Below are 72,089 nucleotides of genomic sequence, written 5' to 3' on the forward strand. Positions count from 1 at the left end.
ATGTTGCTAATCTTCCCAGAACTGGACATCCCAGCAATTTCACTCCATGGTCAAACTGCAACAAACCCAAGAGCTACATCTCTACATCTGAGGCTCTTCAGGCCTCAGTTAGTATGTTAAATGTTAAAGATGACAGCACAATTAGAAAAAGACTAAACAAGTATGACTTGTTTGGAAGGGTTGCCAGGAGAAAGCTTCTCCTCTTAAAAGAGAACATGGCAGCATGGTTTAGGCTTGCAAAGTTGCACCTGAATGAAATACAAGCCTTCTGGAACAATGGACTAAGAATAAAAAAGCGGAGATTTCCAATTATAATGCACAGTGAAAAACAGACACAGCACATCGGCACAAAAACGTCATATCAGCTGCGAAGCACGGTGGTGGAGGAGCGATGATTTGGACTTATTTTGTAGCCACGGCACCTGGAGTCACTGAGTCAACTGTGAACTCTGTACGCCGAAAATACTCTACAGTCTAATGTGAGACGATGTGTGCAACAGCTAAAGCATGGTTGAAATTATTTCATGCAACAGATCAATGGTCCCAAGCTCAACAGTAAATCTACCACAGAGTGGCTGAAAAGAAAAGAATAAAGGTGCTGAAATGACCCAGTCAAAGTCCAGACCTCAACCTGACTGAAATGCTGTAGCAGGATTTAACGTTTGCCACATGACAGATTAATAACATCACATAAAATGCTTTTTGACTCAGTTTCTATTCCATTAATAAAGACACAATGTAATATATCATGTCGTTTTTCATCTCTGGTTGTATTCACCCATTTTAGTTTCTTTTAAGCAGCAGATTTTTTTTTTTAATGTAAAACTTTAGAATTGAAAGAGAGTGTACCTTTCACACAACTTCTCTTCAGTTTTTGGGTTTTGGGTTTGGTTTTTTTATAGCAGGACAACCACAAAACTGGATCAGATAATGTATGTTTATCTCCGTTACAAATTTATGCAAAGAAAATGCATTCAGCCTCCGATGATCACAATGCAAATCAACCTCAATCCCAATTTTAGTTCTTGAAATGTCTTAACATCCCATCGCTCTTATTCCTCATCTACTCCCATTATTTCTCCACAGAGCAACAAATCAGAGCCTCTCCTTTCTGAGATACAATTTGACGGGCAATTCAGCATCTCATGAATATTTTTGGAAAGGCACAGCTTCATGAACTCATCCATAAGATGAGTTCAGACCAAACACTATCACCAGCCATGCTGCTTTAATCTTTAAAACTCCTTTGCTTTGTATTTTTGACACTTGCTGGAAAATTCTGACATTGATGAGCTATAGTATTGATTGGTTTTCTTCTTCATTACTTTGTTACTGTATACCAGGATCTTGTAATCGGCTAACTGGCCTCTGATAGCTCAGAGGATTCAGTCTAGAGACACTTCTTGGGTCAAACTGGTGGGAAATTCCACATCCGACCCGGTGCCTCCAATTGATCACAACTTCTGCAACAACTTTTGTCGTCCCTCTAAAAAGGATTAAGGTTAAATCAACAGCAATCTCTTTCCTCTCATTGCTTATCTGTAGGCATCTGTAAACACTTTGTGCTCTGTTTCTTTATAGGTGATCAGCCTGTGTGAGGTCAGTGAACACACACACAGCCAAACACACACACGCTGATACATACACAAGAAGTACTTGTCAGCTGTTTTATCTTAAACACTGCAATCTGTTGACTGTGGGTCACCTGCGTCAATAACGGTTGGATGCAACTCTTCCTCCAGATAAGTGCCATGTTCTTTCTTTCTCAGCTCTTTCTCTCTCTCTAGAGAGATAATCCTAGATTTGTAACAGGAAAAAAAAATGCCAATAAGTGCGGCTGGATCATATATCACAGCTTTTGTGTTACGGCTGGCTGTGTATTTGTTCTCATAAGAATTACTGGTGTATATCGTACATTTTCCGGCTGTGGGCTGCCATTATCTTTCATTTCTGACAGGCTCTGTGGCATCGCTGGGGCAAGCTGGGACTTGCACAGCCAGGCCTCCCAAGGTCTAAGGCATGCACACACATAATCATACATGCACACACACACACACAAAACACAGCTTGCCCAATCAAATGGAGACCTTGCGAAAGCCCCACAAGTAAATTACTGATTTTGGAGAGAATGCAGCTCTTCAGATGGGGAGCAATCATACATGGCTTCTGCTAAAGAGGCTACAGTTGCCTGCTAACCCGTCTGACCTCCAAGTATCACCAAGGAGAGCGGGCAACATTTTATGACTGCGTTTCTTATAATTTGGCAATCATCTGCACAAAACAGAATGACCTCCAGAATCAGTGGGTACATTACAGTTTCGAACGTCCTCATTTTAGACTGTCAGGCTGCATTTTTAAGGCAAGCTGGATTTTGAATTGACTTCTTTTCTGCAGCTGTAACTCATTTCTTTCAGAGCATTTTAGGAAAGATTTGTAAAAATGACCTAAATTACTGACACTAACAGTTCACCCATGGTGCCCAGTAATACAAGCCCCTAAAAAATAAGAATATTAGATTTACATTTGTCCAATGCATAGATGTGAGTGTGAGACAGTGGCAAATGTGTAATTAAAAAGATAACGTGACAGGAAAATATTATTTGAGTTTTTAAAAAGTTTCTCAAAATCCCACAGTTTTCCTCTTCCCAGTGTAGGAACTGAAATCACACGACTGTGCTACAGGTGTGCAGGAACAAAAAGGTAAGTTTTACTGAAAACATAATGTTACATCAACACATTACTATCTAATGTGTCTATACATGGTAATACTGGTCAAGATGGCAATAAAATGGCAACAAGATCACAAAATGTGAAAAATCAGCAAACACAGCAAATCTGTTGCTGTCTACATGCACAGAGATTCATTGCTTTTATGTAGGAATACAACAGGAATGCAAGCAGTTGGCAACCAGCTGAGTAGAGTTCCCTACTGCAAAACAATTGTTGCAAAAAAGTTGCAGTCGAGTTTGTGTTTAAAGACTGCGATTATTTGCAAACCTTGCAAATCTGAGAGACTGCAGTCATTCTGGCCATGATCATTTAGAGCCAGGTTGCCTTCCAACAGGTGACTCATGTAATCAAACTGCGATTGAAGGTGTTGGTCACCGCAGCTACCAAATAATTCGGTGCAGTCACCAAGCAACAGTAAGTAAATTACAGTTTTCGACAAATCTTGAATAGTAAGTAAGCAAGTAAAACTGTAGGCAACACTAATATAATAGTATATTTTTTATACTTAAACATGATAAGCAAAAGAATGTAAGGATACAGTAGTCATATGCAAGTTTGTAATGAGTCTAAATTGATGAAAGGGTACAAAGAAATTATGTTTAAGTGTGCATTGTACCTGTTTAAGTCATATAACAGGCATTCCTTCATCAAGAGGCTTTGAGGCCTCTTTTTACATGACTTGAGGGACCAAGTTTTTGTCCATATTTTCCTTACTCAGCAAAAACAAATAAAATGGTTATATACTATTATAAATGGCAACTCCATCTGTCTTTTTACTGTCTTTAAAAGTTGGTAATGAGTTCAAATTTCCCTGAAAGTCAGAAGATAAATTAATGTGTACATGAAAAGTAGACATCATGTAGCTTACTTTTAGCTAGTTAGCTAATCTTAGCTAATCTTAGCTTATCCTTTAAAACAAGATTAGCTAATATTTTTGGACTTTCTATGACGTTTCAAGTTAGATGCGAATGGTCACATAGTTAAAAAGGTAACCCCAGTACTCGTTATACAGCATAGCTAAGGTTTCTCAGAGTAAATGAGCATATAAGCTCACATGAGCGCGTCTCATCTTGAAACAATCTGGTCATACACCATTTGCTTTGTTCCTCCTTTTCAAAGTAAACACTTGACAGTTTGTCCTTAACAGTTTTCCTGTCCATTCAATCTGCAGCTCTATACTGTTGGGCACATAAAGCTGAACCCCTCCTTTTTACCCCTGACAAAGCCAAGTATATAAACCCAATTGCTCTACCACCCTGCCTCCCTTCCCTGGTAGTATAGCCGACAGACAGAACAAGCGCGGTGTCGACCATTTACAGGGGGGCCTGGTTGGTCTTGCCAGGGTCTTTATAGCCTGAGTCGAGTTGTGGGATTGAATGGGCTCCTGCCAGTAGCGGTGGTCGGGCTATACATGGGAGAGGGTCTCTGCAGGCAACTATTGTCATGGTAAACGGGGGTTTGAATGGAAAAGGATGAGCAGGACACACACATAAAACAGAGGAAAACATGAGGAGGAGAAGGAGGGAGCGGAGACAAAACGCACGACCACCTTAGAGATGACACATGTGAGCGAGCAGAAAGGCCTTGTCTCGTTTCCCGTATTTAATTTGGTTACTCCCCTACGCCCCCACTAAACTTGACAAATCTTCCGTCTTTAATCAAAAGCTTTAAAAGTCCAGGCTTCAGGATTTGGCTATTATTACTAGGAGGAAGGATCTCGAAAATGTCCTCAAGTTGAAGTCAACAAATGACATCTGCAGAGCCAGTAATTGCAAGGGTGTCGATTAGGTGCAACAGTGCAAATTTATAAATTTGGAGTTGTGCGTTAGGTCTCGTCTCAGACACATGAAATGATCTTCATTTGATTAAATGTTAAATATGCATCTATTGGAGTTTTTTCAGGCTTTTTTGCCTTTGATTTTGCACTGCATTGCATAAAGGAGCTGCTAATGTGTAATCAGTATACAGACACACAAAAAATCTTATCAAAAGAGCTGAAAACAATATATTAAGCATGACTGCTGATGCCAATGATGCTCGATAGTTCTCTGTTCATGCAACATTTTCAATTCCTATTTGAACTGTGAACAGGAGACGACAACAACAGGGTGTATAACAGCCGCGTCGAGTAACACGAGGACTCTCCTGTTGCTTAATAACTGTGTATTAATTTGTAGTTAAGGTTAGAAAAAAGTGCGTGTCAAAGTTTTTGGATGGGGATGTAATTGAAGCATTCATCAACTGCCTGCTTGCAGCAGGGAGGGCAGAAAAAGGGTTAAAAAGCGCCCGACTGCCTGATAATCCTCCAGCGTTAAAAGCCCTTCAGAAAGACGTGACGTGTGCGAAGTAATCAGTAAAAGATTCAAGTGTGCCAGAGACTGTGTACACACACACACACACACACACACACACACACAGAAGCACATACACCATCAAATGGACAAAAAGGGAGGGAAAAGTCTGAGGCTGAGGAGGGAAGAAAAAGAGAACAAACACTCCTCCTTCTCACTGTTTCTTCTCTCTGTATCGCTCAGCCCCTCTTCTGCTTCTCCTTTCTCCCACTCCCTGCTGTGTCAATACAATGTGACAGAAATTTTCACCGGTGTTCCCTCTCAATAAAGCAAACACACGATACAACCTTTTCATCCGTCTTGTTCTGCCCTTTCTTACTTGTGCTGTTTGCCGTGGCCTGTCTTTGCGGGCAGTGGGGCCGCCTCGCGAGACAAAACTTTCTGTATATCACGCTGCGGCAAGACCAGAAAAACGACCGTTATTTCATCCACAAAATGAGCCCGTAATGACAGCTGTATTGAAAAAAAGCAACGTATGTACGGGCAAGAAGAAGAAGGCGATACTACAAAGGTTACCTCTAGAGAAATGAAGCATGTTTTCAGTGTGTCTCTAGTTCAATATTTCCCCCAAAGCATATTCAGACCAATCAGTCAATGGCCAACGATCTTCAATTGCCCTCTGTGTTGTAGCATAAAGCATTCAGAAATTGGCATTTAGATGTTTAATTGACTGTCACTGATAATGGTATTAGGTTTATTGAACTAGGGTGCTATGAAGGGCAGCACACAGCCCATGAACCTGTCAGAGAGGCTGGAGAGAAAACATGATCCTCTTCCCTAATAACGTCCACATTTCTTATTTTCATTTTCATCCCATAATTTTCAATAAATAGACTAAATTTTGAATTCATTTTCTAGCTTTTTAGTTTTTGGGGTTTTTTTTTCAAATCCTCACTTTTGTTAAAGTGAGGATTCCCATGCTAACATCCTTTATATTTTTTTGTCAGTCATAACATTTAGATTTTTGATTTTTTAATAATTTATATGATACAGTGTTTGGCACTCTGACTTCACAGCAAGAACATCCTAGGATTGAATCCACGCTGTTCTCCCAGTATCTGCATGGATTCTCTCTATACGAGACCTAAGAAGGCGTACTTGTTAGGTTAACTACTGATTCTAAATCAGATGTAGGTGTGAATGAGGGCATCATTCATTGTCTGTCAGACCACAGCCACTTTATTCATATTAGCGACTTGCTAATGGGTTTCAACATTTATAGCGGCTGATAAATTAGAATGAAGAGTGTAAACGAGAGACCGGAGAAACACCCTTCAACTGTGTTGTAGGCGTTGACGTTGCATAGTTTAGCCACCAGAGGGCACTCTGCTATTTCCCTGTTTGCAACATGCAGAAACAAACAGCACCAGCCGATCCAGCAGGATCAACATAAATGTACATGTAAAAAATATATGTGTGTATTCTGTTTACATATTCTCATATTTAGAGTTTAGAATGTACTTACAAAAATAATATATTTTGTGAGGTTTAATTTAAAAAAAAAAACCTGGCTGAACAATACAAGGTTAGACTGAAAAATACAGAAATTTATGACACTGTTTTCATATATTTCTGTATGTATGTTGCCCTTTAATAACCTTGGAACAATACCACTTTATATACAAAATTATATACTTTATATCCTCTTAGCACCGCACTTATACATATACACCTTCCCCTATATTTTTTATATGAAGATTGCTTAAAGGAGTGTATGAAATTCACCACACGTTTCATTGCATTAGAGCAGCACACATTTTGACATTTTTGTCTTTCTTTGATTGCTATTTTCCACTGTTCTGGTGTCATTACCAGTGCAATAACGAGCCCATCATTTTGAAAGCCAGAGTACATTTCAGGCCTGAGAACCTATTAAAATGTTTTGTAGCTTTAGGTATTGGAAGTTTAGATAATTTCTGTGGGGAGAAATCATGATGGACAGAAATGCTGTGATTGAATTTCATGCATTATTCTTTTATGTAACCAGTGATTTAAAAGGTTCCGACTTTGGGCCCTGCAACTTGTGGTGCAAAAGCTTTTCAGCACCTGAGTCTAAATTGGGAACTAGCACCATAGCAGGGAAAACAATGCATTTTCGCGTCATATATTCTGCATCTTTTTTCCTATCTTAATGCACTTTTACTACCGCTTAACATTTGTCAGCATTTTAAAGGTAGGTTTCCTCTTCCTTCTCCCAGCTTCCCAGAGGAAACCTAGACGTTAACTGGTATTGTTGGGGTGGCGGAGCTGAGCTCAGGGTGGTTTTTAATAGCTCGTGATTACTCTGGAGAGGGGAGGCCATAATTACAACCACAAATGATTTCACGCCCCTCACCCCCCGTGCGATGTGCTCTGAACCTAATCACAGGGAAGCACAGAAGGGGTGTCGCAGAGAAACTGGAGCTTTCACAAAAGACGTTCCTCCCTCTTCCCTTTGTTTTCAGGCAGGATATGGAGAAAATGAAAAGTGCTACATTTTTTCAAGTCTCCTGCACCGCACACCGTTCGCAGAAGCGGTCGTAAAGTTAGTAACGCCTACATGTGTTACTGGTTAGGACATTTCCAGCATTTGTACATCATTTGTATTCATCTAGGATGTTTAAAGTAAAAGACGCCCTTGTTTGTTTTATTTAATTATATTTACAGTTATGGGGGAGATATGAATGACATGAATTCCTTCTTGTGTAAACCCAGAGCAAAGGCTTCCCTTGTGACAGCCTCTCTTTGAGTCCATCATCCTCAATCACATGTATTTGTGTGCTCTTTTTCTTTGTTTTTTTCCTCTTTATAGCCTACTGACATCATCCTTTCATCTCTTCCCGAAAAGCTTCAGAGGGTTTACTTGTCATTACCTCATTTGTATCGGCTTTCTTCATCCATTAAATGTAGACTGGGGGCTTCCAAAATCAACCCAGTAAGAGAAGGGAGGGTGGGATTTTCAAGAAAAATTACCTTGGTGTCCTCAAACATGACTCAAACATGACTACAGTCCTACACACCCACACACTTTTACATGCTTTGATAACACTGAACAATTAAAACCGAGTTAGCATTCCGCCCACACATACGCACCTCTTTCGCTCAGGCCTGTGCCAGCCATCTAGCCAAGCCCGGCCAGTCACACAAACACAGAAAGGCCAGACTGCATGCCCTTAATGGAGGTGCAGACAAACAGAGGAATGCTTGGAGAGAGGATGGTGCAAACGGTACGTCTGCCCACATCAGCCAGCACTCAATAGAGATTGGCCAGGAACGCGTAAACTGGCCCTGTAAGAGTAAAATAGTAAAGTGGGGTTTCTCTTTTTGTTTTTTTCTCCCTTTTCTCTTTCACTGTGTGACTCTAAAGTCTGAAAGGGAAAATGCTGGAACTTGAACAAGTGTCCTACACCTTCCCAGAAGTTTTACATTTCCTTACATAAAATCTTTGATTCCCAGTTCATCTTAAAATGCTTCCCAAAAGATCACTCCTAGCTTTTTTTCTTCCAGAATTCAAATGTAGTAATTTCGGGGTTTTTTTTACTGCAATATTTACAAAGATGAATCTGCACTGAATATAAAGTGGATGGATTTTTTTTTCTCTCTTCTGCTCAAATACATGAAACTTTTCATCTCTCTCCCCATTAATATTTCCCTTGATGACGTTCTCTGGCCTCGGTGTTGTCTCTTCAGCTGTCTCCTTCAGGAGAAGAGTAAACAAGCTGAGAGCTTTCTGCAGCCGCTCACACAGATCACCGTGGCCTTTTACTCTCCCCACCACTAATTGACCATCGACCAAAGGACAAACCTCACCCCTTTCTGCTGCATCCCTCCCCCCGCTCCCTCTCATCCTGTCTTTGTGCTGGTCCCCCCCTTCACTGCTTCCTTCTTTGTCCTGCCTGTACCCCCTGTCTTTCATCTGCTTTCTCTAGACATGTCACTTACTTAGTCTCTATCTTCTCTTCATTCGTTTCCCTTCGTTCTCTTTCATTTTCCTCATCGCTTCTCTTCTTTTGCCGTCCCGCTCTGTCTGCCAGAGCTGCCTGCAGTCTTGCATAATTAGCTGGACCAAGCTGCCGTGGGTCTGGTCCAAATCTGGCTCAGGCTCAGCCCGACTCATTACAGAGAATATGCCTGTCTCTCCTAGCTCATCCTCCTTTTCTGCTTTAGTCCAAGAGATTATATGGGGCGAGTTCACGGATTGAAATAGTAAAAAGACAGAACCGAGTCTCTTTAATAAACCGTCACACTAGGGGGAAACAGTGGTTGGAGATCATGGCATGATTGTGACCTAGGATTAGGTGCAATGAACTTGTGATCTTGTTGCCTTTGAATTAGTTGCGTGGAACCGGACCGGCCTCTTGCAGACTGTTGCCGTCTTCAAAGCAACTTTGGCAGAATCAGTTTGGTAAATTACTGCAGTTGCGTCCAACCTCGTTTTTTTATATATAAACATTACCAGAATACAACCAGATGTCAGACAGCTGAGTCCTCTGTTGGAACATGACATGAGCTGTGATCATCAGCGCAGACTCACTCAGATTGTTGCAACGTGCTAACAGTCTGTCTGTATTTCTAAATTAGGTAGCAATATTTGCAAATCTTCTCAAATCTGTCTGAGAGTGATTCCAGTCAGCCTTGTGATTGAAAGAGATCACCCACAGGTGGTATAAGAACCTTAAGGTTAAACATCAGAACTGGGTAGTTAAGTGTCCTTTTAGAGCTTTTTGTCATTATTGTTGTAGCAAGTGTTCTGTAACATGAATGATATACAATTTGTATACATGTACAAATTATACAGGGAGTGCAGAATTATTAGGCAAATGAGTATTTTGTCCACATCATCCTCTTCATGCATGTTGTCTTACTCCAAGCTGTATAGGCTCGAAAGCCTACTACCAATTAAGCATATTAGGTGATGTGCATCTCTGTAATGAGAAGGGGTGTGGTCTAATGACATCAACACCCTATATCAGGTGTGCATAATTATTAGGCAACTTCCTTTCCTTTGGCAAAATGGGTCAAAAGAAGGACTTGACAGGCTCAGAAAAGTCAAAAATAGTGAGATATCTTGCAGAGGGATGCAGCAGTCTTAAAATTGCAAAGCTTCTGAAGCGTGATCATCGAACAATCAAGCGTTTCATTCAAAATAGTCAACAGGGTCGCAAGAAGCGTGTGGAAAAACCAAGGCGCAAAATAACTGCCCATGAACTGAGAAAAGTCAAGCGTGCAGCTGCCAAGATGCCACTTGCCACCAGTTTGGCCATATTTCAGAGCTGCAACATCACTGGAGTGCCCAAAAGCACAAGGTGTGCAATACTCAGAGACATGGCCAAGGTAAGAAAGGCTGAAAGACGACCACCACTGAACAAGACACACAAGCTGAAACGTCAAGACTGGGCCAAGAAATATCTCAAGACTGATTTTTCTAAGGTTTTATGGACTGATGAAATGAGAGTGAGTCTTGATGGGCCAGATGGATGGGCCCGTGGCTGGATTGGTAAAGGGCAGAGAGCTCCAGTCCGACTCAGACGCCAGCAAGGTGGAGGTGGAGTACTGGTTTGGGCTGGTATCATCAAAGATGAGCTTGTGGGGCCTTTTCGGGTTGAGGATGGAGTCAAGCTCAACTCCCAGTCCTACTGCCAGTTTCTGGAAGACACCTTCTTCAAGCAGTGGTACAGGAAGAAGTCTGCATCCTTCAAGAAAAACATGATTTTCATGCAGGACAATGCTCCATCACACGCGTCCAAGTACTCCACAGCGTGCCTGGCAAGAAAGGGTATAAAAGAAGAAAAACTAATGACATGGCCTCCTTGTTCACCTGATCTGAACCCCATTGAGAACCTGTGGTCCATCATCAAATGTGAGATTTACAAGGAGGGAAAACCGTACACCTCTCTGAACAGTGTCTGGGAGGCTGTGGTTGCTGCTGCACGCAATGTTGATGGTGAACAGATCAAAACACTGACAGAATCCATGGATGGCAGGCTTTTGAGTGTCCTTGCAAAGAAAGGTGGCTATATTGGTCGCTGATTTGTTTTTGTTTTGTTTTGAATGTCAGAAATGTATATTTGTGAATGTGGAGATGTTATATTGGTTTCACTGGTGAAAATAACTAATTGAAATGGGTATATATTTGTTTTTGTTAAGTTGCCTAATAATTATGCACAGTAATAGTCACCTGCACACACAGATATCCCCTAAAATAGCTAAAACTAAAACAAACTAAAACTACTTCCAAAAACATTCAGCTTTGATATTAATGAGTTTTTTGGGTTCATTGAGAACATGGTTGTTGTTCAATAATAAAATTATTCCTCAAAAATACAACTTGCCTAATAATTCTGCACTCCCTGTATACTTACGGCTCAGCCTAATGATAGTATGGGCCAGGGGCATAATTTCCAGGGGGCTTATGACCCCCAATTAATCAGACCCAACCAATATAACACCCCCCCCCCAATAAAATTATGAATTATTTTGCATAAATAGGCTGTTGATTTTCTTTACTCATTTCAGGTATTAGCAGCAAAATAGTTGCATTTTTAATCATCTGGGAATTTACCCAGATTTATTTATTTATTTAGACAGAGATCTTGACCCCCCCAATGTTCAGCACAAAGTTACACTGATGGTATGGGCACTGGGAAAGATTAATTCATGGTTCCTTCCTCATCTCTGCCCAGCATTCATTGTGAGTATCAAGTGAGAGTGTATCACTGGTTTAATCTCTTAACTTCACCCAGGTCAGTGGCAACTGATCTAAGGTTAGGGTTAGTAGGGTTTTGTTAACACCTGTTTTTTCACTTGTTTGGAAAAACCAAATGGAAAACATTTAATGATGAAATGTTTTAGAATTGAATTGAAATGTATCATCTTATTGTTTCCCAAGTGGCTAAAACAAAATCTAAAAAGGTTAAGAAAGTAGCAGAAACAGGCTAACAGAAACCCAGCTAATCTGACTTTAGAAAGAAGTGCAGAGGATACTGGTTTCTGAAGTCATCTAACTATCAGATAAGCTCTGCTTCTAAAAATCAATAATCAAATTCTGGTCACTAAAGCCAAGCAACACGTGTTGTATTTGGTTGTTTTAAAGGTTGGTTAAGCCAAAAAACCAAAACCCTGTCAAGTCTCCTCCAGAAGCTACAGCCTCCAAATTCATGGGTGTGTATTGTCAATGCAAACCCAGCAATGCCATAGTTGACAAGCAGAGAAAGTGAATGTTCTGTGAAATTTCTAATGTCAAAGTATGACATGAAATACTCTTCAACTCAGTTTTATTCATGTAATAATCACAACGGTCGCCTCAAGGCACTTCAAGTGGAAGACATTTGAAGCACAGAAAACAGAGTAAAAATTAGCAAGAATTATGTACCACAGTGAACAAATAAAAGAATTTAAGTTAATATATTGATGTTTGTCACGTGATATCAAGCACACATTGCACAAGAGGTTGTCCACTATATCTGATGTGATTCAGCCTCTGGTTGCTATGGAAAAATGTGCGTTCATTGATTAGGTTGCAGTTGTTCATGGGGGTTGCTGGCTCTTGCTCAGACTAAAAACCTCTTGGTAATTCCATTGGTTGCAGATTACCATGGTTGCCTGTAGTTTTTCTTATAAGTACTACCCGAGCAGTAGTAAATGCATGTTTCAAAAGGTGCAACTTTTAATTTGAAGGCAACCAAACAGTCCCCATTTCAATGTTGTGTCACACTTTTTAGTTTCACTACAGCTCAGAGAGTAGCTGGAAAGTGTTTGTATGCAAGTCCATCACTTCTATTCAAACATAACCATAGCAATATGCTAGCTACCAAGGGAATAACAAGCAGGTTTTTGCCAACTGATTAGGGAATATATGCTTTTCCCTACCACAAGATGGTTTGCGAACGGTCACAGATTGGCGATTGAGACCTTAATCACTTGTCACACATCCAAAATAGTGGGCAAGTTAACATCTTGTTGTTAGCGGTCATGTGTCTGCAAAACTTCAATAAGCTAACCTTAGCACGATAATCCTTATGTGCTAGCACCCTTGTGTTTTTAGATTGTCATGGCTATAAAGCCATTTGCAGATCTTGCATGGTAACATCAACCATCATGACATAGAGCAAACAACAACACAGAAAATAGAATGTAAAGTAGAACTAATTAAATTTAGCTAAGCAGTACATTAGCAAACTGTTGCTATAATTGCTGCTACTAAACTAGCATGTACAGAAAAAGAGACAGGTTCCTGGAGCCCCACAAACTCGCTATGCTCCCAACTGCCCTTAGCTGTTTGTGCATATCTTAGCTATGCATCAACACAGAATGTAAATAATTACTTAGTAGGGGTTTACAGGTTATGTTATGTTAAGTTGGTCCTTAAGTGTAACTCTAACTTATCTGTGTCAGTGTCAGCAACTCGACACAACAGTGATTGTGGGTATAATCTAATCTACAAACAGGTCCGACTGAATATTTATATTTACCCTTAATGTAAAGTTCCCCACAGCACGAAAAAACTTTCAATTTTGTGAGCCTGTTTGTAAGTGCCGTGATGCCCTGGTTCCAAACACTTTTGGAGAGGCTCACAACCAAGCAAGGGTTCAGTGATGAATGTGAAGGCCTGCGATTATATTGAGGAGGAAAAATAGAAAATGGAATTGATGTGTTTGTGTATGTGAGACAGAGACTTGGACTGATATAAAGAATGTGACCATGCATGAAAGGCTTTGATACTAACTGAAAAACAGAAGCCTTGTCCTTTTCATGGAACCACATTGGGCTTTGTATGACTTCTATGTTATGTTAAAGAGGCACAAGTAGAACTTTTGCCCTCTACATTCACATCTGGTGACCCCTGACTGTCAGCATGTTGCTTTCAAATGCAGCTTACTTGTGAGACAACAGCTCAGCCTTCAAAAACATGCATTTTCTGACATTACGTTTAAAATGAATCAAAGTGTAAAGTATAAAACGAAATCCCTTTTTCACAGTGCAGTCCCTAACTACAACGACTGCTGTGTCCTTTATTATTTGACATCAGAGGGAGAACTGTCTAGCCTTGAAGCATAACAAGATCTCTTCAGACACAGAAAGTGTTATGCGAGTCTATCTGAAGGTCAGCTAAACCTTTTTTTTATGTTGTGACATTTTATCCACATTATTAAATTAATTTCTCTTGCAAACTAAGTTTGTTTGTGCACAAGTTGCTCTCTAAGTGACATTTTTTAAAAAGGTAAATAGTCAACAGCATGTAGCATATGCCAAAAATGAAAGGTTTTCTACATCCGAAGCAAGAAAAACTTGTCAGATTAAAACAAAAGTTAAAAGCTGTTCCACTGGGAGGTTTTCAATCATTACGCCACTATTAGGCAGCTTAGACCGCCTCATGTCGAAAACCTTTTAAAATCTAACAACATTTTTGGCACAACACCTACTTGCTCAGATGTTTTCAGCTATACTTTTGGAGCGTATTAGATGCACTGGGAATGAAATTGCCACTAACACATGTTCAGCACAGGGTGAACCAAAAATCCAGCTGCTGGGGGGGCAATAAGTGAAGTCCAAGCATAGATATTATACTTACAACATTATTTTCAATAAGAACTTGAAAACTATCTATCGTTGACAAACAGGACTTGTGACCCTGAATAAGATACTAGTTTTGATATCACGTAATCAAAACTAGTTTTTGTTTGTCTTTTTTTAAATGTAGAAAACCGACATCTTTCAAGACGATAAAAGTGTACTGGTGTATATTTTGGTGACATTCAATTCAGCATTTGCCAGAACAGAAAATGATGATTTGGCAGTAAAAAATTGAATGTTGCTATGGATTCATTGTTTACCATAACCGAACCCAATGAAACAGAACATTTTGACAAATGATGTCTAGATAACATGTGACTATCATAGTTAGGCAAACTCTAGTCACATATTGGGACAGTTTGAAATGTAAAATATCTGCAATATGTTAAACCTACTTTAATCAATATTTACTAAACCTTTATGCATTAACTGAGTGCGCACCTTTACACATCATATGCGTAAAATCCATGCGAATATTTTAGGTGTTAACAATATTTTTTGGACTCACCTATTCTTAATGTTTACACTGACTGGATAATTTAGTAAGATTAAGTTGTGGAATTTATTTCGTATTTTTTCTCCAAATCTATACACCAAGTTATGAGATAGACCTGCTCGTATGTGTTATGCCCTCTAGAGGTTAAGCACCACGCCCTTAAACAAGTAAGGTCTGGGTTCACTCAATTAGCGCCCCCCTCAGTTGGTAAGGTAAAATGTAGATTGACCTAACTGGTGGTGAGTGGTAACTAAAGGTTCTTGGCTGTTGCTAGGTAAAGCTGCTCAGTGGGCGATTGCTTTGGTCACTTGCAGATAGACACAGTCATCTGTAGTATGCATGGAAACACTAAGTAATCACTTAGCCGTGGCGAAACTTTAGTGTGATGCAAACCAAATCGAGCATGTTCCACGGAGGAGGTTTTTGGTGTATACCTTTTTGCAACCAATTTTACCTAGAGTCAGGAGCAGCCTCCCTTCTGGAAATAAACATTTCGGTCTAGTGAACAGTAGTTAACTAGGGCTGGGGTGGAGGTCATTGTCCGGGCTCTAGGCTTGCATGACTGGAGGTTTGGCAATTGATTTCACAGCAACTGCCACTGATCTCCAGCAATAACTTGAACCTGGTTGGGAATACTCATTTTTCCAAAGTGACCAGGTGGTTGCCAGGTGGTTGTCAACCAGTCTCTAGCCCTTGTGTGACAAGGACCTAAACTCAGTGAAAACCCCCAAACTCTAAGCAATGAACTGTTAACCCTAATAAACCTGTTTTGACAAAAGTTGATTGGCTTGCATAAATGGAACTTTAACATATTTAAATTTCTTTAGTAGCTAAAGATCTGCAAAATCCATTTGGGCAAGTTTTATCCAGGCCATTTATGAGATAGATTCCACCTAAACCTGACTTCTACATTGGCATCTGTTGATACACAGCCACATGTTTAGGGTTCTTAGCAATGGGGGAAATTTGGAACCAAGTCATCAAACCTGCTTCAAATGTTACCAGCCGTTAGATGGCCATTATCACTCCCATAGATACATGCTAATATATAATCCCAGTGTGAAACTTTAGTATACTGGAGTGAAATATTTCTTCCTTTTCACTGTCACTGTAGTTAATTCACTTTCGTGTTCTAACCTTGAATTACTTCAGTTAATAGAACTTTACATCTTGTCTCAAGATACAATTACATTCCTGTATTCATCTGTTCATCCGCACAACCTTTCCTACCCCCCCGAACTCCTTGCACATAAAGTCTCTCAGTTACCTCCTCTTCCTTTCTCATGCTCCCTACTTTTATTTTCTCCAACTCACATACAACTCTCAGTTGTGCCTCTCATCTTCCCTCTCTTCTTTCTTCACCTCTCGCTCCATCTCCATCTCAGTCTCTCTATTTCTTCCTCTGGCTTCTACCACTTTTTTTCCCTTTACCTTTTCCCAGCGGTGGTCTTGTGCTTTGTTCTCCAGTGGCTAATTTGACTGTTCTACTTGCCAACTTAGCAGCGGGAGCTCTGTGTATGTGTATGTGTGTGCCTGTTGCAATTCTCCCTTGCCAGGTGCTGTTATACAACACTAGTTCTTGTCTCTACACACAAACACATCCCTTGCCAGAACATATACACACATACACGCACCTACAAAACGACAGCCTTTATCACTCTTTCATTCATGCATTTCATTGTTAACATGCATATGTGCAAGCTTTGGCCCTATCAGCTTTCACATGAACTTGAATGATCCTTGAGCTGATTATACTTTATATTGTGTGTCTAATCTCAGCAGAGGTAAAGATGATGATAGGAGGTTTAAATCATATATATGTCCCTTCTTCAGTGTCTCTCTATGTGACAGACAGGTGTGAAGTTAAAGCAAAGCAGCCATTGGTTCCACTGAGCGGAGTCTAATCAGCCATCAAGCATGAGATCCTTAAGTGTCTCTGAAAAGATGGAAGACACACTATTAAAATGCATATGTATCTATCCACAGAGAATGCAAATGCAGAGTGAAATACTAAAGGCCACACACAGATCTAATGACATAAACCCGCGCACACACTGAAAGCTGTCCTGGTGTTCTAGTGGGATGGGTATCAGAGCACATGATGTGCTAACAGCCTGATGTGCTAAGCACATATCCGCACCGAGTCATGCACACGCACAAACACACGTGGATCATATGAGCCTGATGCCTTACTGTCAGAGGCAGGTGTGGTCTCCAAGGACCCAATCAGTTTTAATTAACCCCTTGTGGTTTAGGGCGGGTGGGTGTGGGGTGTGGGAGATGGGGAGAGATAGAACAGCAAGGGTGGAGCGAGAGACAACCAAGTGAGGAGAAATTTGTGCTTGTCATTGCAGGAGACACGGATGACAGATGGGAATTAACAGAGAAAAACAGGAAAAACAATCCACCTCCCCTGGAAAATCCTATTTGCTGATATAGGATGTTTGGATAATGGGCTTCAGTATGTCTTGTTAAGTCGCAGGTCTAGTTTTGCCTGAAAGTGATTTTTGTAAGTTTTAAATACGAGTCTTGGGTTCAATGAGGGTCATGAATATATCTGGAACAATTTTTGCCTAAAATTGATCATATTTCTGTCTTTGTACAAATACAGTATTGTGCAAAAGCCTTGAGTCAGTAATTTATTTATATATATATAAACATACATGGAAATGCAGTATGTAAGGCAAAAATTGAGATTGTATAATTCTAATGAGCTTGAAAGTCAATATTCAGTATGATCATCTTTATTCTTGAACACAGTCTGAACTCTCTCAGGCAGCTTCCTTGTCATGTCTTTAAGTAGTCTTCAGTAAGAGTTCTCCTGGCTTCTTGAAGGACATTCAAAGCACTTCTTTGGATGTTGGCTGCCTTGTGTTCAATTGTCTGTTAAGATGATCCCACACCACGTCAATGATGTTGAGCTCCAGGCTTTGGGAGGCCAATCCATGACTGGTAGTGTTCAATTGTGTGTTTGGCAGTGTGTGATTTCTGACATGCTGATAAACGAAGCTCAAAATCTGATGGTAGTTTTCTGTATTAATAATTCCATCCTTCTTGCAGAAGGATCCTCTTTTCCTTAAGAACAGCTTATTGAAACCACTGAAACCAGGTTTGATGAGGCTTCAGGCTTCATGTCCTGTATCAGGTGCTTGCTGGATCTTTTTTTCTATTTCCTAAAAAAATTGACTTTGAGACACCGATGATCTGCTGGAGAATTAGTTTTTTTAGGACTGCCACTTCTTCTTTTGTCTTTCACTTGTTCAGTTTCCTCAGATTTTTTGAGGACACACTGCACCCCATATCAGCTAACAGCTCTTTGATTGTTGGTTCAAAATTACTATTTTATGTCTCAAATTGTGTTATTGCTGGCATTTTTTCATAGATTCTGTTATAAAATGGGAATAAATTGTTAAAGATTTAAGCTATTTTGAAATTTGTTCTTTGCTAAGACTCTTCAGCTCCCAGTTCTGTGATCTCAGTAAACACATTCCTGGTGAGTTTATTGTCTTCGTTAGTGGTTTCACATCTTTCTAATTCCAAAAAGATGTTCACTTCTGAAATTATGGTTCCTGTTTTTCAAAAGATGTCGTAATCCGCTGCCTGGCAGACAGGTTAGGACCCAAACGCAGGACTCAAAAAGCACAAAGGTAAGTCCAAAAACAGCTTTATTGCTATGCACTCCCAAAAACACGAGATACAAAAACTCACATTCTATTGAAACAAAGAACTAATCAGTTCAGGAAACACAGAAACTCTGAGCACACAAATAGATGGATGACACAACAAAGAACAAAGGGAAACTCAGACAATATACTCACACACGAGATAATGAGGGAACAGGTCAAAGGTGGGAACACAGCTGACATAAATCGAGGTTAACAAGACAAGGAAAGCAAAACTGATACACATGAAGCAGGAGACTATCAAAGCAAAACAGGAAGTAACACACACTGAGCCTCAGACACATGGGCTTGACAGAGGGACAGGAACAAAGGTAGGATGATACCAGCAATCTAAAGCCTAATTAACAAAACTAAGATCAGGAAATACAAATACAGAGCACAGCAGAATGACAACTATAAGACCCACAACCTGGAACACAAACTTAACTAGGGATGCACCGATACCGATACTGGTATCGGGTATCGGGGCCGATACTGTAAAATGTGTGCGTACTCGTACTCGTAAAAGTTAACCGATACCATGAACCGATACTAATGTAGCCCGGATGGGAATTTGGGAGTGGATACTCATAATTCCCATGGACTTAAACGCCACGGTAACATAAGGTGTTCACAGTTGATGTTATGTGATGTAACTCTACCCTGAATGTAATTTGCCCTGTAATATGTCACAAGGTAAATACAGGTAATTAGAGCAATCAAACTGTTATGTTAATCATAAAAGTATTATTTTATGGTATGTAACTCTGAAGGAGTTAAAATATTTTTCAGAGTTCTCATTTTCTGGAGGCCCGTGAAGGTAGCATAAAACGGGACCTGTGTATCTGTTGCAATGGAGGAGGAGAAGAGAACAGCATGGAGAGATGAATGAGGTTAGCTGAACCAAAGTGAGAGACTCGGCTAGTTTTACTGAGGTTAACTAGCACAAAAGAGTGTGTGACTAGAAAGCTGACCGTGTGAGAGCTTCACAACAGAGTGTGGGTGAAGTGACTTTTTGTTTCAACGGTCGCACCACCGTGCTGTGTTTCCAGCTACGATCGCCGAGGCTAAAGGCTAGCCGGACTGCTTGGCTTCGCCAAGGAGGCAGCCGCTATGGACTGTCGGAGAGCTGGACAGTGACTCGCTAACGTGCTGTAGCAGAGACAGCATCGGGTCCGCAGGGAGTGGATTTAGTGTGGGACTGGTGAACGGCGATCTACCGGGCAATGGAACTGTAAGTCAGACTTTTGTGCTCTTACTGGGGAGAAGAGGATTTTTCTCCATCGTCCGGGCGTGAGCAGCAAACAGGCCTGCAACAAGTGTGAATGTGAGTGTGTGGAGCCCATGTGTGAATATTGTGTGTTTAGTGGATTTATATAACGTGTTTTGGAGTGTATATTAGTGAGTCACTTACCAAAAGGTGATAACATAAGTTGGGTTGTTTAATATAATTTGAAAGGGAATTATGTCATTTATACAGTGTATTTCATTTGGTTAAGGAATTGGAATATCATTTGAGTTTAAAAAGGGATGTGTTGTACAGTATTTGTCTCTGCCCTTACGTTCAGTAAACGTTTCGCTTTGGGTTAAAGAGTTGTCTGGGGTGGGTTTCTTTACTACTGGTTAAGTTTAACTTGTGTGTGGTAGAAGTATCGGTTTTTGTACTTGGTATCGGCAAGTACTCAGATCCAAGTATCGGTATCGGATCGGTTTGAAAAAATTGGTATCGTTGCATCCCTAAACTTAACCACATTATAACAAAAGCCTGAATGACAACAATACACAGAACTGTAATATAGGGATAACAAATTAGAAAACTACTAAATATTCCCAAAACTCTGGGTCACAGACCCAGAACCATGACAACAGAGGCCATAAAGCAGGGTTTTGCGTAGGGATTTATAAACTGCTCTGCGAAGATAAAAGTGTCCCTCAGTTTTTTGCTGTTGTTGTTGTTTTGTTTTTCCCAGATCCAACTCATCACATTCAGCTTAAAAAACAACAAGATGGTGAAGGCAAAAATGTTCAGCTCCTGGCCCTACAACTAGATTTCATTAATCAGTAGGTTCATCTTTTATATACAGTCTATAACGTGCAGAGAAAGACACCACAACATGCACAACTGGAAAACCAAACCAAATACCTGCAGCAGACTCGAGCGCTACCCATCATTAGAACTGTTCTTGCTGCTTATGGTAACCCAACATCTGACACGTTATGCTGGCACAGGGAGCCTGATATTGAAACAATGACAACCTGTACTTGCGTGCATCTTTTTCACACACTTCTCAAAGTAACACACCCTCGCTAACACAGTGACCCCACATTCATTATTGACGGGTTTACGGTTTGTGCGACTAAGGCCTGGTAGATAGAGTGTCACTCCACTGTCATTCCTAAACAGATGCTGGTGAGTCAGCATTAAAGAAACCGTTTAGTCATGACTATGACCCTCGCATCTCCTCACAGGTTTGGAGATGCCTGTTTCTTTTTTTTGTCGTTCATATCCTGAGACAAAGAGCTCTGTTATGTGATATAACTACTTGTGATGTAAGTTAGCTTTTAAATCCTCTGATATGCAGATCAAGGATGGAGACATGGTTGGGATAATCTAGATGCGAAATACACTTGCGTGCCCTGTGTGTGTCTTTGTGTGTTTGTCTGAGAACCCACGCATGTGTCTGTCAGAGTGTGTGTGTGCGGCTCCCCTGGCTGAGCCAAATGCTTCACTGCTTCACAAAGCAAATCGCAGCTAATCAAATAAGAGCCCTCAACAGCAGCACAGGGACGAAGGGTGAAGAATGGAAGAACTGTGTGACTGGAGGAGAAGGTGCTGGAGGCTGTCTAGTGGCTGGATAGTAGGCGGGGGTGGATGGACACACACACACACACGTGCCCGCCCACACACACCCACGCTCACACGCACACCTGCATGCAAGTGTGGTTTTTCTCATTTACACACAGGTAAGCGCAAACACATATCCAGTGCCTTTTGTCTGTCTTATCTTTATGTCTTAGCTTCTTAGAATGTCTTCATAACCTTCATTTCCATCATTTCCATGTAAGCGGTCTTGTGGGAGAAAGTTAAAAAACAGTATTTTTTAAAAATGATGATGAATGAGCAACACTTTTCACTAAGTCCAAGGCTTAATGGATGGCCCACAGCATAAATAATTTGTCTTTCTTTTTTTTTACCTTTTTAAATGGATGGAATTGAGAAACTACGGTGGCCCTGAGAGATCAAATGCACTGCAACTTAAGAAAACACCAACACAAGGGAACTAGAAAAAAAGAGTGAGATTTTTGCAGCATTTTTTTTCAAATGCAGCAAATATTCAACTCCCATAATTTTTTTTAAAAATTGTTTGCTTATTTGTTTTTTGGTTGGTTTTTTGTGTGCTTTTTCAGCATTTTTCTTTTGCCTGCTGTCTTTTTTAAGGTGCAGTAAGTTTGACCTCTCAGGGCCACTGTCAGAAACAGTTTCTGGAGGAAGAACTTTCTGGTCAGAACGGTACCTCCAAAAACTTTTTGTGAGCTCCACAACAATCTAACCAGCAGTTTTTCTGGCTGAGAACCTGGCAGAGCAGCAGGCCACATTGAGGAGATTGGTCCAGACTTGTTTTCTGCTCTGCTTCTTGGCACCGCTACCGATGCTGTGTGAGTGGCACAGCTCCAGGACCGTCCTGGCTCGATTTCTACGCTCTCGTCCACGCTCAGCCTCCTGACACGCTGCCCTCTGGCTAGCCCTCTGTGTGTGGGCACGATTGTTGGACCTTGCGAGGGTTCATGCAGTTGTATCTGTGTGACTGGCCTAAGTCTGGGTGTATAATTGTGTGTGTGTGGGGCAGTTGTGTGCCCTCCTCCTGTCTGCCTGTGGGACAAACGGCTGCTCCCTGCGACCACAGAGACCGAAGGCACGGGACAAGAATGTCTTTCTCTGACCAAGTGCTGGATGCCAAGATGCACACACATAAGGCAACAGACATATATGCTGAACCACAGATTTCTTTATTATTCCATTGTGAATATATTCTAATGGTAAATGTGAGTACATTTGTTCTTTAAGGACCTCCAGAAAATGTTACTTGGCACTTTTATTGCTGCCTTAATAACTTAGCTCTGTTCTCCCTTTTTTTTCTTTTAAAGCAGCTGTATGTAACAAAGGAATAACACAAGATATTTGGAAATGCACTCACTGACATTCTTGCAGATTGTTTGATGAAAAGATTAAAAATAAGACCTTTTGTGATAATACTTTTAATATGCAGCAAGTCTCAGGATACTGTTTCGCCTAGATCAGGGGTGTCCAACTCCAGGTCTCAAAGGCCGATGTCCTTCAGGTTTTAGACGTGTCCTTGATCCAACACAGCTTATTTAAGTGGCTAAATGAACTAACCATTTGATTCAGGTATGCTGACCCAGGGTGATATCTAAAGCCTGCAGGACACTGGCCCTTGAGGCCTGGATTTGGACATCCTTGGCCTAAATCAGCACAGAGTCCAGCAAGGCTCTGCTCAAAGAAAAAAATACTTGATGACTAGCATCATTAAATTTTTATAAAGAAACACTGTTTCTGCTCTTGCATTACCTCATTATCTGCTTGCAGTTATTTGTGCATGTTGGGTATAGTTTCCAGAGGGGATGTTTTCTCTACAGCTTGATATTGGTAGCATCCACTCCAGCCTTGTAGCACAGCCTTAGCAACGCTAAAAGCTAGCTGTTTTTGGGCTGGAGAAATGATAGCACTGTACCTCAGAAAGTGTTTTGAAGCTGCTGTCTTTAACTACCAGGTGTCCTTGATCATGTCTGGAGCACATTTGGGATTTTTCTTTCAATATAAAGTGCATTCAATATAAAGTGAATACTTTCACAGCACAGTTTTGTTCTTTCTACCGTCTTGCTAGCTGAGGTTCACATGTGTGCTGACGCTAAAACATAGCTGTGTGTCAGCAAGGGAAAGAAAATGATAACAACAGATTACATAAATTTTACATCTAGTGCAGAATGTTACTCAAGTAGTAAATGTGTTATTTTTTAGTACATTACCCACAAACATTGCTAAAAAAAAGTCATATATTGTTGGTTAAATCACTACAGAGGCTGGAATGAATTTGCACACAAAGTAAAAATTTAAATTCCGTGTCCTACAACAATTCCTTTGTTCCTTTGTTTTTAAAAGCAAAGGGTGACAGCTGAGGATCTATACTATTTTTATATCAGTTCATTGTGTACAAGACTATTCGCTGTTTGTTAGCCTAGGATAAAGACAAGAAAACTTGGAGCAGGTGAATATTGTTCCATTTTTGACAAATTTGAAGTAACTGGAGAAGTGGAGAATAAATGAAGGGTACCAGAGAGATGGCCCTCCACCTGATCCTTCTACCATTCACTGACCCTTAATGGTCTCAGTTAAAAGGTATATGTTAGGAAGCCACTCTTATAAAAGGAAAACAGGTAGACAGGTAGGATATTACGGAGGTCTTAATTTGAAAAGTTGAAAGTTTGGGATTAAATCTCTCTAAATATGTACAAAAGTCAAGAGAGAGGTACAACTGTGAGAGTCTACAGCCATCTGTAAAACATGGTGGAGGCTCTGTCATGGTGTGATGCTGCATATCAGCCTGTGGTGTGGGAGGTCTCGTCAAGATTGTGTGAATGACTGAATGATCCTAAACACACAGTGGAACACTATCAGTCATTATTCTTCAATCTTATTGGTAGTTACCTGCATGGACGTTAGGAAAGGTTTATCTCATGCTATATGCTAATGCTATACATTTCTTACATACCTGCTCCTTTTGACACAATTGGCTGTTTTGATTCACTTTGCATGAGTAAAATACACTGAAAGCAGCACAGTCTGCATTAGGAGACAGGAGAAGGTGCCGTAGGCCACTTTTCTTTGTTGTTACTTTTACGCTTAATTTGCGTCTTCAGGCACCAAAACTACCTGATTAGGTTTAGAAGAAGAACAGAGGTGAACTACAACACTCACCACCTGCTTCAAAGCTCCATTTTCTCAGTTATACAGAAGAGTTACACGTCTCAAAGGAGTCTCCATAAACAGAAGTGGTGCAGGCATTTAATAAACCTTCATTAAAATACATTTCTTTCGACATCACTCTATCATTAAAAAAACGAGTAATATGAATCCATGCATGCACATCACATGCATTTTGTTAACATTCTTATTGATGTTGAGCTGCTTAATACAATGATAATCTTCCAAATGGGAATACAGTTGCAGCACTACACTGGAGTCGCATCCATATCGGGCCTAATTTGCTGATAGAGCCACTGAAGATGTGCGGTATGCGGTGTGGCGGGCATACTGTACTGTCTGTGTTTTTCTCAAGTTCGACCTCACTCATTCTTAGCAACACTGTTGCTGAGAGGCAGTCAAGGATAACAGAGTAAAGAGAAATCTAAACGCTTAGGCCTCCAAGGTTAAGGCACTCTGAACGCTGAAAAGCATAACAGAAGTAATGAAAATGGTTAAAAAAATGCTCCTGCAGCGAATGACTAGTGGAGAGCAGATGATCATAGAAACAGAGGAGAGAAAAAGGCAGTGGAAAAAAAGAATGGGACACATCTGATGTGACATAAGCCCCAAGCATCCCTGATATTATAAGAGCCTCTTTGGCCTTCAAGAACACATATATGTTTTTATATGTTTTCATGATTGCCATCTGCGCGTTGCTGTTGCAGTTGCACTCATTTGCACACCTTTTTTTTTCACATTATGCCCTGAATGAATAAAAATTAGCACATCAAAACTAAAACAACATCTGGGGGGTGGTTTCTGGATGGACGTGTGGAAATACGAGATCCAGTCTTCATTTTCAAGGGAGTAGAGACTCCTCTGGAAAAACTACAACAATAAAGCTTTCATTGAAGGAAAATGTGTTTTTTTTAAAAATCACTTGGAGTAATGATTCTCATCTTATTGTATATAAACAAGACCATTTGGACGCTGCTCAATTATGCATTTGGGTGAATCCTTGATAATCTTTTTCAATAAAAGAACCCCCCCTCCACTTACCCGTGTTACACCTCAGCCCTTTTATTCTAATTTACCATCCGTACTTCCTTTCAAAACGGATCAGGCAATCTAAATGGAACCCTTATTAGCATTTCATGCATAAACAACAGCCTTTTGGAAAGATTATTTAGGTGTATTTCCTCCCTAAGCCCCTCCTCTTGTGTCAAGCCAGGCTGGAGAGGCATTAACAGATGGCCAGACCACTGAATATCACCCCAAGTCTTTTTTTCCCTTATCAATATGTGATGGCCTTGGAAACCAGGGACGGATGACAATTTCCCGCCAGGTCAGAGAGGTGAAGGAGAATCCTAATGAAGATCTTGTATGAATGCATGTGCTTCAGTGCACCACGAGGAAATTTATTTTATCAGTGAGCTCCTTCTCTTATCCGTGCGTGTAATCACTCGTGCACAGGGGTTCCTCGGGGGCTATAAAGCAGCCTTAAGACGTTTTCCCACTGTTGGTTTTTGCTTTGTGGCACAATGAAACCTCTAATTAGGGACCCCCATCATGTGTCTTCTGACTGCTTTCCCCTCCATATAAAGAATAACCGTGTGGTTTTGCACAATGAGCGGGGAGTTGAACCCACTGTCTATGTCAAGCTAGGAGGAGTGCTCTTCAGCAAAGCTGGCTGACCCCGTTTATGCCTGACTTTAATCAGAAGCAGTCCAGAGGGTGCCATGAAGGCAATAAAACACTGACTACACCCTCATCTTGTGTCTGTTCCCTACCGTTGCCCTTCTCCGTGGGCCCACAAGCACACACACACACACACATAGGCGCACTCAGACCGATGCACAGCCTCCCAGAGGGGCACCAAAGAAGAGGTTATAAAGCATTATAAGCCAGGTTAGCCTACAGTGACAGCACGACTTGTTCCTTCTCCTTTCAGCAGGTCCGCATGCTGGGCAGTCCCAGCCTCTCATCCTCCACGCTGAATAGAACCACGGGGCTCTGGCTCCACAGAGATAGTGTTATCTGGGCCACCACGGGGCTCCAATCGCAGCCGTGTACACACACTCCCAGCAGGCAGCACACACATCACCAGGAGTGCAGACAAAGAAGCCCGTGGACCAACACAAACATTGCAGGCGTATAATGTAACGACACACACGGACATGTGCACAGGGTCGCAGACAAACAGAGCCAAATGTGAATTCACACATTTGCACACACATACATAGGGTTGAGCACAATGGATGGCTTTTTCCACTTCACTGTGAAAGTGACACTGATCTTTCCCCTCCTGCTTTCAGGCGGTGATTTTATTGGTATAAACTTGCCTTCGACTCTCATAGTAGCTGCATGTCGATCAGCTGAGGTGATTTTCTCAAATGCGGGGTGGTCACCGGTCACACGCCTCAGCCTTAAATCTGGCCGTAGTCCCCGCTGTTTTAAGGAATCCGAGTTATTCCACCCATTCCTGGAGATCTCCACACATGACCTGTCGCTATTGGGAGCCGTGAGCCAGAGGGATGGAGATAAGCCCATTTTCGCCTTTTACTCCAGCAATTTCAATTAAAAAGAGATTTGAGGTGGAAAAGCACATTTTCATACAGGGCATTCAAACAAAATCCTGGAAAAGGTTGAGATGAGATGTGGTGCTAAGTTATGAGGGCTTTTTCTAACTGCTACAGACGCATCTCTTTCTGGGGAGAATGGGCCGTGTAGTTTTCAACAGGCTTGACTTTATAAATGTGACGCTCCTACTGTCTCCTTCTATAGTTCTTATTTTCACAACACTATTGCCACTATATAATAATATATATCATATATAATACAAATCCCATAAAATAGATGCATATTGATTTGAAGATATACATGCATATGTAGGAATTTTAGCATGAGGCTTTCTTAATTGTGTGTGCACAAAATTGCACATTAGAATGCTTTGTAACAGTACAATGTATTTAATTTCCATAATCATTTGGAGTTGACAAAAGTGTTGATTAGAGAATTGTTGTTTGTCCTCTCATTAAACTAATTTGACCCTGAAACCCACAATCAACACATTTAATTAACTGCAAAGACTGTGAACTTGCTACAAACACAGATGCAATCATTGTACTTTGCATAGCATGCCAGGGACTTATCTTTTTTTAAAACTTTTGAGCTCTTATGCATTAGAGTCCTCAAAGTTGTCCAGCACCTACAGATCATTCGTAATTTCAGGCCTCCAGGGTTCGGAAAACTTAGCCTCATCAATACTATTTTTTAAATGCATTTATAAAGTGTCTAAACGCTGACTCCAGATCAGCTAAATTCACATCTTGTTTCACTAGCAGGTTAATTTCTTTTTCATTTGGCCCAATACTTGATTTATATATAGCATGCTTTGCTCGGTGTATCATGTTAAGCAGTCATTATGGCTATATTAGCAATCCCATGTTAGCATTTAGCCCAGGTCAAATGCTAACGCATGCTTTTAGCACAAGACACCCAGTTTTAAAATCTTTTAGGCCGACTTGGGAGGCTTCAAAGTCTAAGGAAAATCAGAAGAAGCCTTAAAGTCTCTACTTTATGGAATAAAAACAAAAAGGTTATAAAGGATAAACCGATTTTATCTGTTCGCAGCATGAGGTTTCTTATTTTTAGCAATAAAACTGATCCATAAGCATCTACCTAACCTGTATCTTGACTTAAATAAGAGCTAAGTATTCTTTGTGCTGAGATGATCAAACATCTGCACCATCAGACAGCAGCAGGATCTATATGAGTGTCTCCCTTAGAACTGAAGTAGTCGTTCCTTTATTAAAGTGGGCATTCTGCAATCCTCTACAGAACAGAGCTGTTCAGTAGAGACTCCAGAGCTCTGGGTTGGCTTATTTCCCAGTTAGCCACATTTTAATGGGCATCCATACAGGAAGTGATTTGCAGCAACATGGCAGCTCGAGACCACAGACAGTCAATGACATTTAACTGCTGGCAATTTGAAGAGCGCTTGTCCTGTGTTAAAGTTTTCTCATCTTTGAGGCAATTGAAGTGACTGCCACAATGACAGGGAGGGATACTGCTGATTGACATCTGACAGGGTGATAGATACATTCGAGGGTTACCTGGGCAACTGGATTCTGGAAATTCCACCAGTGACAGACCAGCAACAAGAAATATGCTGTGGACATGCTGTGGCTGTGGAACCTAAGAAGAATGGGTGGCTGTAGGTGATGGTAATACCTCCAACCTCATCAGCACCAGCACTGGATTATATTCTAATGGTGAAATTTTTAATACCACAGCTGTTCCAGTATGTTGCTTATACTGGAAAGAACACACTGTTAAGCCTTATTCATAGACCCTTACTGTACAATTAAGGGGAATGTGTAACATAGAATAAGACAGGAAGATAATATGCAGACGTTCATGCACTCAAAGGCCAATCACATGGTAGGAACTCAATAAGTTTAGGCACGTACACATGGTCAAGAATCAGAATGATAAACAAAGGTGATTTTAGTGACTTTGAATGTGACTTGGTTGTTGGTGTCAGCTGATCAACCATCTCTAGGATTTACACAGAATGGTCCAAAAAAGTGTAAATGTCCAGTGAGCGGCAGTTCTGTGGGCAAAAATGCCTTATTGATGCCAGAGGTCAAAGGGAAATGGCTGGACTGCTTCAAGCTAACAGGAAGGCAGCAGTAACTCAAATAACCACTTCCTACAAATCGAGTAGGCGGAAGAACATCTCCAAACATGTCAAACCTTGAAAGCAGATGGGCTACACTTCAGCTAAGATCAGGAAACTTGGGCTACAATTAGAACTGGCTCACCAAAATTGGACAACAGATGATTGGAAATTGTGTTACCTGGTCTGATGAGTCGATTATGTTAGATTGAAAATACAGGGAGTGCAGAATTATTGGGCAAGTTATATTTTTGAGGAATAATGTTATTATTGAACAACAACCATGTTCTCAATGAACCCAAAAAACTCATTAATATCAAAGCTGAATGTTTTTGGAAGTAGTTTTCAGTTTGTTTTTAGTTTTAGCTATTTTAGGGGGATATCTGTGTGTGCAGGTGACTATTACTGTGCATAATTATTAGGCAACTTAACAAAAAACAATATATACCCATTTCAATTATTTATTTTTACCAGTGAAACCAATATAACATCTCCACATTCACAAATATACATTTCTGACATTCAAAAACAAAACAAAAACAAATCAGCGACCAATATAGCCACCTTTCTTTGCAAGGACACTCAAAAGCCTGCCATCCATGGATTCTGTCAGTGTTTTGATCTGTTCACCATCAACATTGCGTGCAGCAGCAACCACAGCCTCCCAGACACTGTTCAGAGAGGTGTACTGTTTTCCCTCCTTGTAAATCTCACATTTGATGATGGACCACAGGTTCTCAATGGGGTTCAGATCAGGTGAACAAGGAGGCCATGTCATTAGTTTTTCTTCTTTTATACCCTTTCTTGCCAGGCACGCTGTGGAGTACTTGGACGCGTGTGATGGAGCATTGTCCTGCATGAAAATCATGTTTTTCTTGAAGGATGCAGACTTCTTCCTGTACCACTGCTTGAAGAAGGTGTCTTCCAGAAACTGGCAGTAGGACTGGGAGTTGAGCTTGACTCCATCCTCAACCCGAAAAGGCCCCACAAGCTCATCTTTGATGATACCAGCCCAAACCAGTACTCCACCTCCACCTTGCTGGCGTCTGAGTCGGACTGGAGCTCTCTGCCCTTTACCAATCCAGCCACGGGCCCATCCATCTGGCCCATCAAGACTCACTCTCATTTCATCAGTCCATAAAACATTAGAAAAATCAGTCTTGAGATATTTCTTGGCCCAGTCTTGACGTTTCAGCTTGTGTGTCTTGTTCAGTGGTGGTCGTCTTTCAGCCTTTCTTACCTTGGCCATGTCTCTGAGTATTGCACACCTTGTGCTTTTGGGCACTCAGTGATATTGCAGCTCTGAAATATGGCCAAACTGGTGGCAAGTGGCATCTTGGCAGCTGCACGCTTGACTTTTCTCAGTTCATGGGCAGTTATTTTGCGCCTTGGTTTTCCACACGCTTCTTGCGACCCTGTTGACTATTTTGAATGAAACGCTTGATTGTTCGATGATCACGCTTCAGAAGCTTTGCAATTTTAAGACTGCTGCATCCCTCTGCAAGATATCTCACTATTTTTGACTTTTCTGAGCCTGTCAAGTCCTTCTTTTGACCCATTTTGCCAAAGGAAAGGAAGTTGCCTAATAATTATGCACACCTGATATAGGGTGTTGATGTCATTAGACCACACCCCTTCTCATTACAGAGATGCACATCACCTAATATGCTTAATTGGTAGTAGGCTTTCGAGCCTATACAGCTTGGAGTAAGACAACATGCATGAAGAGGATGATGTGGACAAAATACTCATTTGCCTAATAATTCTGCACTCCCTGTATGGTGTAAACAACATGAAAGCATGAATCTCTCCTACCTTGTATCAAGTGTTCAGACTGGTGGCAGTAGTGCAGTGCTGTGGGAGTTTATTTTCTTGGCACACGTTAGGCCTCTTAGTACTAACTTGTAAATGCTGCAACCTAACTGAGTATTGTTGTTGACCATGTCCAGTGCTTTATGACCTCAGACTGGTTCCTTGAACTTGACAAATAGTTCACTCTACTCAAATGTCCTCCACAGTCAGCAGATCCCAGTCCATTAGAGCACTTTTGGAATGTGGTGGAACTTTTGTCAATAAGGAATAAAAACTCTGAGAAATGTTTCCAGCACCAATTAAAACAGTTCTGAAGGCAAAAGGGGACCAACCAGGGACTAGCAAGGTGCTTCTCTGCAGTGAGTGCAAATGATGTAAACATACTTTTTTAAATTTATGGGGATGTCATAATAGTTTTTGTTCATAAAACTGATAATTTGCCACTTTTATGACCAAACATATTAGTTTTTTTTTTGGTCTGTTTGGGGTTTTTTGCATTTCAATAACATGACCAATAGTTCCTAGATTGTAAGATAGAGCTTGACCCCTGTTCATCCTATGACCACACTGCAGATTTTTGCTTGATTATTGCATACTGAAAAAAAGCAAGCAAACACTCAAAACTAAATGCAAAACATGGTCAGCTTCATGGGTTACTGGCAGCTGCCTCCCAGAAGGTTTTGCTATCATATTGTTATTAATTTGTATCCTCTTCAACCTCATTTAGAGTTAAAACCACAGTGCCGTTAGCTACTCAGCAAGATGAATGTCTTTTTGAATATTATGTGAAAAAAGGTTGTAAACACACTTTTAACACAATTGTTTAAAAAGTGTGAGTCTAAAGGTTGAATGAGCTATTGTCTTATGTTTGCTGTTCAGGTGTTCATGCTATTATATCTACCTGCGTATGTTTCAAATGCCAGGCAAGTGCAGGCCTGTCTGGACTGATTAATGATAAACCCTGATAGACCTTTTACCTGTTGATTGCACGCACACACACACACATGTACACACACACACCTCTAACTCAAACAATAATCCTGACCACCCTGCTATGTTGCTCACCACCACATGTAGGTGTTTTAAGATATTTCAAGTAAAGGATGATTTCTTTAATTGACACCATTTATTGCATTAAGGCATGATTGCATTTTCAAACAGCTTAAAAAAGGTACAAATGAAATAACATGGTAAGATTAAAGAGGTCATGTCACCCACCATAATGATACAATAAGAAAGTCTGGCCATTAACTGATGAATTTATGCATCTGTCCCTAAACCCTCCTCCAAGATTTCTGATCGGATTTCTTTTAAACAAACCTCACAAATTAAAGAAAAGTAAAACCTACACTAATGTAATCAATAAGGTCAAAAGAATCCATCACCCTGTGATAGAAAACAGAACTCTGAGAAAACTCCAAGTTATCTCCAAATCTTCTCACAAAAGATCCATGTGCTGTGAGGGCACAAGAGATGAGACACGTGGGAAAAATTCAGAAGTACAGCGAGTCCGTACGCCTCTATCATCAGGCTAAAGACTGATTTGAAAATCTTCAGCACAATGTGTTCGTTCCCACCTGATTTAAAAAAAATAGTACATTAGAAAGCAAATACCAGCGTTCTAACAATGCCAGTGACACTGATGTTATTAAATCTGCTCCCTAAAACAATCTCAGCTGCAACTCTGCCAAATGTGGCGCAACAGAACTGAAGCACAACAAATGCTACATCCATTTTAATCCTGGTGGTAGGCGGCCTCTTCACCGTATGTGCTTGGCAGCCTTTCAAAAATGGCGGCTTGGCTGATTTTTAATAACAGAGACGGCCCGGTAGTGGTGGGATGGGTTAATCGTCACAGAAACTCCAATAAGCTGCATATCAACAAATTTGGCGGAATATTGTTTTATAAAAAATCCTGCTATTATATATATAGATATATATATATCTATATATATAAAGGAAAGGAGAACAACAAACAAACTCTTGCCAGTTTGAATTATTGCAGTGTCGAGTTCATTTGCAACACATGCGCATTGTTTTAATCATGTGGTCAGTAAACGTTCGAAAGTATGACTTTAATACCGTAAAAAATTAAACTAAACATCTTGAACATAAGCTGTCTTTCTTTCCTAAAAATTGCTGCCTATCAAAGTGCATAATGTTCCACTTCATGACCCCACCATCTGCTCCGGTTTTAGCATTGCAATACATAACTGTAGACAAATGGCAAATGATCTTGCCTAGCTTCATGCTATATACTTATATATCTATATGTATATATAGATATATATATATATATATATATATTAAATTGACTATATAACAGCATCTTAAACGAATGAGTTCTAATCTCTTACAACAATATATATTTTTTTCCTTCTGTCTCCATTTTTGCTCCTTCATCCTTCATCATCACACAACATCAACAATTGAGATGAATGGCTGATTTCACTGCATGTTAGTTAAAAAAAAGAGTTAATGCTAATGTAGCACAATAGAATCCAGTATGTCAGTCCTGTAGTGACAGTGCTTTCTCAATAAGCTCAGAGGGACGAGCAGCTGCAGTCCGGCCGGGTTCAGCGCTCATCCTCGTATTCAACCTCCACCAAATCCAACTTAAAGGGTGAGAATTTGTCTCTTCTTCATCATCCTTCCTCCTTCTGTTCCTTCTACGCTGTGATATGAGTACATCTGAAAATTGAATTTGGTACGTAAAAGTCTTTCTGTTCTTTTTGTCAGTTCTCTGATTGTTTGAGTATCAGTGCTGCGTCGTGCTGCATGCTGCTCCCTGTAAACTGACAGGGAAGACAATGGAAGTCTATGCCAGGTAATGATCAATAATCATCCAACAAGCTTTAAAGTCTTTTTAAGGGAAGAAAAAGTGACAAATTAAAAATGCAGAGTGCACTGCAGTAGAACTGAGGGGTGGGATATGATTGTAAAATGGGGCTGTAGCTCTAACTTTTATCCTTAAAGATAATACAGACCACATGGACCAGCAATCAGAGAGGTCATTGAATGTAAAAAAAAAAAAAAAAAAAAATCAACAAAAAAATCAAACAGAAGTCAGTGTGGTTAGGGTCAAAGGTCACAGGTAGCTCTCCACTCGTTCCCATGGCTGCATCTCTGTGAAGAAGCCCTCGCACAGGCCGAAGCCCTGATCCAGAGTCAGAGGAATGGCCTGTGCCTCCTCTTTTATCTCCTCCCACGTTTGCAGCATCGCTTCTTCTGGCTGCTCCGGGAAGAGCATGGAGGGCTCGTCGAAATGCTGCAGCTGCAGCTGATGGTGGTGGTGGTGTTGGTGGTGGCTCTGGAGCAAGTGATCTGGGTCCAGCTGTTGCTGCTGTGGCTGCGGATTTGCGTGAGGCACGTGGAGCTCTCCCATGCTGACCGTACACTCCATGGAAGCAGCGCTTAGGTCCATGTAGCCGTAGGATTGGTGATGGAGGTTCATGTGCTGGCTCTGACCCATAACGTCCACTCCTCCACACCACCTCCCCTGCTTGCCCGGCCCAGCGAGCTCCATCTCGCAGCCCAGGGAGCTCAGCGCCGTGTTGATGTCCAGATCTTCAAAGGTGCTGCAGCTACCGCCGAGGACGTCGTCAAACACGGAGGACAGGTCAAAGTCCCCTCTCAGGACGTCTGCATTGTTGGCCTCTGTGGCTAGCAGAGGGGACTCCGTGGCCCTCATAACCTTACTGTTGCTGTTTTTTGAGGGCAGGTGCTTCCGTTTGCCTCCCGCGCCCTGGTAGGGGCAGCTGTTTTGGCTGGCGTGGTAACTCTGAACTAGTTTGCTCTGCCTGTGGGCACTGCCACTGGTTCCGCTGCCGCTGCTGTAGTGGTTGGCAGACATCCTCCTGCGCTTGAAGATGCCATTGACAAACATGTCAGCATACTGAGGATCAATCTGCCAGAAGCCTCCCTTCCCTGGCTCGTCCTTCTGTCTGGGGACCTTCTTGAAACACTTGTTGAGGGACAGGTTGTGACGAATCGAGTTCTGTAACACACACACAGGAACACAACGTGATTTAGCGTGGACCCCACCGGCTTTGAGCAAATTTAAGTCAGTCATGCAAAAAAAACTGAATATGCCACTTTGAGAGGGAGATGGGCAGGTGGGTGTTGGGGAGGTGGGGCGGTGGGGGTGGGCATTGTTGTTGTTTGTATGGGGAAGCAAATGTACCTAATGAGGCTTTCTAGTAACAGGCAGCTCTGTGCATTTCAAACATGATCAGCTGTGCTTAGCTGCCATCTCTCTCAGGAGCCCTCATTAACACGCACGCACACACACAGACACACACACACAGATTGGAGTGCTTTCTCCACCCCATCACCGTTCCCTTCAGACAAAAACCCTGCGAAGAGCACTCTCTAGGAGGATGGAAATTTCAGATGGATTAAAAACACTTGTCATGGAACTCATCAAAGGCAGAAATGAGACACTAATCCTGCAAAGAGACAGAGAAGGGGGGAGGTCTGAGGTTTTCAATTATTATAATTTAAGTTTCCCCCCCACACTGATAAAAGAAAGGCCTCGTCTGATCTCCTGTGGCCTGAATATGCCGTGTGTGGTGGTGACACTGAAGTCAAATTGCTGGCCCTTCTCTCCCTCACTCCACCATTTAGCAGATTCATAAATAATAGAAGAAGAGTTATCCGGTCTCTGTTACCTGCCAGCTGGGCTCCGCGTGTCTGTAGTAGCAGAAATTCTCCGTGATCCAGTTATAAATGGTGGACAGAGTCACTTTGGGCTGCTTGCTGGCCTGCATGGCCATGCAGATGAGAGAGGCGTAGGAATAGGGCGGCTTGACTTTGGGGTTGGTTTTGTAGTCGATCTCCACCGGCGGGCTTGGCTGAATCGGGATCTGCGGGTAGCCGGGCGTGGGGTGCGCGCCGCTAGCAAACCGCGGAGCCGCCGCGGTGGAGTCGCTGCCAGAGGTGACGGGGCTCCCGAGGTACAGAGGCATCCCGGTTGCGGCGGTGTCCCCGGCTGGAGGGCTGGAAGGAGAGTCGGTGCCCGGTCCGGGGAAGCCGAGTCGTTTGATGAAGAGGTGCTGCTGCGAGGACGGACACTCGAGTCCCGCGCCGCTGGGACGCTCCGGGTCTGCGCTGAGGATGGAGAAATTCTGGAGCCAATGGAGGCTGGTGAGGCTGTCGTCAAGGGGGGCAGACTCAGACCCAGAGACGTGATCCTCTGGGTAAGCCGCCAGCCATCTCTCCTTAAACTTGTTGGCGATGTCGGGGCTCGTCAACACCGGCATCCTGGCTTTGTACACGCGGCAGAGGCTGAAGACTGTCAGAGGCTCCTTAAAACTGGCATTTAAAGTTCAGCGCTGTCTCAAGGCGAGAGGAAAAGTAAAGGAAAAGAGCGCAAACACGGTCAGATAAACGGATCAAACCGTGCCTCGCGTAAAGGTGTCGAATGGATAATCAGCAATTAGATATTTGCGAGCATAACACTCAGAATGCGACGAATAAATGTGCTAAAGATGCCCGTTTGACCTACCTGCGATGTAGCCTCGCTGGAGGAGATGCTCCGTGTGTGCACCTGTTGCAGTGAGTCCCTGCCTCTCCTCTCCAAGGACTCAGCGGCGCATCCACTCTCTGCGCAACAAGTGCGGCGGGGAGGGTGGGGGCGAAGAGCATCCAGCAGCCGAGGCAAGCTCACATGGAGGCAAAAAAACCCAAAAACATAACACACAGAAGAGAGGCGGCACTTAGGACAGATCCATGCTACCGATTCGACCGCTCGGCTCTACTGGAGTGTCCGTGGGAGGTCAAAGACGTGAGGAGGTGTAGGGGCTGTGAAATAAGTCTTCGAAAAATCTCCAGGGACTGCCCACTATCCCTTTAAATGCGTTCTGGGGGAGAGATTTCTGATTGGTTGGCTGTATATCCTGGCTTCTCGCCTTTACTTCAGGTCTCTCTCTCTCTCTCTCTCTCTCTCTCTCTAAAAGACGGCCTCAGCAATGACTGTCAGGACACGAGTGGGGTTGGTGCACGCAGACTGCGGTGCAATAAGGTCAGTTTAGTGGTTTCCTGTTTGTCTTTATTCTAGGAAGCAGGCTAAAATTGTGACACCCCCACCCCCACCTCCTGCGCGCGCCTCACACACAGCATCCCCGCCGGCGCTGAAAGAGGCGCGCCACAGGTCCCGCGTGCAGTTTGCACCTGCAAAGAAAGCAGCAGTTAACTGATAAGCTCACGCTTCACGTAGCTTTTTAAATTACAGCTGATACTGTGGTGCTGTCAAGTTTGAAAAGGACACTGTTTAATTGAATCTGGCTTTAACCTGATGTGTGTTACTGGAAATGTTGATATCGATCAACATATCGAGTAAATACAGAGCCAATATTGCAATACAGATACCGATACTTCTAACCTATGATGGCAGCTTATGGGAGAGCAGTGCTGCATGATTTACCAGATGAATCATCATCAGTTTTTCAAATTCTGAACACATTTTAATCACCATTAAATGACTGTGAGTTTTACTTTCCACAATAATTAGTTAATACAACAAAACACACCTTTTAGCTCTTCGTGTATTTTGAAACTGGGCTTTTTGTGATCTAAAATGTTAATATAGAAGCAGTTTGGGTCAGCTTCTGTTGTTTAATTGTGATATGGTCTATAAATCGAATAGACATTACAGCATAAAAAGGATCAGACATTTCTCATAGTGCATGTTTGAGGTATACTTTTTCAAACCCGCCCCCAAGAAAAAGAAAAAATATTTTATTTAATGCAGTTCAGTGGGCTGCATACTGAATTTAGAGGATAGAAACAAGGTATCGATGTTATCATGTATCGATCCAATACCGTGTTGATATCGATACTATTGATATGTGTATCTGTCATCTGTCAACTGCCACTGTTTGATTTCCAGTGTTCTGCTCAGTGATGCATTGCCACAGGTTCAGGGTATTCACTGGACTCTCGTCAGATAGAAAAAATAAATGAATGGTTGTTTTTCTACAGGTTTTGTTTTGCCCTGCAGGGAGTTTAAAATGATTTTTTAAAAAGTTCTGCAAAATATCCACAAAATATTTTTAATACTTTAATCAAGTGGCAGTATAAACCTAGACCCCTAAAGCCTAAAGCCTCATTGATTACTTTATCATTTTATGCATGCATATGTTTAGAGTAAGGTGCATAGAGCTTAAACACACACTGTGAATATTTTAAAATATGTGTGTGTGTGCTGTAGTCATATTCTGCACAGGTTAAAAAACATTACAAACCAATGTTTTTCAACTGTATGCAGAAGAGCATATTTGAATCATGAGGAAACACTGCCTCCCCGTGGATCAATTCTGCATTGCACCTACAAACCAAATACAGGTAGAATGGAAGGAAGAAGGAAAGCACTGATCACTTTCTGTTGGGGTACACTTTTCTCCCCCTTTTTATTGTCACAGGCTCATGGAGTATCATGCAAAACTGTTTTGCAAAATGTGTGAAAGACTGGGACAGGTTGGCATCTTATCTTGCTCTTGAAACATTGGATGCAAGTACCTGGGAATGTGAGGGGAAAAAAACTGTAATTAAACCTTGCATATTACATCATTAATGGCATATTGCATCATTAATGGTCAACAGAGGCAATTTTACCACTGCTGTGGCCTGCATGCATTAATAATTTTCCTTAAATCCTGGGAATATTTTCAACAGTATGCAGAGCCAGCTAAATCTCTTCCTCCTCCTCCTCTGACTTACTTTGGGAACACATCTGCGTGAAGCTTGAACATTTGGAGTCCAGAGGCCGAGAAGAGCTAGCTTTTCATCGTACTGCACCAGCAAGCCCTTCAGGCTCTACAAAGCTTGTAGAGCCTGCGCATGCAGGCCAGGTGACACATCCCTTCAAGGAAGCCTGATTTCTATAATGTTTCCAGGTTTATTTAGGATCTTGACAAAGGGCTTGCTGGTGAGACAGGCAAATGTTTGTACAGCTGTCCTTATTGTTGCCAGGATTCCCACTGTCCCTCAGCAGAACCAAAGCACACATCTCAAGGGCTGAAAGAGATGCAGAAGGCTGGTAGTAATTCCCTGAACTGAAGTCCCCCACTGTGACTCAACAACCCAACATTACCTTTTTTTTGTAGCAGAGGAGACTTTCGTTTTTAACACTGCAGGTCTTCCTGTATCCTTAGAGAGGATCTGTTGTCCTTCTTCTCATGTCCTGTATTATTATGGTACATAAGTCTACATATACACTGATGGAGGCTCATATTAAACATGGCTAAAGCTTTAAATAGTCAGTAATCCCCGTGATTCAAAAATGTATTCTTCACATTTCACTAAACAAATGATTTCAGTTTTTTTTTTCTACCCATTTAATCTATGCCATGCTAAAACTTCCAGTTTCAGACAGTGGACAGACAGAAGTGCTGTATCACTGCACTGCCCAGCATAATATAAATAAGGATCATTTTCATGTGTGAATCACACAAACAATCTAATGATAAAAATATTTAGAAATGATGAAAATGATCTCAGTACTGTAGCTGTAATTTAACTTCAAAGTTTCTTTTTTTAAATACTTCCTTTGACCAGCAGGTGTCTCTCTTTCCACTCTTTGCTCCATCAAACAGCCACAGCTGCTACAAACAAATGTTTACAGTTTACATCCATCCATTCGCTTCCGCTTATCCTTTTTCAGGGCCGTGGGGGGCGCTGGAGCCTATCCCAGCTGTCTTAGGGCGAGGGACAGGGTACACCGTGGACAGGTCGCCAGTCTGTTGCAGCAGGGCTAACACATATACACAGACAACCATATATACTCACATTTACTCTCTTTGGGCAATTTAGAGTTTCCAATTCTTTGGAATGTAAGAGGAACCCGGGGAGAGAACATGCAAACTCCACACAGAAAAACCCCGGCCTGATGGTGGAATTGAACTCGGGACCTTCTTGCTGTGAGGCACCGTGCTGCCCTTACAGTTTACACTTACCCACAATTCCAAGCGGCGTGTGTAATATCAGAAAGCTCGTTTTACACACAGTCTGCACTAAATCTGCTGTTTTAGAAGTATGCTGCCTTTGCACACTCTAATCCGCCCACGTAGTTGCTCTTTATTGCCTTTGACTTAAATGCTGAGCGCAAACCAGACGGGAGTGTTTCCAGTCATTTAATTGGCCCAGTGTAACTACCCTAATAATCTATTGTTTATTCATTGTCACAGAAACCAGGACTTGACTGTATTCTCACATTATTTCATATTAATTTCATTTGTTTAGAGATTTGAAATTATACCCTCATTACTGTGGTAATTTCTAACTACTGAATAATTACATGTAGATTTAAAAAAAACAAAACAAAACACAGTGTCCTGTTTACTAAAAAAATGAAATGCTACCCATTAACTAACCTGTTGGCAAGTCCTTGGGCAAGTGAAAGGGAAAAAAAGGGGAATTTGCCCTGCAACCCATCAGTGTAAACAGAGACTGTTATTTCAACAAAGGAGAAATGGGGATGCGAAAGGCTGTAGTACCGCCGCAGTCCGCACTGATACGCTGCGGCACTGATATGACACACGCACGCGCGCGCGCACACACACACACACAAGTGAGAGGTAGTTTTGTGAGAAACTGCCCAGAGCAGACACGACGCTATTCACCCACGGCTGTCGGCTGTCCCTAATTTAACTCGGAGCGATGTAATTGGCGATGGTGGATTTGTTTACCATATTTGGCGAGGTAGTGACACAGCGAGCCTGGGAATTGGACGAGAGCGGCCGTCATTCACTAAAGCCTCGCCTTCTGGAGCTTTACAAACAAAGCGCGTGCTCACGGGATTTGTAGTCCAAAACAAACCGTTTCTGAGATTCCTGCGGTGGGAGGTTAGCCCCCGTTCGCGGCGAATTTAACACCGTGGGTGTGCCGTATTTTCAAACCGTTTTACAAATGTAAACTATTTAAGCTTAATGTGCGCGTAGGTGTCAAAATTAACCGGAAACAGCCGGATAAACACACGCCGAAACGAGACCCTTCCCTTGCGGCATACAAGTCCCACCGGCGGTGCTCTCACGTGATTGGCTGCGTGCTTTTGTCAATCACGTCTTGTTCCTTCCACTACCGCTCCTACAGTAAATATTTGTGTTTGCTCAACCGGCTGTAATGGTGGACGACTGAGGCAGAGGGAACGGAATACAACTCGAGTGAAGAAAGAGGAAAAAACGGTCGAAAGTCTGCTTCAGAGCCAGCCGCCGCGAATAGGACACGGGCTTCGTCGAAAATGGATGAACTCAAACATCAAGTCATGATTAACCAGTTCGTCCTGACGGCGGGTTGTGCGGCAGACCAAGCGAAGCAGCTTTTGCAAGCGGCACATTGGCAGTTTGAGGTAAAGGAGTGTGGGGGGGAGACAGAAAAGAAAATAAAGCTCGAGCGGCTTAACGTTAGCAGCCACACGGCTAATGTTTACGTCTCACCCACTGCTAGCTTTCATTTAAGCGTGTCTGCCTACCCTTACCCACATTTATTTATTTATTTATTTATTTATTTATTTATTTATTGTTTATGTCTTTTAAGCTTTTTAACACTAAACAAAGCGTTAGTGTTATCCCCCCCTCCCTTTTTTTTTAATGTGGCTACTTTCATGCCATAACTTTGGCTGTATTTAAAGTAGAGCTATCTGTGCTTTAGCTGAAGTAAATCCGTTGAGAGTACACAGTAACGCAGTACAGCTATCCAATTAGACCTCACTCTAGATTAAATACTATAATCCGATACATGACAGCAGTGAACAGGCGAGGCCAGAGTACTATTACGCAATAAAGATGACCGCCGTGTTGTATCGACTAGCCTACAAAGGACTACTTTGGTACATTATAGTCTGGTCTGCGCTCAGTCGGCCATAGATCAAGCTGTACTTTTATTTTTTCTCTTCACAGCACGCTCGTTGTATTGTGTCATAAAAACGCGCATTACAGCAGAAATTGCCCGGTAGCTGTGTTTCTTGCTTCTGTCTGCCAGTTAAAAAATGTCATTTGTTTTCTGTGTTTCGTTTTAGACTGCCCTCAGTGCCTTTTTTCAAGAAACAAATATTCCATATGGCCATCATCATCAAATGGTGAGTGTGGGGAGGAGGGGGTTGATGACAATCTAGTTTTTCTAAATACATACCCTTCCTTCTTCTCTTTAGACACAGAATGTTGTTTAGGCTGGTGTTTCTTTAAGGCTACCTGCTCTGCTTGTTTTGGGTGGGATGGGGGCAGGGGAACAGCCCTTATAGGCCGAGAGATATGATGTTGTACTAACAATAACAAAGCACATGTCGGCCATGTTGTGAGCTTCCAGAAATAAACACACTAGCAGGCATGCAGCAGCTACACACACAAAGCAGAAGAGAGAGAGGAAGAGAGATTGTGTGTGTACATAAAGGAGGAAGAGGAGGGAGAATGTTGAATGTTGGATTAAAAAAACACCTCATTTTTCATTGTATTAGCTGGGCTGCATAACGGAAGGAAGGGCCTCTGTTTCTGAGTAAGCGAGAAGAGAGAAAAAAAAACCTCTTTCCAGGAAGACAGCTGCCTCTCTCAAATAGACCCTCGTGCTGCTGCTGCATTTGCTGTCAGTAATTCACCCGTTTTTCTCTCATTGGGTTGTAGCTGCTCCCCCCTCCAACACAGTGCACGTTACGGGGGAGACGAATCAGAGCAGAGTTAACAGGAAGGCATTTGTGCTGTAGGAGACTGTGTATACGCACACACACACACACACACACACACACACACACACAGGGGTTGAATATTATGAAACATGAGCAGTATTTGGGCTCTTTGCAGCAGTGCACTTTGGCAGCACACATGCCTTTGTTTTCAGCTGCATTGCATGGCAGCTGGAAGAGCCTGACGTAGACGTGAGAGGATTGTTTTTATTTTATTTATTTTGGACAAAATTGTCCGCCATTATGTTTTCGCATTCTCTCAAAGTCATTAAACCGCTGATCGTTTTAGCCTCAAGTATAAGGAGGAGGGAGAGATTGGGATGAAAGAAAAGAGGATTTGATTTTTTTGTATTGCGTTGTGTTTTAGTGTGCGCTCGTGTGCACTTTTATGCTTTTGGGTGGTAAGTGTTCACACTGAGCGCAGTCTTTTTTTCTTCCTTTATTTTGTTTTTAAATAAATCAGCATTTTTGTAAGAAAGCAAGGTGGGCTTCCTTTATCATCTGATCACTCAATAAGAGCATCTCAGGCTTCCATTTAGCTCATGAAATGTCTCACTTTAATTTGCGAGTAAACACTTTGCCAAGAGCTGCCCTGTGCTGTGTGCCAAACGGGAGCTGAGCATGCTGCAGAGACCGGATGAGGAAAGTCAGAATGCAGCTCACCTGTGTGTGTGTGTGTGTGTGTGTGTGTGTGTGTGTGTGTGTGTGTGTGTGTGTGTGTGTGTGTGTGTGTGTGTGTGTTGTGTTATTGTTATGGATGTGATCTTGCATAATCACTGGTTCACGTTCCTCATTTTTTTCCTTTTGCATGTCTGTTTGCGCTCACACACTTCTTTCATACACAGATTTGTATTTTGTGCATGCACAAGTGTGGGTGTTTTTGTGTGAGTCACAACAGTACTACAGCAGGGCAGCGTGTCCAACCTTCCTGCAGCTTATCGTGCCACAGCGTTCGTTGGTATACACATCTAATCCACTTTGCTCTCACTCCTAACTCCAGCACACACTCTCTCTCCCATGCTGTCTCTCTTCAGCCAGATTTGTGTTTTAAATGCGGCCGCGTCGCTTTTTTTGTGTCGCAATACAAACTGAAGCCTTTAACCCACGCACTGGCATGGGTTTCTTGGCAGCGGAGCAACATTAGGACGTCACGTAGGTCAGTTAGTTTACAGATGCCATTCGGTGAACTGATTTGTGCCATTGTGGGTTTTTGTTTGTTTGTTTTTTTGAAGGGGGGTTAGAGTCCCAAAGACAATGTGTGAGCCAGAGTAAGGTTTGGCGAATCATGTTCCTATCTAAATTTGGCGTCCTGAAATTGAAATCACCTCAAGTTCAAAAGTGCTGTTGTTTAAGAACATGTGTTTTATCTCTAAACAAAGTGCTGGCCGATAAGGATTTATAAGCTAGCTTGAGCCGGATTTTTGTTTATCTGCGCTTTGGTAATGAATCATTTGTGCGTTCTGTGTCAGAGGGTTATAGCCCATATCAAATAGTGGGGTTAGTGGGTCCACTCACCAGTACAATCTTACGTAATGCTGTGAATGCTGGAGGAGTTAGCTAAAGCTCTTGTCATTATAATTTCCTTTTACCGACTCACAGGAGGGCCTGCGTGTTGGTGTATCACATTTAAAGAGCTGCAATTTCTGCACAGACATGCATTTACCTCCTGTTTGTTTCTACATACGTTGCTGCATGATTCACAGAGTACACAACCACATGTGGATGCTATCTGCACCAGATTGTCCATTCATTTCTGTGTTTTTGAATGAAGTCATCAAAGCTTGCACCTACTTCACATGCCCTAATCACAGCCCAATCTGCTCTGTGTTTTGTGTAACCTCCTCCCAGTCTACTCCCAGATTTCTCCTCCAAGCACACACACACTGTACATACAAACACTGCAACCACATTACATTCCTGCAGGATGCAATGCTTGCACTAACCCAAAATGGACCCTTTCACATTGAACGTAGCAAGTGCACCCTGGTGCTCAGTCTGCACGGCTCACTATGTTGGCTTTTTACAGATCCAACACACAACAGTTCTAGAAATCATTCTGTATTTCCTGTTTTATAACCATCCTCTTTTCAGCAGCCCTACAACAACATATCGTTTCGTTTCATTCACACTTGGAACGCGTGTTTTCTGGGTTGTACGTCTGTTGCTGCGGGCTGTTTTGATGCTAATTCCTCATATCAAATGTTATGCAAATTCTGTAGCACCTCTGCCCGTTTTGTTTTCATATGTATTTAAGAGCCGTTCTGAGCTTATTTTCCCAGGGATTTTATAAAAATTAATTTAAGGTTTAAAATTTTGAGCTATTTTTGATTTACTGTATAGTTTATCCTGTTAAAAATCTGCCACATCAGTGGTCAGTAAATCCTCACCCTTTTCATTATCTTGTCTCAGGACTGTAATTAACAGAAAATGATTGGTCATTTGTTTGAAAAAAGCAAAACAAAACAAATGATTTCATGGGAAAAATGTACATGAGCAAGTCTGCGAAAACCTCATCATCAATTCAGTCATCATGTTTTCTGATTAATGTTGTCTAGACGGTGTAACTCCCCGTCTCCATGTGGTTCTTTGTGTGTCTTTGTAGGGCAAACACTGATGCTGTGTGTTCACACTAGTATCACTGTTTTCCATGATTAATATTTCTCAATGTAGGGCATGCACAAACACACATACAGCCACAATAAAGTGAATGAAGACTCATGTGACCACAGATGAGGAAGTAGCCCAACAGGATGACTTCCACATGTGACCCCCATCATGTGACTAAGCCCAGCGCAAACTAACTAAGCCACAGAGCCTGGTTTAAATGAGTGTGTTTTTTGTCAGTCACTGCTTTTAAAGGAAGTCTACTGAGGTCCTATTGAATGAAGTCAGGGCTGTGGTGTTAAAAAGCACGTTGGCTTAGTAGGTCAGGATAAAAAAAAAAAAAAAAATGCTCCTCAGGAAATATTTCACCCTCCCTTTTCTCTTTTGAACACATCTAAAGTCACGTCCTTTGTGACTGTCCCCTGTTCATGTCCTGTGGATCGGGCCTTGTCGCTTTCCGATTGTTTATGAGTGTAATGGTTAAATACAAGCAGAAAGTAACCTTCAAAACATGATTTTAAAGGCCTTTGAATGATTCTGCTCCTAAGACCAACTCATCCTGGCCTACATACTGGCAACATGATGCAGTCCAAAACAATGTGCTATATAGTTTGAATGATCACATTTTTATTGTGCTCTGATTGCCTTTTGTTGCAAGCATCACGCGTGAGGTGGATGGAACCGATTTTATGAAGGGCAACGTTCAGCGGAGACTGGCTGCGTGCAGTGATGTAGAAGAACAGTCTAGAGCACTGCTGGGCAGTGATAAAAGTAGGCGTGAGGTTGTTTAACGGCTGTTTCCCAGCAATATGAACACTCAGCAGGAGAAAGGAGGAGGGTTTGGTGTGTGATTGTGTGTTTGAGGTGTTTTTTTTTTTTGTTTTTGTAACTACAAACAGTGGGTTTTCGGTGTCCGGGTGTGGCTTTAAAAACAATTTTTTTTTTTGAAATCCCAACTTTTCCCCATCCATGTAAGAGCTAATTCCTGAGAAGTGTGCGGTGTGCTCATGCAGAAGAGCAGAGGTATAATTACCTCCATAAATCACTGTGTGACAACATGGACGACTGTCTGCTCCCATTTCTCTCCCTCTCAGTATCTCAACCTTTATCCGTTCATCAGGAAAGGCTAACCAAAGTTAATCAAGGATGCTTGGACTGTTTCTTTAATGCCAGCGAGGAATGAATGAAAACGAGCAACGCTGGGTGTTTAGCTTTGGGCTGAAATGAGGAAATGGTATGGCAATGCCAGGTATTTGGGTGGAAGATACAATAACTGAGTTAACACAAAGCTGCTTTGTGTCTCCGTCACAATCAAAACAGGGTGTCCTCTGTCCTGTTACAGACATTACTGACAGAAGTGCATTAATTTTAAATCCAGTTTGTTTTCTCACAGCGTTTTGTGATGTCATGTGTTCATGCTATGTAATCCCATGGGTGTGCATGCATCAGTGTCTCAGATTGCAGAGTTAATCGTGTCTAGATCTGCTAATGTTGTTAACGTGTGTGTGTGTGTGTGTGTGTGTGTGTGTGTGTGTGTGTGTGTGTGTGTGTGTGTGTGTGTCTCACATAGCCATGCCAAGCACCTAACCACATCAGAAGAGGCTTGGCCTGTGCTCTGCATGCTCCAGCATGTTGCCCTGCATGTTTCCAGGAGAACAACTTCCCAGAACCCTTACCACACACAGACCCACAAACACACACACAAAGGCATGCATGCAGCTACACACACCCAAACACACAGGAACTTTGGCTCAAGGGACTCGGGGAATGGGAATCCATGTGGGATGGTTGCGAGGACCAGATGTGTTTATGAGCGGTCGAGTTAGATTGGGTTTCACTGTTTCTAAGAGTCACAGGGTACACTTATACATACACACACACACACACACACACACACACACACACACACACACACACACACACACACACACACACACACACACACACACACACACACACACACACACACACAGGAGTTAGGCATATGGCTCAGAAAACACAAGCAGCACATAGCACCCTTGTGTGTTGAATGAAGGCAGTGTTGCCACATTGTGTCTGCCCTGTTTTGCTCAGGTGGCTGCAGCACTGCAATCAGGCTGCGGTCAGCTGATTCTCAGCCATGTATCGCTGGTACTTAGTCCTGCTATTCCAGCGGGGTTCTTTCCGGGCCATATCCATCCCTTTCCTGCTTTCCCGACTTGCATTCATGACCTTTAACTCATCACCAGTGTCTATTTGGTCTCTCTTGCTAGCTAGCAGTCATGGATTTTATTGAAAAGTTAACAAATTTTGATGTTAATTGATTTGCAATATTTTAATGCATTATTTTTTTTAGGATAAAACAGATTAGTAGTATTGTGAACAGGAATTTTGGATGGAAGATGCTCTTTGCGTTTTGTATGGAGCCAACACTTTGAACATTTGAACATTGAGCATTTCTTTTGTGTCTTAATATGTACAAAGGGTTTTAACTTCAACATACTAATAATGGCTTTTTAAACTTGTAGTTGGCCTTATTGGGTTGCATCGATACTGATAACAAAGATCTGATATGTATGTTTTTGAGGTAAAACAAAAACTAATTGAGATGTATCTGAGTATGCACAGCTTTAAGAAGGGTGTCTTTTAGGCAGGCTGAATCCGAGTGCACCTGTGATTGGTTCTCTGTCACGATGACCTTTGGGCTAATTGTTTCCTTACCAAACTCCTTTTTCTAGATATGAGTGCCACTGAACACCTATTGTTAGCCTGTTAGCCACTGTTGTGAGGGGCACAGTGTGTGCAGCTGGTCACACTCCCAGTTCTCCTGTATTTGTAGTTCTGTTGCTGTTATTTGACTTTCATTGCTTCTCACTTCTTTGTTTCTCTTTCTCGTTCTCCTTCCTTATTTAACGGCGTCATAACACATGCACACCAAAACAGAACATCCGAGCTAATGATCAACAGAATTTCTCTGGAGCACATTCCAGACAGAGCTCTGTGCGAGTGTGTGTACAATATTAGCTCACATACATATGTTCAAAGAGTCAGCGGGACTCAGCTGCTAGAAACTGAGGGGAGGAGATGGTCACTTGAAACATTCAGCGGCACCTGTTTTGCTTCCTTTATTTAGTTCAGCAAAAAAACGGCCAGATCTGACGTCCAGCCACTCCCAGAAACCCCAACTGTCACCTCATTGTTGGTAAGCTGTGCGCTGGGATGATAAAACATAGAGAGAAGCTGCCCCGTCTGGTTTAGGTTGCTGCGATGGTGTCGATAGTCAGACCTCGAATACTAAAAGAATCTACAGTTTCTTTGAGTTTGGAGAGGATGTTAGCAAACGGATGAATGGAAATCCAGTTGTTTAGAGTTTTTCCACTATGTGCAAGCGATACCTGAAGTCCAAGCATGCTTTGAGAAGCAGTTGTAGTATTATAAATGTGTCAGGTGTGTCAAGTTTTTTGACAGTTTTTTGTGCTATTTTTGGTTTCATAAGACTATTGTTTCTAAATGGTCACATCCTCTGTTTAAACAGGCAGCCTGGATGTTTGTTAAATAGCAGTTTTAATCACAGGGCTTTTCAATTAACATAAAATCCTCATTAACATTTCTACAAACATGAACAAAGCAGTTATTTTATATTTACTGATTTAGCGTCAGAAGCAGAAGAAGCAGATTTTAAAATGAAATGCCCATTTATTCATTTTTTCCCTTCATAATAACTGCACTGGGACCTAACTACAGAGCTGCAGCTTCAAAACAAAAAACAGTAATGGCTCACACATAAGAACACTCCCTATTTAAACATTTAAAAGGCAGGCAGGCAGAATCATGTACTCTTAATGCAGCAATGGGCTATTCAGCATTTTCTGCTTTTTTCTGTCTGTCCTCCTTTCCATTTTGTTTCAGCTTTGTCTTGCCAGAGCTCCTCCTTCTTCTGCCATTAGCCTTTTAGCCATTTCTTCCTCTTTATAATTTCTCTTCTTTGTGGTCCACAAATGGGGAAGATTTATGTTGATCCATCTGTTTGTGTTTATGGTTTGCAATGTCAAATTACAAGTAAATCTGGTGTCGAACATCAGTAATTAAATTAACTTAAAAACAGTGATTTTATTTTTTTATTTTTTGCTGGGGTTTTTTTTTTTGTTGTTGTTGTTGTTTCAAATTGGACATAGTTTTGTTAAACTGTCATCATGTTGAGGTTACCCCGTGTTTTAAAAACATGCTATAGTCAACACTAATTCCAGCTCCCAGTCTCCACACTCTGCCAGCAGTTTAATAAATTAAGGAGGCATTTCGTGTCATGTTGTTGTTCTTGGCTTTCAAGTTATAAATACTTCATGTCAGAGATTAATATCCATCCTCTTTTGCAGTAGTGTGCGAGGTCTCTCACACTGCTGCAGTGTTCCTCCCGAACGGACACAGATCTGCGTAGTTTAAAGTGGCATTTTTTTCCTTACAAGTCCAAACAAACACAATACAATTAAAGCGAATGTTTCACAAAGCATACACACTTCTCCAAACTTGTGTAATGTAAATAAACCTAAGACTAGTCCTGACCTGGTGTTGCTGGGAATTGCACATCTTCCCACACATCCAGCACCTTAGAGCACTCATGCACATCCTGCTGTTTTCTTTTCTGCAGATCCAGAAGAGCCCATTTAAGATCTGTAACTGGAAGCTGTGAAACAGTTGAATTAAGGCTAAGCACCTTCTTGTTTGAAGACAAACAGCCAAACCCATGAACCCTGAATAAGATGCTCCTAAACATGAGTCTGGTAGGAGCATGCAGGAATAGCCTGTTGCAAGGAAAGGAATGTCAAAATGATCCAAGGAATCCTACACAAGTGTTTGGGATCATTTGTAAAGGAAGTTAAATTTAGCGTACTTTTGTGTCAACGTTTGTAGATACATTTTGACTCGGTGTTTCCTAAAGATTAGGTGCTATTACAGTACGGTATGCAGACATGCATGTGTGCATTGTTAAATGAATTGATAAACAATACAGTTTAAGGTGCTCCTCTGCAAGTTTAAGCCAAACATTTGGTGACAGCTAAATTACACTTTAGTGGAGTCAGCTGTCTCTCCAGTGAGTTTCTCAGCATGCAGATGAACTCCACCATCTTAGACTGTAGCTGGAGATGGTAGTCCTTGTGCTGTTTTTCTTTGGTGCAGCCACACATGAACCAGCGCTACACCGCCATTCAGTGGCCCTTCAGCTCAGCGTGGCTTGCAAAAAGAGACTCACTGGAGATCGAGTCTCCAGTCTACCCTAGTGCCCCCTCCCACTCCCAGGAGCCATTACAAGTAGATGTCTGAATCACTTAATTTGACTTCTTTTCATGCTACAAAGGAGCAGTGACTCCACTTCAAGCTAACTCCAACTGTCTGAGCTTCTCACCCTTTCAGAGGGTACAGTTTAGGCTGTACCATAGGAATCATAATCCACTTCATTGCCCTCATTAAGATAAGGTTGAGGGCTATTTTGAAAGCTGACAGACTTGAAGTGATATAACATTTTTTGACTATGCAACCGAACACTTGCTGTAAGTATTAATGTGTAACAGATACATTTATAAATCCTAATTATCTAAAAATGTAAGAGGTTATCTGAAACAAAAAGCTGATTTTAAAAACTAATTTTCTGACGTGATGCACTCACAATGAGTTTGTTTTTAGGGTAGAACTGTGCGTTCACATATATATACGACAAAGAGTATTTGAGCAGAGAGGATTTGCACGTCAGCTCTCACTATTCGTGTGTCTCTCAGATCTCACAGCTGAGTTTGCTGCGAGAGCTGACATAGAATGCGTGAAGTGTATGCAACAGGTCGTAGACAGAAAGGAGACGGGAAGAAGGAAGTGAGAGAAAAAGAGGTGAGAGAAAACGGATATGTCATAAGCTTACACTAATATTCACTTCAGTGGAAAATGATGGAGAAAAAGAAACTAGGATTACATGTCATGTGTTGCTGTCGGGCGGTGTGTTTGCACAGGCTTTAATTTGGTTTCTTCTTCCATTTTTAAATATCTCTGTACGTGTATGTTCATGTTTGAATGAAATAGACGAGTATTATTTGCTGTACGTGAATATGAGACATTGTCTCATCAAAGGAGCGTTTGTTTGCCTCGGTTAGATTAATGGAAACAAACGGATGACGTTTCATCCGTTGCAGAATTTGGCTTAAAATCACTCAGCTGGGCGGAAAAATCCAGAGAGGCTGAAACGGGCTCTGTGTGTGTGTGTGTGTGTGTGTGTGTGTGTGTGTGTGTGTGTGTGTGTGTGTGTGTGTGTGTGTGTGTGTGTGTGTGTGTGTGTGTGTGTGTGTGTGTGTGTGTGTGTGTGTGTAAAGGTTAACGTTACATGGAGGTGGTCGGTTAGGGTCGCCACTTGCAAAATGTAACCAGACCCTGAGCACAGCTTTGAAACAGGATAAGCACGTCCTAGCTTTCAGCCTGCCTGCATGGCACTCAGACACACGCACACACTTGATATTTCTGAGGAATGTCTTTGGTTAGACTGGAAATAACTTCAGCTCATCTGTGTTTGTGGACACACACATACACGAAATGAGGTTTACGTAGCTCCAGCGCAGGCTCAGCCCAGGCGTCTTTCGAGCGGTCGCTGCCAGTAAGCCGTACGTTTCTCCTCAAACAGTCTTGAAGAGAGCGAGAGTGGACGAGGCCGGGCTGCTGTGACCACAGAGTCTGCCTCAGTCCCGTCCCATCAACGGGAGATCTGTACTGCTTCCTCATAACAACCGTCCCCATGGTAACCTCTTTCTGTTGGCTCTGTTTTGAACACAAACGGCTTCTCGCTGTCTGTTATTCCTCCCCGTCTCTCCATCTGTATATCTGCTACCAATAGCCAGACCTCTGTGCTGTAGCACTTCTTATGCTGCTACTTTCACTTATACACACAGTCTGCTGTCTTGAAGGTTGTCGCTTTAATGCAGCAGTAACATGTGCTTCTGTTTCGAAACATTGGCTGTCTGAACAGATTCGACTTCCAGGAATATAAGCTAGTATTTTACTCTTTTTTTGGGGGGGGGGGGTTACTGATTTTTTTTTTTTTTTTTTTTCCCCCCTAGATTGTTAACTCATTCAAGTAGTTTCATTTATCTTAGCAAGTTTACCTCACAGAACTAAGTTAAGTATCTCATATTCTTAGATATCAAATAACTATTAATATCCCTAACTGAGCCAATCTAATACTCGCATGGTTCCCATCCTACTTTACTTAAATGCGCATGACACAACTGCAGACCTCCCATGCAGACACATTTTATGTCAACATGCGTATGACTACATGCACCCCCTGTGCGGTCTCACTTAAATGTTAAATTGTTGTACAATGACTGTTGCCTGAAAAGCACAAGAGCAACTGTGCAAGCTGTTTGCACATGTGCAAGCAGCTCCTTCACAAAGAAAAGACACTTTCGGCCGCTCCCTTATTTTCCAAGGGGTTAGCGCAAGAACTGATCCACACATTTGATTTGGCACTGCATGCCCTTTATGATGGAACACTCCTGTTTATCCGGGCTTGGAACCGGCATTGGGAGTACATTGGGTTTTGTTTCGTCACAGTTTCAAACCAGGGGAATTTTTTTATTTTTTGTTTGTATGTCAGGTGACTGTGTTAACCTGTGCAGTTATACTTGCATCTCATCTTAATTAACTTTCATTTTAGTAATCACCAAGAAATGCAAAGAAATGCATGGATAGACTCACAAAATATAAATTATAAGATTTTAAATTGAATCAAATAACTGTTTTTCTCTTGTTAGAGAGACAAAAATACAAAACCAAACCAAAAAAACAACCCCTGTCTATGGATGAATGAAATCTGTGGGTAAGTTCCACAACAGCAAAGGTGGCAGATAATAAGGTAATGGTAAATAGTTTTAGTTATATAGTGCCAAACCACAACAACAATCACCTATCACAAGGTATTTAAGTTTGTAAGGTGAGACCCTACAATAATACAGAGAAAACCCAACAATCAGACGACTCCATTGCATTTGGCAACAGTGGGAAGGAAAAAAATTCCCCTTTAATGGGATCTCTGCAGATGTACGTTATATGAGCCACAGGTCAAAAGGCCTAAAAGGTTGTATAGATCAGTTTATAACCATATTCATGGAAATCAGAGGTGTATGGATTTTTTTTTTTGTTACATTTATTCACCTTTTGTTGCATTTTGAATTTAGGACATGCTTACTTAAGTGTGTGCGCGTTGCTTGTTCAAGGACCAGCTGGATTTGAACCCTGGCCTGAAGACGCCGGTCTCAGCAGGTCTTGCAGTGTTAGTCTGTCCTTGAGTTAATCTGCTACTTAATACACATGAAGAGAAAACACACATTAACCTGTTGCCTCGGTACACTTCACCCGAGCCATGCCTTTAATCTCTGTAGGATGTGTGAGAGTTTACCTCTGCAGGTGGCAGGTCTGATGTTTTCTTTTTTCTCCCCACTCTAATGCTCTGCACATAAAGCATAACACTTGTTGTCTGGAGACAAAACAAAGCCTAGCTGTGCTAATATCATGTGGTATATCCCAAATTTGGTATGGAAGACTTCTGTGTGTGTATATAGATGCGTGATTGTGTGTTCCACTGTAGCAGTAGTGACACTGACAGGTCTGGGCGCTGCTGAAGCTTTTGTCAGTGTGAAGGTGTTTAATAATCTGTCAGATCCACACTGAGACATCCTGGCAGAGAAGACAGCTGCTGTGATTTTGAAGCAGATCCCCATGCCTGTGGGTCGATATCGTCTACGTCCCCGGCTCTGTCCAAGGTCTCCTGCAAGGACGACGCGCGATGTTCGAGTCTTTCTGTTTAAAGCTGGTGAAATGTATTGTCGCATTGCTAACTGCAGGTGTATATTTGTACCTGCTTATGTGTGTGTTTATGGATGAGTGAGTCAGTTGCAAAGGTCTCAGCAGACAAGCACAAAGGTCACGTGTCAGCATTTTAATCCTCATTTTTCATTCCTGAGCCGAATGAAAAGGAGGCATTGTTTTTTACCTGAGTTCACACACTCACCGTGAGGCTTAAGAAATCCCGGCAGCACAGGAAGGATCACAGAGGTCACTTCAGCATTCCAGGGTGTCTCTTTACTGCAGGAAGCGGCCTCAGAGACATGAGCCAGCGTTTCCTGTCGGCACAGTGGACGCGCTCACCTTTCATAACGGTTTGCCTCTCAGAGAACCTCTGGCTCAGGTTGGCCCGGCCCGGCCTGGAACCTGCACATTCGCAGGACTAACCTGCAAGCCGCAGCACTCTTAGGGGGCAAGGTGGTTTGATTACAGTCCCAAGGGGAATAATGGTGTTCCTGTCACTGTTTTCTTTGACTTTTCCCTATGATGGCTGTTTGTGTGCCAAGACTATGTGTCACAGTCTGCACATCCTGGGTGGTGGAGCTCAGGGCTGATTAGATACCACAAGTTGCCCTGAGTTCTGGTCATCAGCAAGGAAAACATTTTTTTTTTTTTTTTCCACCTTTGTCTTGTTAGCAATTTTGTTTTGTCCGATATCCATGTGTCACTGCAGCTGTTATTCCTCATAGCTGATTCATGGAGCCTGTGACTCTCCATTCTGGGAAACTTGTAAAACAACTTCCAGTTAAATATGAAAGAGCCGAAAATGTTGGATATTTTGTTTAAGTGTTAAGGGGGGAAAAAAGGCTTGGAGGATGTTTATGGGAAAATTGGAAGTTTGTATTCAAAGTTCCAGTAACACCGTGAAGAATGAAAAAGGGAACGAAAGATGTTTTTATGAAGCTGGTTAATTTGAAGAATGGTCAGATAGTTCCTAGCATATATCAAACAGTAATTTTCCTCGAGATGCCCATCCCAGCTCAGTCATACTTAAATAAATTCGGTGTTATATAACGCCGCTCCTCTGTGTTGCCAAGCTGTTTTCTTCCATTGTTCAGGCCCGATGATTTAGGGTTATTTAGTCAAGCAGATGCTCGCCCTGCCCTCCCAGCCCTGGCTCTTATTTTTAGGTGGCGACGCTCCTGCCTAAACAGGGCTCCACCTCTGCTTCTCCCGAGGAACAGTAGGTTGTTGTTTTTCCGGTCATAAACTGAGGCAGGGACACTGTGGAGGAAGCAGGTCATGAAGCAGTGCGCGAGAAGCTGCGTTAGCGAGGATGATAAAGGCTTTCTATTTTTGATCTGCCAAACATGTTGTTTACATGGCCTGGTAACTGCAAGCTGGTTGGCACATGGGTGTAGTGTGTGTGTGTGTGTGTGTGTGTGTGTGTGTGTGTGTGTGTGTGTGTGAGTGTCAGTGTGCACGTTCTGGGTGGCCACTGAAACAGCTCTTGTGGCAATAAAACAATAACAGTGCTGGCACAGAGGAGGGTCAGAGCTCAGGAGTATAATAAAGTCAGGGAGACTGTGTGTGTCTTTTATATAAAGGTATATTTGTAGCAAACAGTTTTTATTAGCACCTGTAAATGCTTTTACAGGTTCAAGTGGGGTATTTAAGTAAAACTTTTAAGACAGTAACAATAACTAAAAAAGACCCTATATCCTAGTTATATGCATGCTGATAACTCTAGTCTACAGCGATTATGGATACTTTGATTTTTATTTTCCTGATTTTTCAGAGAATAAGGTCGCCATGATTACTGTGAGCCAAAAGCTCAGGTCTGCTCTAAGCTTTTTTTCCCCACCTGTTGAGTCTGTGTGACATCAGATAGAGAAGATATTCTTAAAATGGTCTTCTCAGACACACGCTCTGATCACAGTAACCCCTCCAATCTACTGTTTAAATCTTTAGTTTGTGAGGGGCAACCTATCAGAAGCAAGCTGCCATAAAGGGAAATGGAGATTGTTCTTTTCAGACAGCGGAAGAACTGAAAGGCCTGGTATAAGATGAATAACGATAATTTTGAACTGTGAATCATGTAGTAATAAACACTTGGAGCTCAAAATGAGAACATCATGTGCACTTGTATGCTTTTTTTTGTACGTGTCCACAAAACAAGATCAGCAACCTAACCAAGTTTATTTGGTCTGCTAAATAAAATTGGAGGCCATTCTAGAGATGAAACAGGAAGTGGACCTAAACAGCAGGCCGTTATGTTATCATTAGGACCCTCGGCAGGAAGCAGAGGGTGGCTGGGATTCCCCTAAATTCCCTTTCAGTTATGTAAAACAATCTGCCTCTCTTGGAGGAATAACTGCCTTTAAGCACTGTTAAAGGCTACTTTGTATGTACATTTATGGAATAGGGCTTATTTTTTTATTATTTTTTTAACTATAACTGGCATGTGCAGCTACATTTTTCTGCACCACAGCTGCACTGGTGTACAGTGAACTGGGTACACGAGTTCAGTAATAATATGAGAGGGAAAGCCCCTCTCTGGCCCTCCTTTGGCAGAGTTTTGTAGAAGAAATCATTAGACACTTGTGGAAACACTGGAAGTAGTGTTAATAAAACACAAGTTATAGTGTCACAACTCAAATCGTGTCACTGTCTCGGCAGACTAAACCGCAGTTTGTTTTTTTTGTTCTTTACTATATTCAGTCATTAAGTGTAGAACATTAGAAAGTAGTGATGCTGTGTTTTCAAGCTAGCAGGATTCAAAGAAGAGAAGCACAGATTTACACGTGAGAGGTTGGAGTGGTGCTTTCTGTGGCTGTTGCCTTGAAATGATCAAAACTGTTAACTAACAGTATTACAGTAATATATTATCTGCTGTTTAACTGAATGATTTATTAACTTTTTATGTCTGCTTCTAATGCCAGGACAGTTTGTCCTTGCTTGCAGTTGGTTATACGTTATACAGTTATTATACAGTTTTGCATTATGACAGGGTGATAAAGCAATGTTGAAATTCTCCTGTAATTCAGTTACTGATGCACTGGAACCCAATTTGAAAAATCATAAAACCTGAAGGCACAATGTGACGTTACTGATGACTTTTGTTTTTTTGTGTGTGACACCAATCAAATGAATGCCACGTTTACTGATTTGCAGTAAATGCAGAGGAACTGAGAGCTGGGAAATAAGTGACTGCACTAGAGATAAATGGAGATATTAAAGTTCAGTAACAGTGAAAATTCACATATAAACTGACACCACAGTGCAGAGACTACATATATCATTCCTGCTTTAGCCTTTTAGTGATAATGGTTTTCTATGTCATTTACACAGATAACATGATGTCTCACAGATTATTGTACTGCAGTGCAGTGTGATTGTTTTTTTTTTTCTAACCTGTTTCTTACCCGTTATAAATAAAAATTGTATAATGCTGCCCCACCCCCCACCCAGTTGGTTTCTGCCTGAAATGTCATTTATTAATAAACCACAACAGCTCAGTGAGGATGTGTGTACTCCTGCATTGATCGTTGTTGTTTTTTTTCCCCTCTTCATCCTCAGATGTGCACCCCAGCCAACACACCAGCGACGCCCCCCAACTTCCCTGACGCGTTGACTATGTTCTCCCGGCTGAAGGCCTCCGAGAGCTTCAACAGCGGCAGTGGCGGAAGCCCCATGGCCGCCGCCATGGCCACCTCACCTCCACCCCACCAGGTTGGCGGCTGGGGGGTCTCATCAAATGTACCTAATGTGCCGCAGCCTCCACAGGGACTCTGGACTCAGGGGCAGCCCCCCACACAGCCCTGCCCAGCCTGGCCAACGGGAGTGAACCCGCATACGGGCGCAGAGCAGAAGGCTAGTGTAGCAATGGAGGCAGAGAGATGAAGGCCGCACGGGACTGAAGAACCCGCCCCCCCCCCATGCTCCCATGTTGGAGAGGGAGAGGGGAGGGGAATGGGAAATGAATGTGGGAAGGGTGTGTGGAGAAGGGGAGGAGGGGGGTAAATGGCTAGAAGTGGGTTTGGGATTTCCCCCCACCTCCCAAAAAACAAAACAAAATAAAAAAAACTGATGATATTGAAAGAGACAGATTCTACGCAAACCAAGAAAAACTCAACGTGGACAATTTGAAGAGGAGGAGAAAACCAATGCAAACATCAATACAGAAAAAAAGAATAAAAAAAGATACGCACACATAGTAATAAGAGAGCAACTGAGATCTTTGTTAGTTTTTCCTAAGTAAATGCATAGATAAAAGAAATATTATTGAACTAAAAAACGAGAAATGAAAAAAAAGAATCGTCACGCCCAAGGAATCTATGTGCAGTTCAAGGACATTCGAGGCAGCAAACATCAGTTTTTCATTTAGTTTCTTCTTCTTCTTTTTTTAATCTTTTCTGCCGGTGTTTTTCAGCCACTGGGGTTTGTGTTTCCGCAACAGTCTTTGCTGCATGAGGAGACGGGAACGTGCGATGCAGTTGGTTTTTTTTTGTGGGTTTTTTTGTTTTTTTTGTTTTTTTTTTAGATTGACTCAGAAACCATCACGCACTTGAGTGTGAGCGTGGACGCATGTGAGCAGATGTTCAGTTTGTAATCAGAAATTTACACACACACACACTTTAGGCTTTTAGAGGAAACACCTCCATACTATCATCCCCATCGTGAAAGGTGGGACTTTTCTTACCTCACCTGGTGGTCACCTGACTTCTTTCAGCCAATCAGGGATTCTTCTTAAACCAACTGTTGCCACCGCTGCCGCAGGACATGTTTTTAAAAGGTTTTCTTCTTAAAGGCAGCAGCCGCTCTGGTTTATGCTCACTGATCCTCGCTACAATGGCTTTTCCAGACACAGATTTAAGACCTGGACTCAGACGCCCAACTGTCCACTGTATACATTTGTTTTGTTTTGGGGTTTTTCCCTTTTTTTTTCCTGGAGATTCTGGTTAGTACAAAAGGAAAAAAAAAAATCATGGTTTAATATCGTTTCTAATGCTGATTGTTATGTTTTGTTAGTGGGTAAAGGGAGAGGTGGCTTTGGAAATGGGTGGGATTTCAGGTAGATCTTTTTTTTTCTTTTTGGGGGGAGGGGGTTTGAATCAAATGCAGCTAAATGGCTACAGATTTAAAACAAACACCCACACACACGACTACTCCATCTTTGTAAACCGAATTGCCACTTTGCATGATGTGTTCATAATGTGTAACATCTTTTGTAGCAAACATACATGAGGTCGAGACACGTTTCGGGGAGAGGGGTGGACGGAAAGGTGACGGTGGGATTCCCAAAGGTAACTGAAATGCAATAGATGTCTTGCTGTAAAGGCAGAATTGGGGTCTTAGATGCGAGGAGGAAAACGAAATGGGTGTGAGACAGCGTCAGGAAGCCCACCACGGGCAATATGGGGACACTACAGACTACTTTGAGATATACAGTATATATAAATATATATACATACCCTCAGATACTGTACTGTGGAGGGGTTTTTACAACATTTAGGTTTCTAGTTTTGACCAGTTTCGGTCCATTGATACTGCTGAGGGGGACACTTCAGGGATGACCCTGATATACGGCAATATTTTAAATGCAGGGTCTGCCCCTTTCTTTTTTTTTTTTTTTTAGTTCGGATTATTTTTTACATTCATTAAAGATAAGTAAGAAGAAATATTTTGAATAGCTGAGGGACTTGTGTTTTTAAAGGCTAAAAAAACTCATTTGGAAAATAATGGCTATAATAATGAAAAAAAGTAACCAACTTCCTTTTTTTTTTCATAGACTAAACCAATGTTTAAGTTCATCCTTTCTCCATGCTTCATACTTTATTTGGTAATATCAGAGCGTTTCTGGGTGGGCCTGTTCCTAAATGGTTTCTCATGTATGTTCCCCCCTGCCCCTTGTATGACTGTATGAGACCATTCCCACAATATTTGTGGACTACCTGATAATTAACTTATCATTTTTGTGAACCTAAATAAATATTGTATGTCAACCTATTTGGGATGGTTTACTTTTGTGTGCAAGGATTGGCATGAAAGGTGGGAGAAATGGACCTGAGGCCTGTTACATATTCAACATAACCAGGATATCTGGATTTACTTAGCCTAACATCAGCGATCAGGATAAGCGGTCGGACGAAGCTGGGTGTCAACTCAGTAAGTTAACCCAGGGTTTCCAGTGTGTGTTGCTATGCACTAGAAGACACTAGAAGCATTTGACCAATCACAAACACAGATAAATCTACTGTCATGAAAGATGGCCGCCCCTCCTCAGGCCTGTTTCTGCTGGTGTTTCCTGTTAAAAGGGAGTTTTTCCTTCCCACTCTCGCCAAGTGCTTGCTCATGGGGGGTGGTCCTCTGATTGCTGGGGTTTTCTATTTCTAAGGTCTGTACCTTAAAATATAAAGCGCCTTTAAGCTACTGATATTGTGATTTGGTGCTATATAAATAAATTTGTCAGCAGAGCAGCTCGTTTTCCATTAGGGGGTAAAACTATGAGAATCATTTAAAATATGATGAGGTTAAGTGCATAATACACACTTGCAGAAACAGACAAAGCAGCAGCTGGAGTGTGTGTGAGAGAGGAAAAGCTCTGTATGTTATTATAAGTGTGCAGTTTAAGCACTCCGGATCTTCTATCCTTGTTTATAGAGCACTGACCGTTTGTAGCCTATCATGGGAAAAATAAGTTGTCTAAGACTCCATCGCTGACATTATGCTACTTAAAAATTTTAGATCAGAGATGAGTCATTTTACATCATGGGCCACATATCTTAAGTGACCAGTGAAACTATATGATAAATGTGTCAAATTGGAGGTAAACCTCTGGTAATCCATTACACAGACTGTACTGTAAATATAAAAGATAAAGTTTTCATTCATTCACAGAAAATGACCTTTAAAAAAAGAGTATAAACAGAAACCTTTCTTTCATTTAAGTGTTAATCTGTTAATTACTTAGTAATTAGCAATGACGTGGTATGAATGGCTGTGGGGGGGATTTAGGAAAGATTTAGGAAAATACACTAACAAGCTGTGCACTCCTTAATATTTTCAAAGCTGTCCAGTCTTCACTGGGCCGATTCAGGACCCCGGGGCTTCATGTTTGGCACCCCTGCTTTAGACCCTCCTGCTATTCTCAGACATAGGTCAGAGGAACCCTTGGCAATACTGACACTACTTTCTAAAGAACTGATTGGTCAGCAGGCAGTTAATTTGTATCTGTTGACCTCTAATCTGGAATCTTATGTTACTATGGCGATATATACAGTGGGAAAAAGTGAGCCATCGTTGTAGTACAGAAAACCTGGACAAGATGAAATCCATCTTTGTAGTACAGGCCTCTTGTATAACTTGTCAGCCCCTGTGTGTGTGTGTGATTGTGTGTTAAATAATGACAGTAAGAAGATGGATGCATCATAATCTCACACTTGGCTACCTCTCAGTCAGCTGGATTTAATACAGTCGCCCAGCCAGACTACACAATCATGTTCTACAAACCTCATTTTCTGCTCCTCTGTCTGTCTTTCCCTCTGTGTGACAGCTAAACAATCTGCCTGACACTCTGCAGCGAAACATGAAGGGGCAGGAGATGAAAGCTAAAACGGAGAGAAGGGGAAAGGAAAGCTTTTGAAATCGGCCCCTTCGCTGTCTTCACCTCCCTCAATCCACAGCTCTGTGGATGTAAACACAAACAAATACCAGCTGTCCACACACACGCAATCGGCCATACGTAAACACACCACACACCCACGCATGCCAGTGGTATAGTGGTGTTGGTGGTGGTAAACGAGGGGTCAGAGAGGCCTCCGTGTCCTTACTTCACCTCCTGATTCGCCTCCTCTGCTGGATTCGAAAGATTCCTCCATGCTGACTGTCTGTGCCAGTCTTTCTGAGAGGGTCACATGAGCTTGCATGAGTGTCAGCAACTTGGTATCGGGCTGGGAACAGTAATAAACACAGCAATAAACGCACTCTGTCCAAGAGCAGCACAGAATCACCCTGTGTAACACAAAACATGAGGGTGTGAGGCCACTATAACCATCATGTCATAAATGAACGGCTATCTATTCAGACGGGGCTTTGCTCGGTTTACAGGTACATTTGTAGTTCAGTGGGATCTTTAGCCAGTGTTTTTCCACAAAACAATTGTGGTTACTGTTTAGCTGCTCATGCCAAGTACCCGGTTCTTCTTCTGTTTACCCCCAAACAAACTGCACAATACAACGCATTTTATTCTTGCCACCGCAGCAGGAGCTATATTTGTCTTTGTAAAGATATATCATAGCTACAGAGTTCTATCTTTTTATTTGGTATTTTTATTATTACTTATTTTACTTCCAACCTGACTACCTCAGAATCTTAAGTACAGAAACTTAAGTATATTTAATTTAGCTGCACAAAAATGTGGCAATTGTACATGATAATTATGATAAAATGAGGGCGGGTTGAAATTTTATGTTCTTTATGTGCCTCCTAAAAAACATAACATTTTAAAATGACTTAAACATTATCAATTTCACAACCTCAAAGTGTCACAAATCGTTTGTTTTCTTTGTATAACCAACTTTAAACATCAGTATCATGGAAAATATCGTCTGGTTGGTGTGGTTTTAAAACTGAAACAAAACCACACCGATTTATCTATGATGTAGGAAGCAACCAAAGCAAGCGCTGATGTAGATATTTTCAGTTTTTCCGGTAAAGCGTCTGTGCCTTCCTCTACAATACTCTGGCATACAGAGGAGCTGACGTTCGACTCTATGGCTGCGAGGTGCCCAGTCCCTGTGGCTGCAAAACAAGCCCAAATTATCACCCCTGCACCACTGTGCTTGGCAGTTAGTGTTTGTGCTGATATGGTGCATTTGTTTGTTTTTTTCTCCAAATATGGAGCTGTGTATTATGGCCAAACATCTCTACTTTGGTCGCTTCTGTCCACAGGACATTGTTCCAGAAGTCTTGCGGTTGTGTAAGATGCAACTGTGCAAGCTAAACCATGCTGCCATGTTCTTTTTAGAGAGAAAAAGATTTCTTCTGGAAGCCCTTTCAAACAAACCATACTTGTTCAGTCTTTTTCTAATTGTACTTTAACATTTAACATGCTAACAGGCCTTGATTCCAGATATACAGTTAAGCCCATAATTATTCATACCCTGCCAAATTTTGACTTAAAGTTACTTTTGTTCAACAAGCTAGTTTTTTTTTGAGCAGAAATGACACAGGTGTCTCCCAAAGATAATAAGATTTTTGTACAAGAGGCATAAAAAAATATATTTCCATTTTATTTATATTTTAGCAAAAAGTATCATGTCCAGAATTATTCATTTTCAATAGAAAAGATTGGCTATTAAATCAAACGCTTCCTTTTGCAGACCAGCTTTTTCTGTCTCCACAATTTTGCCCATTCATCTTTAGCAACAAATCTTTCAGGTTGGAGGGTCTTCTCGCCATACTTGTTCAGATCTTTTTCAAATCAGGACTTGTAGCTTTAACATTTAACATGCTAACTGAGGCCTGTAGATTCTCAGATATAGCATGGTGCTGTTTACTGTGATTAGGCTTTGTGCAATTGCTCTGAGCATTGCACAATGGGTCTTGCTTGAATGCCCACCACTGTGTTAACAAACACTGCCTTAGAAGTGCCTGGAGAATGGCTTGTTGTTGGTCTGCATCCATGGATTGCTTTTGTCATGGTGGACTGTTTACTGTGATTAGGTTCCCTGGATTGCTCCAGGCCAGCAAACTGATGGTCAGTTAATCATTTTGCGTTTCATCTGACCCATTCCTCACTGAAGACCAGAAACAATTGATTAGGCCTCATGAGCCCTGGCTGGAAACAGTAAAGGTGTTGGACTCTTTGAGAATTGCCAGTGTGAATGGCATGCTGATTGACTTTTTGCAAAGCCCACTTACACATTTCATGCACAGCTCTTTAAATCCATGGGTTGATAACTTACTTGCACATTTAAAAAGCAAAAGTTACAAGCATTGTCTAAACATCAGTGTCTGACAGTCAGGCCTGGACACGAGTAAACACAAACATACACAAAAGATGTAAATCATGTCCACAAATATTAAACACAGATACATTGAATATTTAAAGGGTAAATGCCTCAGTGTGGCACAAATTTCCAAACTGATGTAAATCATGGGAAAACACAGAGCCCCCTGGAGGGGGGGGGCCTGTGGGGCACTCACCACCCCAAAATTTGCTGGCCCCTCCAGTGGCCCCCGGGAAGACTGCCCTTTATTGGTAATAATGTAATAAGGTTGCAGAAGAGCTGGTGCCTATCCCTGAACAGATCATTGGTGCATCTCAGGGCCCACATAGAGACAGGCAACAGTTCCCACTCTTACACGATCTCATACTTATTTGTCTTTCTTGAACAAGTTTGCTCTTAAAATTAACTTCATTCTGTGAGAATGAATCTTAAATTGAGTCTGCTCAGCTCTGCTGAGAATCGTTTAAGCAATGGTTGGGACTTCCAGAGACTTGTGTACATATAAAGACATATGTATCTGTTTTCAGTGATATCAGCTTTAATTGTAGGACATTAACTAGGCATAAAATTATTTCATTTCTCTCTTTTTTGCCATATTTTTCAAGTAACCTATATTTGACAACAGCATAATAAAAGTGGACATTCTGTTTTTGGTGTGCCACCCCAATATGTTTAGTGGCTCACATATGGCCACCCCATCGAAAAAGATTCTGGAGGCAGCCTGGGAGGAGGAGCCACAAATCCCCCCTTAACTTGCTCAAAGGCAACCTATGCCCTTGAGTATATGCACATTACCTCTTGTTAGCATAACAGAGTAATACAGCACAGTTCATTTTATCTGTCTTTCATAAACACAGCAGGCTGCTGTTTTCTGGGTCACTGAATGTTGTGGACTCAACACAGTACCACAGATGGCACACCACCAGCAGGCTACACCTGTCTTGTCTCATGTGCAAACATCACCATATTACTGCGCTGCTGGAAGGAAATTCTGCTGTTGGTAAATTTATTGGGTTGTCTATTTTCTGTAAATTATTGGAGACTAGACTTGAGTAGCTTCTCCTGGTCATTGCAGTGAATGCAACAAGGCGTTTAAGATCAGCTTTGTGAATGTTTTATAAGGAATTTTGTATCATGCGAGAAGCAGCGAGCCTAAACAGAAACAGGTTTTGTCTACACAAAAACTCCGCAGGCCACGATGTATCAGATGTGTACACTGGGCAATAAATCTTGGTCTAAAACCTCCTGCTAATCCTCCAATTTCAAGACCTCAATGGTGGAGCTCAAGAGACAGCAAATCAGCCTTGTTTAGACATGCTAAACGGTGTTAACAGTCTAAGGTGTTCCTCTCCTTCTAAGCTTCATTTCATGGTAGATAAATCGCTTTAAGCTTTCTTTTGGTTTGTGGCATCCACGGAACATTTGCCCAGAAGCACTGTGGTTTGCCTGAGTAATCGAAGATTGATTGTTCCTTATTTTGTGTCTTTTGTTTCTTATAAAACCCTTCTTGGTTCAGCATGCTTCATCTGGTAAGTGTTGCAATCAGCACACCAGACTCTTCCAGGTCAGACCTCAGCTCCTTGGATGTCTTAGGTACCGGTAGTGGTTTTCCACAGTTCAAACCAACCTTTGAAGTATTCTCTCCTCTATTTTCCTCTTCCTCCTTCTCTAGGGGGGGTTCTCGACAGTTGCAAGTTAGTTACAAACTTCTTAATAATTCAAATACCGAGGTCTTTGAAGATGACCTTGTACCATTTAGAGATCCTGTGTTCGGTGATAATAGCGCTTTGATGTTCTCTGACAGCGCCCTTGTGTTTGCCATTGCGAAAAGGAAAAGAGAAGCGGCTTTTGGAAGTGTTTAAGTCTTCGCCGGCTAATTTGAGTCATGTGGACAAATACCATTTATTACTGCTGAGTCAGAAGTAGTTACATTTTAATTGATATGAAGGGTGCCAATGGCAGTTTCACCTAATTAGAATGTTATGTTAAAGGCTTGCTTGATTCAGATAATCGATGATAAAGTAAAAGTTAAATAATGATTATTGTTGAACTCTGACTCCCTTCATGACTCCCTTTATTCTTCAGCACAGCCTGATCTTTTTAGGCAGCTTTTTAACCATTTTAAGTAGTCTTCAGAAATAGTTCGTCAGACTTCTTGAAGGACATTCAAAGCTCTCCTTTGGATGTTGGATGACTTTTGGTTCTGATCCCACACTGCTTCTATGATGTTGAAATACTGGCTCTGGGGAGGCCAATCCATGACTGACCATGTGTCCATTGTGTTTTTCTATCCAGATATGCACTGTTTGGCAATGTGTTTGGGATCATTGTCAAGCTGAAAAACGAACTGGCTGCCAGTCAGATGTTTTCCAGATGGTATTGCGTGGTGGATCAAAGTCTAATGGTACTTTCCTGTATTTATTATTTTCTGTTTTGATAAGATCCTGAACACCACTGGCTGAAATGCTGTCTACACCATGACAGAGCCTCCACCTTGTTTTAGAGATAGCTGGAGACACTCACTGTTGTACCTCCATCCTGACCTCTGCTGTACATTCATGATGGTCTGAATCAAAGTCACCTTGTTGGTCCAAAACTATTATTTTATGCCTGTCAAACTGTGTTATCTTTGGTGTTGTGTTTTAGTGACGTTTGCTAGTAGGTGGCTTAACAAAAAAGGTCATGTTCAAGGACTCACCTGAGAATGAGTGAAAAAGGAGCCATTCTTTAAAAAGCCTGGAGAGCTATTGCTTTAAGACCACTTTAAAAAATGATGAGAAAGTCTGGCTCCTTAGAAGCATAATGTTGAGAAATGAGGGGTGAATCAGGACTTTTACAAAGTAATAATTAATTTTAAGCTCGTATTGTATATATTAGGTATACTGTTAAAAGATTAGAGATATAGAAATGGGCAGGATGCCTGTGAGGTATGCAGACATGGGGAAGACAGAGGACACTGTGCAGTCTGTGGAGGAGGGCAGGGGAGTAGAATGGACAGAGTGACATTGGGTGCATTTGTAACCTGGCACCTCACCTTCCCCTGTTCTCCCTACAGGTGGAGGCTCCAGCTCAACACTGGAAGAACTGCAGCTGGCAGCAGGAAGTGGGGGAAAGGTGACACACACACACACACACACAGGATACATACAGACTGAATACACAGTGTCTAACAAAAACTGGGTGAAGAAAGTTCAGAATGAGAAAAATATTTCATACTTGCTGGTGGGGTTCTCTCCAAAAAGGGAACTCAAAACAAAGGAATACTGAAAAAAGTCAATCGAAGGCGTATAGGGTGATAGCTTGAGAGATAAAAACAAACAAGAGGGCTCATAGATCCACTGCAGGAGCTATGCATCATGCTGTCTGGTTGGCAGCAGTCACAGTTCAGCGCCGATAGAAATGACTTGGAAAAAATGAGCATCTGTGTCTTGATGTTGCCACAGCGATCACTCAGCCTGTCGTCTTTGTTCTCTAAGAAAAATAACATTCGCTCCAGTATTATAGTATTTAGAAGTCACCTTGAAGCCTGCTACTTTTTCTAAAACTTACTAACATATTGAGATACTGCTACAAAGTTACACAGCAATAGCAAATATGGTAACTGCGGCTACCCTGCCCACACGGTGTCTGGCCTGCTTTCAGCAGTTATGGCTCTGGCCAGCGTTCTGTGAAGCTGCACATGTGGCCTACAAGTCACAGGCTGGGCTCGACATGAGTGACCCCAAGGACTGGGCTGCTGGCCAGAAATCGCACAAATGTCACAACGTGACATCTGGCAACATCTAGGTGGCTGTATGGTTGAGTTAAAGTAGCCAGAGTCAGTAGCTGGCTACTGGTGTGGAGAAAACTGCAGATATGGGCTTCATCTGGGCTGTCCTCGTGGCCTCAAAGGCCTTCCTCCATGAAGAAATGTAGATATTTAAACTAGTTTGCTTATGCTCATAAAATCACTAGTGATGGTCCATAAATGTCAGGGATAAAAATATATTTTAAAAAAGACACATTTAATTAGTCCCGTGCCATACTGCAGATTTTGGTATTGTACCAATACGGGGCCAATATTGCTGACACCAATACGGATGCTTTTAACCTGTAAAGGCAGCTTATGACCATAACTTTGTGCAATCAAAACTGAATTTGAATAAGTTAAATTCGAATTTGAATTGCTCAACTTGAATAAAAGCTTCTAAAACTGAATTTGAATTAGCGTAAGTTGAAATCCAGTGTATCCGGTCTCTAAGTCATGACGTGAAGAATCCTGCTTCCGGGCCCAAACTACACTGCGTTTAATAAGGCTGTTGTGTTTTTAACATGTTTTAATGCTTTCTATCTTGTTCTATTTAATCTCCACAAGCCCCTAAAAACAGTCAGTGATCACTGTTGGCTTGTCTCGGTTTTTATTACCGCTATTCATTTTAAAGCTCAGTTTTCAAAACCTTACAATGTAACTACAGCCCAGCCCATGCAGCAGTATATTAATGACTAACCTTATATTGCAGTTGTTCTCCTCACTGAAGTTTGGTCCGTTTACAGCATCCTGCCATGTGACTGCATTTGTCCCTAACCATCGGGAACCTTCACGTTAACTTTTATCGAGTGGAAAAAAGTTAGCGTTCATCCTCCAGCTTCACTGTTTATATTATGCTCACATAGCTGTGTCGCTAGCGATCACATAGCACATCGTTATATACCAGCTAGCCAAACTTCAGTAACCCAAGCGTCACTGCTGTTTAGTTTTCTGTCTTCATTTATGTTGGAAGTGATAGCAGAGCTGTACGTCTTAATTTGTTTCAGAAATCCCTCAGTCAGGACATGCTATATTATATTTAGATGGAAACTAGCGAGCTAACTTCCTGCTAACTTCTAACTCTGTTAAATTTAATAAATTCTGTTTTCTGGATGCCTGGATGTTAAACTTAATTGTTGCACCTAGTAGAGCAGCCACACTGATCATTTTATTACAGATGAATGAATTTAGACAGTTTTTCAACTCTCAGTAATGCTGCAGTGATCGTTTGACTTTGGGACCTGCAGCGGAGTTTGGGCCCAGACACGGCTAGTGATGTCAGACTTAAAGACCGGATGGGTTTGAAAATGATTGTGACTAAATTGAAATTTAATTTTATATATTGAAAATGAATTAATTTAATTTGAAATTGTATTCCATACTTCTTTAAATTTAGCTCTTGAATGGTTTATACCAGTCTTGGTATCGATACAGTTGATACTTGGATCTATCTACCCACCTCTACATTTAATTACCAGAGACATGCACAAAGACTTCTCCAAGGTCTCTTATGTGTTGTTGTTCTCAGTGTCTCCTTTTCAAGTCTGCCTTGAGGACACTTTTGCGTATTAGTGCACTCTTGCTTGCAACTGTTTGTAGAAATCTTTCTTTAAGATGGAAAACTTATTGAAAGAGGGTTTTTTTAATGCACAACTGCACTCGATACCAAAGTAAAAAGCTGCAAAAAGCATTAACAGTTTTAGTAACTGTGTGTCAGCTCATAGTTTTGGTTTCTTAGCCTGCAGTGTTACCGTTTTCCTGCTGCCAAAAATCTCTCATCGGCCCTGTTTCCAGATGCAGGCAACAGTCTCACTTGAAGAACGGCACTCTTTGTGCTTTATCACACAATCTTTCATATTTCCTCTGCAAACAGTTGCAGTAAGATAAAAAGCCACCAAGTCAAATGATGGTTGTATTTGCAGTGTATTTGCAGTGTTGCTATTGCACCTTTAATATCTGTGGTTTCAACCAGCACTGGTGTCGCCAGCTCTCTCTCTCTCTCCCAGTCTCTGTGTATATGACCGCAATGAACCTGTGACAATGGCTCTGTGCCATTTCAGCCACTCTGTGCCCGAGATCCTGAGTTGGACACAAAGCCGGCTTTATCCCTGCTCTCAGTGTTGTATCAGTGCTGCCTGGCTGGATGCATAAGCACCAGAATTAGCAGCCACATACACAGACACAAACACACACGTACACACACAAGCACTAAAACAATACATTACACTTAGACTGGAAGCAGGGGAAGTTCTTTGTGTTCACACGTGAGCATGTGTGGGAATAACACCAGAGCCCGGACCGCCAGGGGAAGAGACAGACATGGACATGTGCTGTTTCAGTTCCGGTGTTTTGCGGTTGTAGTTGGAGGAAAAAACATGAAGTAACATGATGTACAATCTGTCCGTGCAAGCGGACGCCACACCTCAACATGTCAGCTTTACAATAGGGCTGTCTATTAAAGTGTTCCTTTCAGTTTCTTTCTTTCTTTTTCACTTCCCTAGAAATCACCGCCACTGTCATTCTCATTTTTCTTTGACTCCTTCACAGACGGGCAGAGACCAATAAGTGTGGAGGGAGACATTTTGAAGACACAAGAGGAGGGAAACAAGTCATAAACCTCGTTTAAAAGGTGAATTAGCTAGTTGTTACGCTGCAGGATATCGCAGCCAGAGGTTTTCACACTTAAAAGAGTGAATGTCCCTTGTAACCTGCAGTGCCACGCATCTGTTTCGAGGTTGTGTGAAACATACAACTGAATTTGAGCTTCTCCAGTACGATTTTCTGTTACAGTCCTTGCTCACTGACTCTGCAGTGCTTTTATTTTTTCTTGACTGTGAGGGAGCTCTGTGGTGACAGCAGGGGTTCGATTAGATCAGATGAAACTTTAATGATTTCTCTGGTGAATCAGGCCATTGCAACAAGCCAACACAGACAGCATACATCAAAGTTAAAGAGGGTGCAAGCAGAGAGACAGCAAATCAGGTATATATACATACAGATGGAAGCAATATCACCAGCAATTACATGTTTATATTATAAATGTATATGTATATATGTTATATATATATATATATATATATATATATATGTATATATGTTATATGTAGCAAGACTTAATAAATACATTATCAAGAGTCCTTTTTTTTATTTCTACAAAATTAATTCCTAAAACATTTTTGGAAACTTTATCTAGTTGCACAGAATGAATCTTACTTACACCAAATACCAACATTTAGGTTTAAAATCCAAGCTGGTCTTACAGCAGTCCTCCTCTGCCTCATTTAAAGCTGTCAGAAAGTCAGAAATAATTAATGATGAAACATATTTACATCAGAGTTATCCACTCACGATGTATCATTATTAATATTTCCGCTAAAGAGCTGAGAAAACCTGAGCTGATTGGCTAGTTTAACTCAAAACCTTTGCTAATCAGCTAATAATAGCTGCAGGGCTGTCCACATTTAAAATGAATTACCTGTGACCCCGCCTCTTCTTCAGGTAGTTGCCTTAATTATTTGCTTCAAAGTTAATGCTAGCTTAATTTGGTTTAGTTTAACTGTTATTTTATCTGTCATTGTTGTGAGTTTCATTGACGCTGCATATTTTGTAGCCACCACAATGATGCTAGCTTAGTCTAGATAAAAGCCGCATGTTTCAAAATGTGCAACTTTTACGTCACTTTAATTTTTAAGCAAATCTTTGAAAGTTTGCATTGCAATTTCAATTACGATGCTGCACGCTAACATGCTAGCATACCAAAGTAGGCGCAAGGAGGTTTTTGGTACAGCTTTGTGACCAATTTCACCAAGCTAGCAACTTCTTGTAACCACTTGCCAACCAGCTTTTCCCCTAACGACTGGTGGTTCCCAGCCTGTGTGACCAGGGCCTTGGTTAGCAAATAGCACCCTAAAAATTGCTAATGTGCATTTGTTAAGAGAGGGTCCAGCTGTT

At 41.7% G+C, this 72,089-nt stretch overlaps 2 protein-coding genes and 1 long non-coding RNA gene across 3 annotated transcripts; 1 reads left to right on the forward strand and 2 right to left on the reverse strand.

The window, feature by feature from the left end:
• Positions 1-32,394: 32,394 nt before the first annotated feature.
• foxj1b (forkhead box J1b) lies at positions 32,395-36,988 on the reverse strand. Its single transcript, XM_031748804.2, has 3 exons — positions 36,774-36,988; positions 35,938-36,600; positions 32,395-35,264 (listed from the first exon to the last, which is right to left on the reverse strand). The coding sequence occupies exons 2-3, from the start codon at positions 36,526-36,528 to the stop codon at positions 34,356-34,358; spliced, it is 1,500 nt and encodes a 499-aa protein (XP_031604664.1). The 5' UTR covers positions 36,529-36,600; positions 36,774-36,988; the 3' UTR covers positions 32,395-34,355.
• Positions 36,989-38,655: 1,667 nt separating this feature from the next.
• LOC120441460 lies at positions 38,656-39,629 on the reverse strand. The gene is made up of 3 exons (XR_005614119.1): positions 39,360-39,629; positions 38,987-39,283; positions 38,656-38,785 (listed from the first exon to the last, which is right to left on the reverse strand). It is a non-coding gene; the product is annotated as an uncharacterized LOC120441460 (long non-coding RNA).
• Positions 39,630-41,040: 1,411 nt separating this feature from the next.
• Positions 41,041-60,347, forward strand: ubald1a (UBA-like domain containing 1a). The gene is made up of 3 exons (XM_031748852.2): positions 41,041-41,612; positions 42,282-42,341; positions 57,918-60,347. Exons 1-3 carry the CDS (start codon positions 41,505-41,507, stop codon positions 58,239-58,241), a joined length of 492 nt encoding a protein of 163 aa, XP_031604712.1. The 5' UTR covers positions 41,041-41,504; the 3' UTR covers positions 58,242-60,347.
• Positions 60,348-72,089: the final 11,742 nt, after the last annotated feature.

The sequence above is a fragment of the Oreochromis aureus genome, linkage group 8, assembly GCF_013358895.1.
Source record: "Oreochromis aureus strain Israel breed Guangdong linkage group 8, ZZ_aureus, whole genome shotgun sequence".
In the NCBI taxonomy this organism is placed as follows: Eukaryota; Metazoa; Chordata; class Actinopteri; order Cichliformes; family Cichlidae; genus Oreochromis; species Oreochromis aureus.

What these genes read in the sequence shown, in the direction of transcription:
- ubald1a (XM_031748852.2), top strand. Translation starts at nt 41,505, where the DNA reads ATGGATGAACTCAAACATCAAGTCATGATTAACCAGTTCGTCCTGACG. An exon ending in CGGCACATTGGCAGTTTGAG is followed by an intron (nt 41,613 to 42,281) that starts GTAAAGGAGTGT and finishes GTTTCGTTTTAG; the next exon opens with ACTGCCCTCAGTGCCTTTTT. An exon ending in ATGGCCATCATCATCAAATG is followed by an intron (nt 42,342 to 57,917) that starts GTGAGTGTGGGG and finishes CTTCATCCTCAG; the next exon opens with ATGTGCACCCCAGCCAACAC.
- foxj1b (XM_031748804.2), bottom strand. Translation starts at nt 36,528, where the DNA reads ATGCCGGTGTTGACGAGCCCCGACATCGCCAACAAGTTTAAGGAGAGA. An exon ending in ACGCGGAGCCCAGCTGGCAG is followed by an intron (nt 35,265 to 35,937) that starts GTAACAGAGACC and finishes TGTGTGTTACAG; the next exon opens with AACTCGATTCGTCACAACCT.